Source organism: Prinia subflava, chromosome 17, assembly GCF_021018805.1.
Source record: "Prinia subflava isolate CZ2003 ecotype Zambia chromosome 17, Cam_Psub_1.2, whole genome shotgun sequence".
Taxonomy (NCBI): domain Eukaryota; kingdom Metazoa; phylum Chordata; class Aves; order Passeriformes; family Cisticolidae; genus Prinia; species Prinia subflava.
In genome coordinates this window covers 1,427,946-1,488,893 of record NC_086263.1, presented here as the reverse complement: position 1 = coordinate 1,488,893, position 60,948 = coordinate 1,427,946, and the positions used below count along the sequence as shown (strand labels likewise).

The window sequence follows — 60,948 nt, the reverse complement described above, 5'->3', positions numbered from 1 at the left end:
AGAAATAGCACTGCGGCTTCCTGAAATGCCTGCCCAGATAAGGGGACACTCCACAGCTGGAAGGGATAAGGAGGCAGGAAAAGACAAAGCAGCAGTAAATGTGATGTTACTTCAAAACCAGCAGGCAAAGGGGCAGCTAGTCCTTAGGGAGAACCTGCAAGAAGGCTCTGAAGGTGCAAAATGTTCCCCAGCCAGTCTCCCACATCCCTCCCCTCCACCATTCCTGGTGCCACACACCCTCCTGCCCCAGGACCAGCTGCTCAGCCGCTCTTTGACACCCCAAAGTTGGGCAGTGTTGGCATCATTTTCTCCTCAGAGCCACAGCCCCAAGGACTGTCACTGGATGGTGACAACTCCCCAGCACACGGCCTGACAAACAGGGGCCACTCACCCTGAGCTGCAAAGCCCCTCAGGATTCACCAAACACAGCTTTTCCGAGCTGGTGGGAGAGGGGGAAGCTGAGAGGTGAGGATGGCTCCTAGTGTCCTTCTCAGTGTCACTTGGCTGGGTGATCCCCTTGTTCCTCATTAATGAGAGCACAGTTTGGGGAATATTTGCTCAATGGGTGGTTCACAGGTGTGTAATAAGTCATGTAAATCAAACAATACAGTGCAGTGAGAGAGTTAAGGGCTGAGGTGAGTGGGTCCCTCTGCTCATGAAGGGCTGATCCACCCTGGGATGAGCAGGATTAGATTGTGTTTGGGAGCTGTGGCTCTGCCTTCTCCAGCCCCAACCCAAGAAAGTTTCTCCTCCTCAAAGGCTGGTTCGGGGAGAATCATAGAAACATGGAACATGCTGAGCTGAAAGGGTCCCATCAGGATCATCAGATCCAGCTCCTGGGCCTGCACAGGACACTCCAACAATCCCACCCTGTGCCTGAGAGCTTTGTCCAAGCACTCCTGGAGCTCTGGCAGGGTTCTTGCTGTGACCACTCTGTGGGATGGGGTGAGCTCATCTCCACATATGTGGAGAATAAGCTCGTTATTCTCCCTTTCTGCCCATATGGAACCCCGCCTGGGGACGAGCCCGTGTCTGGAGTCCTCAGCATAGGAAGGACATGGAGCTGCTGGAGCGAGTCCAGAGGAGGCAGCAAGATGATCAGAGCGATGGAGCAGCTCTGCTGGGGGGACAGCCTGAGAGAGCTGGGGCTGTTCACCTGGAGAAGGCTCCGCGGAGACTTTAGAGTGCCTTCCAGTGCCTAGAAGGGCTCCAGGAGAGCTGGGATGGAGGGACAGAACAAGGGGGAATGGCTCCCCACTGGCAAAGGGCAGCGTTAGGTGCGATACTGGGCACGAATCTCTCCCCTCACGGCCGGGGCGCACCCGCCCCTCAGCGAGATGGCGGCGGGAGGGCCGGGGGGGCCCGCACGTGCAGGGGGCGGGGCCTGCCCGCGCCCCCCCGCAGCACAATGGACAGCGCCCTGCGGGGGCGGGGCCCGGGGGCGGGGCCGGCACAGGGGCGGGGCCGCCGCAGCCGCGGGAGCCGCCGAGAGCGGGATGGGTCCGGCCGGGCTGCGCCGCGCCCGCGGTGAGGAGGAGCGGGAGGCGAGCAGGGGGCTGGGATATGGGATCGGGAATATGGGTGTGGGGTACGGGAGGCTGCCGCGGTGGGTAACGCTCTCCGGGGGTCCCTCGGGGCCGCCGTGTGAAGGAGCGGCGGGGGGGGCGACGTGAGGGGTGTGAGGCTTTTGCTGCCTCGTGAGCCCGGGCCCTTCGTGAGGCGGCAGAGCGGGGGCGGTGGGTGGGTGTGGGGGCGCCGGGAGCCGCTATCCTTCAGCCACGGGAAGCCGAAAGGGAAATTTTAGTTATAATCCTGTGGGATCACGGAGGGAGCCGGTGAAGACCCGGGTGGCGAGGGATCCCTTCAGGTCTAAGGACAAATAGAGCGGTTCTAAAGTTGTCCGGTTTGTGCCGTGCCTGGGGGGCAGCGGGACGGCCGCCGGCTGAGGGGCGGGCGGGGCTCGCTCCTGGTGGGCTGAGCCGTGGAGGGGGCTGCGAGCGGGAGCCCAGCACAGCCCGAGCGGCTCCGGAGAGCCGGGCACGCCGAGCTCCCCGGGGTTCAACAAAGCTACCCTGAATCTCGCCCTTAAGAATTTATAAACTCAGAGGGTGACCCTGATCAATGGCTGTTAAATGCACTGATGGATTTAACAGGTTGCCGAGAAGCTGTGGCTGCCCCATCACTATAAGTATCCAAGGCCAGGCTGGACGAGGTTTGGAGCAGCCTGGGGTAGTGGGACTAGAACTAGCCCATGGCAGGGGTTAGAATTAGGTGGGCTTTAAAGTCCTTCCAAAACCATTCTGTGATTCCATGTTTTCAAATCAGCTTCTGTATGAACCAAGTATATTCTCTGGGTCACTTGGCTTAACTCCTCCAAGTGGTAAAAATGATCTGTAGATAGTGAGAAGGTGCTTGTGTTGATGGCACCACTTAATCTGGTGGGGCTGATGACAGCCAGCCTCTGTTTAAAGAAAATACAGCTGCAAACTTCACTCAAGGCAGACTGAAACAGTTTGCTGGTGCTTTGTTGTACTGTTGAGTGAGCTGATGCCTGGGTCTACTCTTGATTTACATGATAAACTGAAGCATGGGGTCCTTGGCAGAAGAAGGATGTGAACTTGTCAGAGTGGGTCCAGAGGAGGCCATGGAGATGCCCCAAGGGCTGGAGCCCCTCTGCTCTGGAGCCAGGCTGGGAGAGCTGGGGGTGTTCACCTGGAGAGGAGAAAACTCCAGGGAGAGCTTAGAGCCCCTTCCAGGGCCTAAAGGGGCTCCAGGAGAGCTGGAGAGGGACTGGAGACAAGGGCTGTGAGGGTGGGCAGGCCCTGGCACAGGGTGCCCAGAGCAGCTGTGTTTGCCCCTGGATCCCTGGAAATGTTCAAGGCCAGGTTGGATGGGGCTTGGAGCAGCCTGGGATGGTGGAAGGTGTCCCTGCCCATTGCAGGGAGAGAAACAGGACAGGCTTTAAGGTCCCTTCCAACCCAGACCATCCCAAGATTCTGTGTCTCCTATTCTTAAATTGTATTTGCAGATTGAACTATTTCCTACACAGTGGATGGATAAATCTATGTGGTATGATTTCCTGTGGAGTAGTAAGGTGAGGAATGAGGGGGTTTCCTTCAGGAATGCTTATCTCCTGCTGCAGGCTGGCAAGTATCAGGGAGTTAATGTATTGCTGTGCATGAAAGTTGCATGGTGTTTCTTTGGTGAGAAAATTACCTTATGAGATGGATGTGTGGAACTATTGGGCATAGAGCTTGTTGTGATACACTCATGGAAGTGAAACAGCTCTGAGAGCAGAGTGCTGGACACTGTTCCATTTCCTTCTTCCCCTCAGCCAAAAAGACTGTTCCTTATTGTGTGGTCAGGAATGTACAAACGTTGTTGTTTGGGTGTTTGTGTTGCTTGTCTTTGGTTTTCATCCACACCAGGACTCCAGGTACCTCTGCCAGGTGTAGGAACAATGCCAAGGCTCCACCTCAGCACAGTGACCCTCTGCACCCTCTGTGCTTCTTCACCTGCTCCAGAGGTGTTTCTCAGGGGGCAAGATCAAGCCCTGCCTGAGCAGATGTCTGCTTCTAAAAAATGATAAATGTTTATTCTGGCACCATTCCACCTTGAGGCTTCCTTATATCAAGCTTCTAAAGACTTGTTCTTAAATTCTTAGGTGAAAAAGCTCTAATAAATATCATACAGCTTGGTACTGTGTTATTATTCTGTGTGTAAAGCATCAATTACAATATCTCCTTAAGTGAAAGGCGCCCCAGGCAGAGGAAATGTCCCACACCTTTCTCTCCACCTTTTTCCAGAAGGCAGGAGGAAAGAATGCAGCCCTGTGGAGTCTCCCTTTTCTGACTGGAAATATCAGCTTAGCTGGGTGCCACAGCTGGCTTTCACGTGGTGCAGTGGTATTTGAGGAAGTCAAGAATTCTGCTATTTGCAGCAGTTCTTTGTCAAAAACAAAACAAAAAACCCCTGCTCAGTTCTCTTCAAGATGAAAAGCAGCCACCACAGGTGGGAGAAGTTAATAAAGTCACTTGCTGCCAGTTCCACATCCAACAGGCAGCTGCAGTGTGGAAGGAGCTGACTGAGTTCTGTGCCTGGGTGAGGAGCAGGGGTGGGGGTTCGATTCAGGGACTTCTGTGTATTTAATCTATACACTCAGTTTCTGATTTCCGACCATCTGGCTGTATTCTGTCGAGTAAGCTGCTCCTAGAAATAGTAGAATAGAAGTCAAGCATATGGAAAATCCCTCAGGTGCACAGTGGCTGATTCTAGATGAGAAGGAAGCACACAGTTAATGTCACAGGCTGTCCCTTTGCTGTGTGTAGTGATGTGTGTTCCTCACAGGAGCCCTCACAGGCCTGGCTCCTGTGCTGGGGGAGCTTCAGGTGCGTGACTGCTTCTTCAGAATGCATTTCTCTGGAATGCTCCCAGAGTTACACCAAGTGCCATCAGGGGACCGTATCCCTCCTCTTCCCTGGAACACCCAGCAGGTGGATCTTGAGCTTTTAATGAGCTCTCTCTGCTTTGTTCAGAGAGGAGCTGCTGTGTGGGCTGGAGCAAAAGGGCACCCAGGGAGCTGAGGCTCTCGGGGCTCAGTGCTGTTGGCACAGTGTGTCACAAGATGCTTTGTGAAAAATGGTGGCTGTTGCTGTTTTCTGTATTCAAGTGTGCAAGAATTGAGATACTTTTAATATCTGCTTAGAGTTGTTATTATTGGGATGGTTGTTATTTTTGCAGATTTGTTACTTCAGTGCATTGACAACTCCAACCTCTGAGCTTTTATCAGCTACTCTGGGTTTGGCCAGCTGAAATTGATCCTCTTTCTGGGTGTTTCCCCATGGATGCTCCACCTGGGGTTTGGGAATTTGGGATTGGGGTTTCTGAGAGGTCATGCTGCATTTCAGTAGGTCGATGCTCTTCACCTCAGTTGTCTTTCCTGATATGTTTTTTAGCCAGATGCAAATAGGAAGTTGAGCAGGGAGCCTGGGCCACTGTGGAGCTGGATGGGTGTTAGAGGAGCAGACACACTCTCTGGTTGGGTGGTTTCTTTCTGGTGGTTGAACATACCTGTTCATAATTTGAGTGGAACACAAGATGACTTTAAAAACACATCTGTCTTTGGTGCTAAAGCCCTGGGAAGATGCAAGTCTTGAGCTAATATGGCCCAGATACCCCATGGTAACACCTGAGACTCTGTACTTGTCAGTGCTTATCATCTCCAGCCGGGTATGCCAAGTAGCCACCTTTCACTGTCTTTTCTGATGGTTTTTCCTTTTTTTCCAGGACTTATAGCAGGAGGCCCTGTTGCTATGAGAAGCACAATGACCATCTCACAGCTCTGTTTGGAGGAGAGAGCGTAGAAGTTCTGCTGCCACTGCACTCTCCCGAGGTAGGAAAGATTTCTAGGGCAGGTGTGAGTTACCAGCTGTCATTTTTCCTCAGCTTCCTGTGGGTGTAATAGTCACTGGCTCTTTCTTCCAGCCTTCCCTCAGCTGGAGAAGCACAGAGGCAATAACCCTGTGGCAGTCAGGTCCAGCAGCTGCCCAGGGAGCAGTGGGTCTGTCTAGGCAGCACACTTAGGGCTTCTGAGCTACAGCTTGTGCCATCCCACTGTTCTGTGGCTGGTGCCTCTGTTTCTGGGCTGTGGGTGATTCTAGACTGATCTGTCCTGAGCCTTCCTGCTGTGGAGGTTTCTGACCTTCTCCCGCCGAGGTGCAGCAATGTCTGGTGTAGGAGGTGAGGTCAGAATAAGCAAGATCCCAGCTAAGTGTGCTTGAGGAGGCTTCTCCCGCTCTATTTGCATTCATGGGAGGGTTCCCGCCCAGCCTGATCGTGTTACAGGTCGTGTTCCAAGGTGCCCTGAGCCTCTTGGCTCGGGTGTCCGATACCCGATAGCAGCCCGGGCTTCCTGGGGTGTGCTTGTCCTGCTCCTCTCGCCACACTCGGGGCTGGATGCTCTGCTGGGAGGTTCTCTCTGCATTGACTGGCTCGGTGTGGACTGGCTTTTAGCACCAGGGAGACTGAGAGATCCAGCAAGTCCTGACCTTTGCTGCTTGGGTAATGTGATCCTCTGCAGAGGAACTGTCTGATCGCTGGACCCTGTTTCTCCAAAAATCCCCTGTTCTCAGGTACTCAAACTTTTAAAGTCCTTCTCCCCTCGCCCTTGGTTAGATTGTACAACGTGATGGCATTTTGCAGCAATTTTTGAGGGAGAATCTATTGCCTATTCATATTTCACCTCCAGTTTTGGGCTGAAAATGTCAGGGATAAGTTGTCTGAGTGCTCTGACGGTTGAGTTCAGCGCTACACTGCGTCATGTTGCCGAGGGCTGTGTCTGCTCAGCAGTGGAATTTGAGTGGGGTGGAATGAGCACAGTGCCTCCAAGCAGCCGTCCAGCCTTTTGTGCCCTGCTGCTCGTGGATGGTATTTGCAGGAGCAGTACAAAGGAATTCCTCCAGGAATTGCAGAAAGCAAGCTAATAACGCTTCCCTTGAGATGCCGGTTACTGATGCATGTTTGAGGGTTAAAACCCAGGCAGGAGTCTGAGGGAGGAATCCTGATGAGGACAGTGAGAGGTGGCTGGGAGCAGGGAAATGCTGAGGACGGGATTGTTCCCATTGCCTGCAGTTCTTGCCTCAGTTCAGCTGGAACAGTGGGCATCCAGGCAGTGGGATGTGATTGCCAGCTTAGCATCAGGCATGTTCTTTCAGCTTGCTGCTTCCTTTTCCTTCCTTTCAGTGAGCTAAAACAACTGAATCCTACTTTGTGCACAAAAGCATTTAAAACACCAGGATATGGCAAACTGTGGAAGCTTGCACTGGGAAATATTTTGCCCTAATGATTACAGATATAATGTAGGGAAGGGGGATAGGGGGAAGAATTACCATGTATGTTCTGTGAGGTTCCTAAGACAGACTCCTTCTCCGGAGTACGATTCACTCTGGCTTTGCATCTCTGTATTGTGCTTTAACTATTGTGAGTTTTGTTGGAGCTCCAAGTTGAATTTACTGCAGTAGTGCTGGGAAGCAGCACAGGATGCTGAATACAGCACTGGACTGGGACTGCAGGGACTTGCCTCTGTGTCTGCCACTTACTAGGCAAGACATTCTACCTAATACATCTCCTCTCTATTTGTAAGAAAGTTACAACCTCTAGTAAGGTCTGTAAAAATCGCCTATTGCACTGCTTGGCATGAGTGATCTAAAATGTTCCAATTTCTCTCTATTACAGGTGTGTGGTAAAAATGGTGCAGAAATACCAGTCCCCAGTTCGTGTCTACAAATACCCTTTCGAGCTCGTCATGGCAGTGAGTAACACTGAGCCCCTTCCCTGCCCCGCCTGCTGAGGGCCGGTGGGAGGCGGGGGGCTGCGGGTTTGGCTGCATGTCTGTGACAGTCCCACTGCAGGAGCACAGCCTCCTTCAGTTTTCCAAGAGAAATAAGGATCAGTATCTCAGCATTAAGAATGGCAGCTTAGTTGTTAGAAGGGAAAAAAAAAAAACAATCCAAAAACACAAGAAAATCTGACCTTCTGTAATTATTCTTTGACAAGGGAGGAAAAAACAATTTGACATTGTTAGGCAGGGTCAGTTTGTGGCCAGACACCTTCTTTGCCATATCACCAAATGCCACTCAGTTCAAAATGTGACCATATGTGATCCCAATCAGCACTGTAGTGTGGATGTATCTGTAACTGGATTCTGAATAATACTGAGCTTTTTTATTTGGTTAAAGGCTGGAAATCTTTGGGGAAAGTCTCCTATATTGTTCTTCCCTGTCCACTTTGTGACTGAACTGTCGGGAGATCTCTCTCCAAATCGTGTGATTTCTGCAAGGGGCTTGAGGGCTGTCATTGAAGTTCATTCACTGGGGATGCAGAAGGCTGATGTTGACCATGGGAGCTGCTTTAGACAGAGTTTCTGTGTGATATTCTGAACTTTGTCACAATTAGGTGTGAGTCAAATACCCTTCTTAGAGATTTACTCTTGCATTTCAAGGGCAGCATTTGGGCATTGTTAGAGGAGCTTGCTTATGGAGCCTTGCAAGGTTTTGTTTTGTAATCTGCTGGGTATTTCAGTCAGCTGAAGGGATCCCCAGGCTCGGCATTTGCTACTTTCCCCCTGCTGCTTCCTCCATTGCCTGTTCCCAGTTCCTTTAGTTTCTGGGAGCCCAGAATCCAGAATGAAGATGGAAGGCTGGAGCCGTTGCAGACAGCTGATGTGATTCCCATGAATGGAAGGGAAAGCCTCTATTCCGTTCCTCTTGACAATGTGGCCTCTTCAAGATTCCTGAGAAATACATGCCTAAGATTTGTTTTATCCAAAACAGCCTCCAATCGTTTATTTCAGCAGTTAAAACTGGGGTAATCAGTTTGTTCCTCATTGTGAATAAGGGACCCCAAAGGTAGCAGCAGCTGAGGGTGGTTGCAAAGTGCTTCACTTTGCACTCTGATCATCCAGATTAACGCTGCTTTTGCTGACAGTTGAGCTCCCTCCCAAATCCTCCCCATTTTTTCCCAGTCTTACCCAGATTTGCCATGTCTGTTCACAGCTAAACCAGTAATGTGCCACAGAATTGCCCTGACAGCCTGGGGCTGATGTGTGTGGCAGTGAAGCTTTTCTGGCTGTGCTGTTTGCTCTCTCAGTGTATCGTGTGTGAGAATAAGACACCAATACCTGTGATGAAGATCCTGGGAGCCTTTGCTCCGTGCACACCTCTCCACATTCCTGTTGTCTCTGTTAGTAGGATAAAGCTACCACCAGATGCTCCTCAGTCGATTGGCTGCTAATTGAGGAGGGCTGCCTTGAAACAAATCCTTTGTAAGCTTGTTAGCAAAAGCCTAAAGGCCAGGGGCTGGTGGGCTTAATTTTGAAGTGGTTTAGTTTTATTTGCATTCAGTTTTTCAGCATAAAAGAACTTAAAATTCCCTGGGAATTGAGGGCTGGGATTGTAAATGTCATCCTTTAGTTGTTCAGCAAATCTTAACAAAGTTGTTACTCTCCTTACTTATGAGCAAGTTCCTTTTCCAGGGTCACCCAGCAGACTGTGCTGTGGAGTAGGGAGGTAAATATAGACCCGTTAGCCCCCCTCTCCCCCGATGTCCTGGGAGAATCCCGTGTTCCCAGCAGGATCTGCTGTTGCAGAGCAGCATTTCAGGCTTGTGGAGGTCCGTGCAGGCTGAGCTGGATGCAGACTGGTTGCCACTGTTGCCTGCTCAGACGGAGGCTCCTGCTCGTGTGGAGGCAGCGTGGATCTCACAGATCTCGCAGAGCTGTCAGGTACCAGCTGTCAGTTGCTGGAAGTTTTGCAGGGAGGAGTGGGTGTGCAGTGAAGCTGTTTTGCTCCTCAGCACGTGGCATTGCTGTTAATCCCCTTCACCATAAATCTGACAGCAGCTTCCTCAGCACTGAGATTCAGCTGCTTTCATCTTTTCCCCTCAAATGCTGTGTGGGAACCTTTGGAGGGCCAAGGTCTCAGGCTGTGGTAGGGAAGCAGAGGTGACCCCAAGACCCCACGTTTTTCAGATCTCTGGGCACCCTTCAGCCTGATACACTTGTGCTTAATTCCTCATGGGGGAGGGTCAGCCCTCACAACACAGCCTGAACAGAACACAGGAAAGTGGGAAAAGTATTTTTCCCTCAGAACCTTCAGTGTTTGGACCCCACTACAGAAAGCAGTGAGTGTGCTTTGCTCACATAGGAGAGTTTGAAAAATAGCATTATCACAGCCAAATCTGGCAAGCAATTCCTTGCTTCCTGGCCTGGCTCACACACATGTGTTTCCCAGGCCCTTTGTGGAGCCCACCTTCAGGAACAGGAGTTCTTCTCCTTGGACTTGTGCAGCCCTATGTGTGCCTGGGGCTTTGCTCCAGGGATGAGCTGGGGCTGTTCTCGGTGATACCTTTGTTACTGTGTGTCAGGGTAATTATCCCTGGGTTTACACTCTGCCGTTTGCTAATGCTCCTGCAGCTTGGGTTGGAGCATTTGCAGGCAGGAGATTTGACGTGTATTCCAAGTCCTTGGAAGGACATTCCCCTCCTTGCTCTCTTTGCCAGTTCTGTGCATCTGAGGAAGTAAAAAGAAATCAGCTTAACAAGTCTTTTCTTGTCATTTGGGAGTTCTGAATTTTTCTTTTTTCTTGTCCTTCTTTCTAAAAAAGATTTAAGCAGAGGGTGGTTTTTCCACACCTGTCCAAGGTCACTGTAGTCATTTCCACCTGCTTTGTTCCTAACTTGGATTCACATTAATGGATCAAAAGTATTATGCTATTCAAACACATATTCAGTGCCTGACACCTTTATCCCTTATACTTGAAAAGAATCTTGACTTCTCTTGTACTTTGTTATCTTGTCATGTTTTTCCTTTCTATTTTATCTTTTTTGTCTGTGTCCTCTTTTAAAGGGAGCTGTTCCTCCAATGGATTGTCCATGCCTCTCTGGGCCTCATCTTGTCTTCCCCTCAATTAGATCAGCAGATTTGACATTGCATGTCTTCTAATTTTACCTTACAGCCAAGAAAATTCCCAAGTATAAACTTCCTTTTCATTTTCTTTCTGTTGTAGTTGGAAAGCTAAAAGGGATTTTTAAAAAATGTTATAATGAATGAAAAATCCAGAAGGAGAGGTACCTCTGCTACATATGAGTGCTGCAAATATTTGTGAGCCTTCTGTGATGTGCTGGGGGTGAGAATTTGGTTTGGGTGATCAAGTCCAACATGCAGGAAACAGCTGAGAGAGATATTACATATTTAATGTTATTTGCAATGAATTATTAGGTTAGATGAGATAGCTGTAGCTGGAGGGTTTCAGCTTTGAACAGGGTAGAGAGTTGTGTTCCTGGTATTTTTAGTAGTGCCTCAGCCCTTCACGCTCACGGTTGACATCTGCCATTTTCACACACTTTAGAGGATTTACAGGATTAGGTCCCTATAGCTACAGGTTGGGAATAACCCCCCAGAGACCTTACAGGGTCTTCTGTATGTGATGGATGATTTCAGTTGTGCATCAGTGGTGCAGATGAGAAATCTGTGACAACACTTGACAGTGATTGCTCCTCTTGCCACAGTGCACTTCATGTTCAGCTCTCACTGCTAAGAGCAGCTTATGGTTTCTGCTGCAAGAGAGGGATCTTTCTGCACTACTATATAAAAATAAGTTATTATTTTGGAAGAAAGAACAAAGATCAGGTGTTGGGAGGTTTGCAGGAGCACCAGCTCCCATTGCCTGTGTAGTTGTATTTTATGTTTGAGACAAAACTGCTGTGGAGCCCCACATGTGTCTGATGTGAATCAGTGCTGCTTTCTGCTTGACCTCATTTCTTGGTGCTGCCCACGGCATGTGCTGACACATATCTGTGCAGCTGGGAGCCCGAGCTTTGGACACACACACGAGGAGCCTTGGTGTGTGTTTCTGTGCTGGCTGAGTGCTGCTCATCAGGCATGGGCAATTCTGCTCCTGCAGCAAGAATTTGGGTGGGGGTGGCTCCTCTGGGGGTGCCTGTTTGGTGTGGGGATTTTCCTCATCTCATCACTCAGAGTCTCTGAGACCTGTGGCAGCTCATGAGTTCCCTGCCTGGCTCTGCAAGTGAAAGGTGCAGTACCTGAGCTCCTGGCCTGCACTTCCAAGCAGCTTCCTGACTCTTCTGGTTTTAGTGGCAGTTCAGTGTTCTTTGAATCACAGAACAGTTTGGGGTGAAGGGACATTAAAGCCCATCTCATCTCTCCCCTGCCATGTGCAGGGACACCTCCCACTGTCCCAGGCTGCTCCAGGCCCTGTCCAGCCTGGCCTTGGACACTGCCAGGGCTCCAGGGGCAGCCACAGCTGCTCTGGGCACCCTGTGCCTGGCCCTCATCTCCCTCTCAGGGAACAATTTCTCCCCAACATCCCATCTGCCCTGTGGCAGGGTGAAATCATTCTCCTGTGTCCTGTCACTCCCTGTCCTCATGCAAAGTGCATATCCAGATTTGTAGATCTCCAAGGCTTTACATTTAGTTGATCTGCAGTTTTTTATTTCACAGATAAGACAAAGTAGGAAATTAACAGTGGATGGTTCTGCTTCAGCTCAGTACAGTTTGAATGTCAGAGGTTCTAAAGAGCTGAGAGACAAATTTAATTCAGGCTAAAAATACTTCTCATAGAGTAAGCAGCAAAAATATTCCTTCTCCATTATCTTTACTCTCTCATCCTGTACACAGGGTCATACCCATGAAAAGCGAACGTCCATGGTCCCAATGTGAGATGTCTTTCTCTTGTTCCTGACCCTCAGGAGCAGTCCTGATGCTTGTCACTGGATTTGGCAGTGGTCCTCACTGCTGTCCCTCAGTCATCAGACTTCTCTGCACTGTTTGCACACTGGCAAAGCTTTTGCACCTTTCCAGCAGCTGAGGATCTGGCCCAGGGTTACATGCAAGGGTCACCATTCAGGAGAACTAATATCAAAATGCATCACTCATTTCACAGCCATCCTAACATACTTCTGTGGCACCAGTGTTAGGAGATTTGTAGATGCAGGCTAATTGAAAGCAGCTCCTTGCTGTTTTGGCTGTCAGGCTTAGCTGCAGGAGAAGAAACTCTGAATACTGGAGGTCAGGTCCTGACAGGCAGAACTGCTTTCCATACACTTTTTCAAACTTATTTTCCTTTGCAGCATCAACATGCATTTTATTAAAGTTTTTAGATTTTAAGTAGCTTTATTTAATGACTTCTTCCTGTTGCCTTTAGCAGATTGAATGTATAAAGAGACTGTTTAAATCTTGGTGTACTGGGTATGCTCTCCTCTCTAATGCTGTGGTGTCTGGAAGGGTTTGATATTTCACTGGCTGAGGCAGTGATGCTCCTGCAACAGAACAGCTGAGCCCCCTTTTGCTACGTAACACCCAAAGGGCTGGGGGTGTGCTGGGACAGATGAATGTGTCACAGCTGGACAAGGCACGAGCAGGCTGATGTCTAGCAGGGGTCACATCAGCTCTGTTTGTTCATAGTGACAGTTCCATGTGTGTGCTCACAGCCCAGCCAGGCCTCAAAGGCTGCTGCTGCCTTCCTAAGGGCTGCAGGTTGTTTGTCAGCTCACCTACAGTGCCGTGGCACTGATGCAGCACAGAGGACACTTTGGGGAGTTCCTGAATGCTGAGTTGTTGTTACAGACTGGAATGGTCCCATCTGGAACTCCAAGTTGTTGTCACGGTTATGGTATTGTCAGTGCCTGGTTTTAAATAAAAAAGTGTAGAACCTTAACTAAAATATTTGATGCTGGCTCATAGCATCAGCTTTCAAGTGTGAGCTCTGGAGCCAGGAGAGCACTTGCTGCAGGGAAGCAGAGCAGTTCCTGGCAGCTGGAATCCTCAGAAGCAGCAGTGAAGGCACAGAGGGAGGTTGGAGTGGAGCTCTCAGTGCAGCAGCTGCAGGAGTGCCAGGGCAGAGGATCCTGCTGCTCTCTGTGGCCCTGGGTGGCTGCAGGGGACACAGGGAAGAGCTTTGTGGCATGACCAGTGCTTGGAAGCTCCTTTGCAGCTGCTGTGATGCAGGTAATGGCACAGGTCCTGCCTTTTAGGTCCTGCCTGAAGTGGTATTGCTGGGTGGCAGAGCCTTGGAGATGGAGAGAGAATCGATGTGCAAGGAGGAAAAATGCTTCAAAACAGGTGTTCTTTGGTGGTCAACCCATGCCACACGTGACAGGAAATGTCCTGATAATAACTTAAGCAGTAGTTAAGAAATCCCTGCAAAACAGGATCTGCTCTGTTTGTTATTGATTGTTACAGGTTATAGGTATATGTTACAGATTTTTATTGATATATAGATTGTTTGGGATATAAAACTTGACAATTCCTCCTTGGGTGTGGATGGTCTGCCTGCAGCCATGGGCTGTGCCAGGTATTGTAAAGAAGGCAGCTTCCCTCATCCCTACTTTTTGCCATGTTTGGAAGGTGAGTTCGCTGTGACTGCCAGAAGCTACTGAGTTAACATTTTATGCACTTAGAGATAATCTAGTGTTGACTCAAGACAGGATGCTTCAGTGTGACTTGAAGGCTTGAAACGCTGCTGTCAAGATACACTAAAAATATCCCCTCATCTTCCTGCTGAGCAGCATTTGGCACTGGGAGCCTGGGAGTGCTGCTCTGTGTGTCAGCAGGGCTGGCTCTGCTCTGGGGTGCTCAGCCCTGGGCCCCGCCACCTCTTCCATGAGCATGGAGCAGGTTTGAGAGTGAGCCATAGCTGGGAAAGAGCTGACATTTCTCCTGGGATCGTGGTGTGGGAGGTTTCCCCTCAAGCGAGTAGAGAGAGTTTGGTGAGTGCTGTTTGTCACAGCTGCTGGGTGATGGAGGAGCTGCTTGTTCGTTGGGATCTCTGGAGAGCTGCTGGCAGCATCTGCACAGCATGCTCGGTGAGTTTTGTGGGGCTGGCAGAGGTCTCTGAGAGCTTTGCTTTGCCACTGCTCAGCCTCCATTTGCTGGGCAGAATGGTGCTGGCACCATGTGTGGACTGGAGAAGCTTTGCACTAATTCCAAGGGTCTGTACAGGTTTCCTCACCTTCTCCAGCTGCAGCATGGAGGTCATTTCCTTGAAGGATGGGTTGTGTACTCTGGTGGGATGGCTGAGCTCTGAAGGGAGCTGCAGTTCAGAGGCACAGCACAAGGAGACACCAGATACAGTTCTGCTGTATCACCCTTATCTCACCTTCCAGTAGTGGCCAAAAGATCCTTCTCTTCTGAACGTGTAGGTGCAGAAGACAAATTAGAAACTCTTCAGCAGGGACTAAAAGATGGTAGAATTTAGAATTATATTAATTCTTACATCTCAACCACTATGGGCTTGTTTTAACTGCTGAGCACAGTGACCTGCCCAAGTTTGACCCTGAATCATGGCCAATTTGTATAAATTCTCACAGCAGCTTCTGGCAATGACAGTGTCTTTCCTAGGAGCCATTAATTTGTGAGCCAGCCTGTTTGATTTTGGGGTGAATCACCAAGCAGTAGATGTGTGATGTGACACTTGACTGCTGTGTTTTGCTCTTTCAGGTGTTAGTCACACGAGATCTCTGCTTCATTGCCTTCCCATTTTGGTTTCTCTCTCTCCACACTGGGCTGTGGCAAGCAGGGGTTCCTGGATGAGGTGTCACTTCCATAGTTTTTTGTAAAGGCCAAAGCCTTGTGCTGCTGGTGACCCCAACTGCTCCACACAGAGTTCTTTCTCCCATCACAGGAGACAGAAGGCTGCAGCAGGGCAGCTTGAATGGGGTATTGTTCCTTCTCAGACAGGAGGTCAGGCACGTTGGTGGCTTCCTAGGAGGGCTTTGTGCAGCTGCAGCGCAGGGCCTGGGTTTAGGTCTGCTGTGGCCCTCAGTTGTGCCTGTATTGCAATAGATGCTGCTGCTCCCTGAATTGTTTCTTTCACCAAAATCTGAAGGAATGAAGCAAATTATTGGCTGTAGTCCAGGCAGAGATAACACTGGGTCAATGTTTGCAGCCTGGGTGCTGTTGTCCTATGCACTTCTCACTGGCAAATCTTTTTCCTCTGGCCAACAGAAGTGCTTCTTTATTTACCCACAGGCCCCAAAGACTTTTGCTGTGCATACTCTGCACCTCTTTGAAATGAAGTTCTCTTTTCCCTGAATCAGTGCCTTTCTGTACCCTAAATATGCATTTGGTCCCTCCCACATTGTTCCTTGTACATTTTATCTTACTTTGTGGCTAGTGGGAAGCTGGTGTCTGATCTGTTCAAAACACGTGGATTATTGTGTCTGGTGTGTGCAGACTCTGTGGTTCCCTTAGCACTGAGACCAAGCAGTGGGAGGGACTGCAGGATGAAATTCCTTTTTCCTAGAAGGCCTCTATCTGCAGAGGAATATTTATGTGTCTTTAGAACTGCTCAAAAGCTGCTCCAAATGTATCCTCTTCCTACTTAAAAGTGACGAGTTGTCTTCATCTTGCTTCTCATCATCTCTTTTCAAAGGGATGATGATCTGGGGATCTTCAGCACAAAATCTGGTGTTGTACCTCCTCCTCACTTCCCTTCCTCTGAACACAGGGCTTCCTTTTTCCTGGCAACCTGCACATGGCTTTAACATGACCTTGAGGAGTCTCATTAATTAATACAGATTTAAACCTTGTCTGATCATGAAAATTTATAATTTAGTACAAGGATGAAGTCTTCTCCTTGTCACATATTCATGTAATATTGACTGTAAATTCTGTCTGCATCAGGTGCCTCACAGTTAAGTTTCTTTGTGCTCCACACAATGTAATTAAATCTCCCCCCCACAGCTTTTGTTCTCTTGGAGGTCCCATCTAACAGAAGCTGCCTCTGGAAGCACATGGAAACCACTCAGGAGCCAGCAGGCTGGAGGGAGCTACCTCGAGGTGTGCAGGGGGGTTGGCTGCTGAGGTGTTTTGTTTCCTGCAGTAATTCAGTGGTTACACATCCCTGTTGTGCATTCCTGAGGCCTCTGTGGTGTAATTGATTTCAAGGTCACTTCCTAGAAAACCCTGCCAAGGAGAAACAGGAGTAGCTGTTGGAAAGATCCTGCCTGCTGGCCATGTCCTGTGGGGCCTGCAGGAACAGCAGTGCCACAGCTCCTGAAGTGGAGAGGCAGGAGCTCTCTGGCACTGCCAGCATCTGACACGCTGGGGCTGGGAATGTGCAGGACTTGCAGAGGCCCCTGCTCTGCAGGAGAAGGGGCTGAGCAGGTGGAGTAGGGGGTGTGTAGAGGAGGGTAATTTCCTCTTTTCTCTGTGGTTATGAGGCTTTAGAATGTCACTTTTGGGGCTTGACACTTGTAGTTTTGTATAATTTGTTCTTGTTTGGCATCTGGCTGACCTTTGGAGTACTCTCTTCTCACAGATGTGGGGTTTGTACTGGTTACTGAGTGTTTAGCCCACAGTTTAGAACACTTCCAAGCATGGCTTTTTGCACTGTTCTCAAGCTCTCCTCTCACAGGCTGATTTTCACTTTTCAGTGAAAATCACTAGCCATAATCTGTTTGGGATGGATATTCCCCAGAGCAGGAAAAACCACTAGGATGCATTTCCCAGGACATCACAGGGCAAAAGCTTGGTCAGAGCACTCTGCTGATTTCACAGTCAGCCTGTGAATCACTGTTAATGATTGCTCCTTGTAATTAATCATTTGTCAGCTTCAGTGGCATGAAGGGATCTTTGTTGGGATGCAGAGGTCACTGTAACCAGTTGGAAATATCCTTATCCTAGTTTGGGCTCCCTTCAGTGTGAAAGGAAAATCTGACACTATTGAACCTTTGAGATCTTTGACTTTCCTACATGTTTTAACTTTTCAGCTGGAAGTTGTTTCCCTTGTATATTTTTTAAATTTAATTACTTATTTGTTGCATTTTTTCATTCCCATGAACTGTATCTAAACGCTTATTTTTTCTTTACATGTAGATGCACCCAAAATAATTGGTTATAGTTCTAAGCAAAAGATCTTGATGAGTTCAAACAGATTTCAGGTCCCTCTGTCTTCACTCAGCCCTCTTGTGAAATTTAATGTGTAATTTCAGTTTCAGGACTGCAGAGATGTAAATGACTCTTTGAACTGTTTGTTACAGTCCACTACAACAAAAACACTGATTTTTGCAATAATTCTTATGTCACAAATCTGGGGAAAACCAACATGATTTAGGGAAGGACACTGGTGGGCCTGAGCCAGCACCTCTTGTGGAGTGGTTGGTTTGGGCAGGAAGGGAAGGAGTGGATTCATGACACCATGAATTTTATATATATATATATATATATATATATATATATATATGATCCTGTTGGAGACTTTAGTCATCCCAGTGTCTGTGTGAAGTGCAGACCCACAGTAGAGCTTTAACACCCAGTGCTGGCACAACACTGCTGTTGTTCCTTCTGGGAAAGGAGAGGCACAGAAGGGAGAGACAAATTCTGGTTCCTGTATCCTGCTCAGTGCAGAGTTCTTGCAGGAAGGAGCTAAAAGAGCAAGTGCAGGCAGCCAAAACATTAAAACAATTAATACTAAATACTCTGTGTCTTTAATTTCTCTGGGATGTACTGTTGTCCACCTTGGACTCTGCAGAATCCCAAAGGAGACATAACAGCCTTGTGATGGCTTGAAAAAAACTAAGCATTAACGTGTCTTTCTAAGCTCCCTCGGTTTTGCCGTTGGAGCAGCCATGGGCTGTTGCACAGAGATGATGATTTCGGTAGGAGGATGCTGGGTGCAGGAATGGGCTGCTGTCCTGCTCAGCTCAGTCTGCAGCGATGGAACGTCTGGGTGCTCCAGGAACAGCTTTGCTGTGACTGCAGCGTGGGGCTTCAGCTGTCCTTCATGTGATCTCAGGCATCTTCCCTGCTGTATTTTTAGAGCTGTTGTGCAAAGAAGATTAGCAAAGGACTTAATATCGATGTGGATATGGATTCTTTCTCAAATATGGCAATGTTCCCCCTATTTAGGCGATGTGTTTGGGCTCGTGTCGCAGTTATATCACCAGGCTGTGCACTGCCATGTGCCTCTGCCCTGGCCTCCCTTCCTGCTCCAGATGTTGTTTAGCTGACTGAAAACGGGGCTGCACTCTTAGTCCTGGTCATAGTTTTGCTGGCTCTAATGACAGTTTATTAGGGAGCCTGTTTCCAGCTGGATCAAGTCCATACTTAGAGGAGAAAGAAGCAGCTGGGAGTTGAGATCCAGTGGGTTACGTTCAGAGGGGAGCCCCAGGCACCTGGATGCAGTGGTGGTTTCAGATGGGCTCTTGTGGTCTCTCCGTGGTGAGGAGGCACTTCCAGGTGAAGCTGTTCAAGTGAGGCCTTTGGAGAGTCCTGGTCCCACTAGAACAGCTCTTGTTTGTCTGGAAACTCCCTCAAATGTTCCTGGCACAGCTGCACCCTGAAAGAGGAGAATCACAGAATAATTTGGGTGGGAAGAGACCTTAAAAGCCCATCCAGTCCCTGCTGCCATGGGCAGGGACATCTTCCACTATCCCAGGTTGCTCCAAGCCCCATCCAGCCTGGCCTTGGACACTTCCAGGGGCAGCCACAGCTGCTCTGGGCACCCTGTGCCAGGGCCTCCCTGCCCTCACAGGGAAGAATTTCTACCTAACATCTGATTAAGTGTGTCCTCTTCTAGTTTAAGACCCTTTCCCATTGTCCTATCAAACTGTCCACCCTTGCCATGGAGTTAATTGGGGCAGCCTTCTCTCAGGGAAGGGCTTTCAGGGACACTTCTTGCAAGTGTGTTAAGGGCACGGGTATGGAGTGACATGGGGCAAACTGCTCAAAGACAGTTGCTCAATATTCTGGTCTCCCAGTGGCCTCTGAGGGTGTTCTCAGCATTCACTGCCCAACCACTTGGGCACTGGTAACTTAGAATGGGTGGCCTGAAGAGATATATTTTGTATGTGCAAGGTGAAGACTTTGGCCTCAGGACAGCCCTGGATGGTGGTTTGGAGTCTGGAGGGTTGGGAGAGGGCAGATGGAGGCACAGATAGGAAGTGTTCACTCTGCCTGAGCGGATGAACGGGCTGGGAAGTGCCGGGAAGAGAGCAGGTACTGAGGAATGCAGCCCTCCTGCCCAGGTGGCCCTGGAGCAAAGGGCACCAGGAGAGGATGGCTGGGAGTGTCCCGTGGCAGTGTCTGACACAGATCCATGAACTCCCATCCTAATAAAGCCATTTAAAGCAGTGAGTGTGCTTCTTTTGGCTCGAGTTAGGTGGATCTGTGTTGGGAACAGTCACTTACCATGGGAGTTTTGGATTTATCTAAACTGTTTATGTTATTCCTATGATGAGGAGTAAAAAGCACAGGTAGAAGAACATGAGAAAAGTTCTCTGAGAAGCGTGGCAAAGCAAGCAGGACGTTGCTGAGGGACTGGGAGAGCAGGGTTTCAAACCTGCGTGCTTTCTTCTGGCCAGGACTCCAGCTGGCAGCTGCCTGCACTTCCCTCCTGATACTGGAGCAGCACGATAATCTGAAATAACTGCTTTCCCGCCCAGAGGTCCGGGAGCAGCAGATACGGAATGTGTCCTTAAGTGCCTGGGCTATTTTGGGAGCAGGGGACATGAATCTGTGCAGGGCCATCCAGGCTTTGCATTGCTGTGCTAACGGGGAGCTGACAGCCCAGCCCAGCTCCAGCACCAGCACATCAAAGTTTGCTTTTGGGGCAGAGAACTCATGAATATTTTTATTCTTCTGTGCTGTATAAAATGGTGGTGTCTTCTGGAAGATGGAAAGATGACAGCAGTTCCTAGAGGAATTGCCTTGGAATGATGGCTAAAACGTCTTAGAATGGAAATGTGGAGCTCTGAGAGTCCAGTGGAAGGAGAGCACAGATTCTCTTCCTGGAACAGCTGCAGTGGAATTCTGCACAGCTTGTGCAGCTACCACATATTTGCAACAGCAACACAACATGCAAGAGGTTTTTCAGAAATCCAGGGAAAACATTCCCTCCTGCAAACATCTTAGAATATAACGAGAGATGAAGAAGTTAGGGAAGGAGCAGCAGCAGTAGGTACTGTTAATGCAACTTCACTGCAAGTGCCAGGAAGACTGGGTTTCTGCTGGACTGCTAAAGAAGCTTTGGAGAAAGAGCTTTTCATAGGGATGTGCTAGTTAGAACAGGGAAGATTTCAGAGCCAGGACAGAGTTGTTTTAGAAATGGATAAACTGAGTCAAAGTGAGTACCCATTAATTGGTGGTCTTACCCTTGATGGTTTAGGACAACAAGAACTGTTTGGCACATCATGTTTTAAGGCTTCACACAGATTGCATTGACACAGAGAATAGAATAGAATTCAAGTCTTTAGCCAGCAGAAATCAGCAGAGCTGTGTTCGCTTTTGCTAGTTAGGAGCTTCCTGGTGTTGAAGTGATGATTCCCTTCCTAGTATTCTTCAACAACAGGATTCTGTTTGTACTTCACGTGTGAAGGAAAAGTTATGTTAGGACATGCTTGGCTGGTGACTGACATGGTGCTGTCTCTGCTTGTACCTGCTCTGCTTTAACTTCACCTCTGAGAAAACTGGGGCCAACTCAGGGGTCAGGGGCCTCCGTTTTATTGGATTTCACTGTAAGGGAATGAATTCATTCAGAAAGAGTTACAATTGATTTACCCAGAAGCTGAAATTTACTTTATTTTCATTTCTAGGCCTACGAGAAGCGCTTTCCTACATGCCCAGAGATCCCAGTGTTCCTGGGGAGTGAAATCCTGCATGAATCCAGGAGTGAGGACGGAGCCATCCACGTCATTGAGCGGAGCTGCAAGCTGAATGTGGATGCTCCCAGGCTGCTGAAGAAGGCAGGTGGAACCTTGGGAGCAGAGAGACCTGGATTTTGTTGGCTGGCTCAGATAGATAAAGGCTCTCTCTGTGTTTCCCCTCTCCTCTTCAGATTGCAGGGGTGGAGTATGTCTTCTTCATCCAGAAGAACACAGTGAACTGGAGAGAGAGAACCCTCCGCATCGAAGCCCACAACGAGACCTTTGCCAACCGTGTGGTGGTCAGGGAGACCTGCAGCTACTCCGTGAGAGCTCTGCCGGGGCTGGCTGTGCTGGGAGGGGGGAGACACACATGGTGAAGGTCCCTGAAAGGGTTTGAGCACCCCTGCAGCACTGGGCTGTGAGCAGAGGCTCTGGGGCTGGAAAGGCTCTTGGGTCCTGGGAGTCGGCTTGTTCAGTTGCTTTGGGGGAAAGGCCTGGAGAGACAAGACAAGGAGGAATGGCTTCCCACAGACAAACTGGACACGGGGGAGGAATTGTTCCCTGGGAGGGTGAGGAGGCCCTGGCACAGGGTGCCCAGAGCAGCTGTGGCTGCCCCTGGATCCCTGGAAGTGTCCAAGGCCGGGCTGGACGGGGCTTGGAGGAGCTTAGGACAGTGGAAGGTGTCCCTGCCCAAGGCAGAAGGTGGAACAAGATGGCCTTTTAAGGTCTCGATGATCTTAAAGGTCTCTTCCAACCCAGTGATTCTGTGTGTCCATCCAAAGCATTCTGTGATTTCATAGGGCTTGAGAAACTTCTTCAGGGAGATTGTGATTCCCTGCTTGGAATGCAACTGGAAAACAGAATTGGTGCTCCAGAACTGCTGGTATTCAGAAACTGCTGCTCAGTTTCTTAGTGATTGAAATTCAGTTTAACAAAAACATGTACAGCTTGGGCATGTCTGTAACTGAATATCCAGAATTAAACCCTTACTATTCATTATTATAACACTTCACCTGAGTGAAGTCTGGCAATTAATTTTGCCCACAAATAAGTGAAAGTTTTAGCATCTTATTTGTCATTATTTTCATGCTCTAAAGATTTGGAGAAAGAACTTGAGCCTTGTTTGTGGCCTGGGCCGTCCCCCTTTGTGGCTCTTTCTGTGCTGTTTCACTGTAATGGTGCTCTAAGGGCCCAGTCACCATGAAATAGCCTCAGCTGTTTCTGGAAGCAATCAGATCCTGCTTGTTGTTCCTTACACAAATGTCCAGATCCTGTTACTTACCTGCCCTTTTGGCAACTGGACAGCAGCTCAGCTTCTTGGGAGTAAGCAGGCTGTAAGGAGCTTCAGGCAAGAGGAGGAGTGGAAAAGCTGTGCACATTTTCGATGGCGAGGGTGTTTCTGAGCCAGAGATCCCTTGGTAGCTGCATGAGACTTCCTAAAAACAGCTATAAATCAGACTTCCATCATTGTCAAAGGCACCGACAGGTCTGAAATGCTCCCAGGTCAACTCTGAGATTGTTACACTTGCTGATTTTGGCTGTGTCCTTAGGAAGGAAACGTCAGCATCTGGGCTTTGAGGGGAACAGGGTGGGAGCTGCTGGCTGCATCCTCAAGATGGTTCCCTGCTCTATTTTTACCAGTTCCCTTTTCCCTGCCAGAGTGCACCGGAAGCAGGTTTATTCTCATCTTTCCTTTTCTGCAGTGTTCTCTGAGACAACTTGGAGAAATGTGATCCTGCTCCTGCAGTTACTTAATATCTCCCCAGGGAATTTGTCTTTTATGGTATCTTTGTGTGGGGGCTGGAGCTGTTTCTTTCCTGTCAGTTTGTGAGTAGCAGCACCTGCAGAGAGAGGGCAGAGCCTTCTCAGGAAAGGGTTAAGTTTAAAAGAGGAAAATATTCTACCATACATAGAGCAGCAGAGGGGAAATAAGGGGAAGGTGTGTGTTGAGCTGAAGAGTGGGGAAGCTCCCTGCCCTGCCATGTCCTCAGTGTTTTGGGGAGAAGGCTGATGTTGGTGGCTGAGTCTCCCATTCAAAACTAAAAAAGAAACCTGGTTTGCATTTTTCTTCTTTGCAGATGTAGGAGTTTTAATTGCAGGTTCCACAAGGCCATCCCTGTCTTCCCATAAAGGATCTTGACATGCTGGTTTGAAGTGGGCAGTTCCACTGATATTTTTGTGCAGCTTTTGCTACTGCAGTTCAGGTCTGCTGGGGCAGGGATGGGTTTAAATCTTGGTTTCCTTGTGCATGTGAAGAATGTTGGGTTAACAAAAGTCTGGATGCACAGTTCATGATGGGTTCTCACAATGGGAATGAACCTGGTCAGTCCAGGTCTGGCCTCCTCTGCCCCTGTCTGTAGCTGTGGAGGTTAAACAGCCATGAGCCATCTGCCACCATCCCTCCTGTGTGTTCCTGTGGCTGCAGGTTCACCCTGAGAACGAGGAGTGGACGTGCTTTGAGCAGTCGGCCTCTCTCGACATCAAATCCTTTTTTGGCTTTGAGAGCACCGTGGAAAAAATTGCTATGAAGCAATACACCTCCAACATCAAACGGGTAAGGTGGGCTTCCCTGGCTGCCAGAGGTCCTCTGTTTGCCTCTCTGTAAACAGACCCGGTGTAGTTTTGTTTATGGCTCTGAAATCCCTCAGTTGGGCAAAGGAAGGCAAAAGCAGTGTGCAAAGAGCCCAGAACGATCTGCTGGCTGGAATGTGTCTGTGCAGGGATGGAGCAGCTGTGCCAGAGGAGGATGGCAGTGGGCGCTGTGCGTGCCAGGCTCCTCGGACACTGAGGACACTCCTCTTGTGCAGAAAGGGAAAGTTCTGGGTGAAGATCACCTGCTGTGTCTCCAGAGCTTGGGCCTGGCTCGGTGGCTCTGGGCTGCAGAGGAGCAGGGCAGCTGACTGGGTCTGGGAGCAGGAGGATGGGGTGGAAGTGTTAGAAAGGCAGCTGCATCCACAGGCTGGGATTTGCCTGGCCATTATTGTAATTCATCATTCACATGGACCTTTCATACTGGAGCTTTTTGACAGGATCGTGGGGATGGAAAGAGAGATTTCCCCTCTGTTTATCCTTAGCAGCATTAATCATCTGTCCTGAGGAAACTCCTGTGCCTTGCTGGCTCTGGAGGAGGCTTTTTCCTAATGAGAGTTTTCCCCTTCAGGGCAAGGAGGTGATTGAGCACTACCTGAAGGAGCTGATCTCCCAAGGGATCACGTTCATCCCTCGCTGGAGCCCTCCCGCGGCGAAGGAGGAGCGAGCCCCGGCCGTGGGACGGGCCCCTGGTGACATCCTGCAGGATTCCGGGGCCGCTGGCACCAGCAGGGAGCCGCCTGCCAGCCCCTGCCCTCCCCCAGAGCCTGCCAGCTCTGACGGTAGGCACTGCCCAGGCAGCAGCACTCACTCAGTAGCACTGACCAAGGAGCTTATTTTAATTTCTCTTGGCATCAGGTTTTTCATCTGGAGTGTGTGGGAGGAGGAGGGAAAGCTATTTTCTTTTTTCAAGAGAAATAAACAATGGAACTTCTTTTTTTTTTCCTAAAACAAAGAAGCTGTGCAGGCAGTATGTTTTGGAGCTTAGAAAAAAAATTAGGTTTAATCAGCTCTTTAAGGTATTTTATACTTTGAACTGGAGAAGGTTTCTGCAGCATGCTGGAATTAAATATTTTATCTGTTCCAAAATTAATATTCTTGGGAACAGGTTTGGGTGGTTTTTGAACCCTTTTCAGGCCAAGACAAACTTGAGGAATGTCTCCTAGTGCATTTTTCCCACAAAATGCCTGAATCAAACTTTGTCATTCCATGTGTTGGTCTGATGATATCTTCTAGACTAAATAAAATACTTCTCTGGCAAAAAGAAATAGGGAGGGACCTTTGAATCCAGAGCTGTTGTAGTAGAAACAGTTGTTATTCCTGAGAAGGAAAGGCAGCACTTGTTTTGCTGAGTGTAACTAGGGAAAAAGCTTGGAATTTGGAAATATCAGTAGTTCTGTTCTCACCTGACATACTCTGTGAGCTTTTCTGGAAAAAGATGGGAATCCACAGAGAAGCTAATTAGGAGAAATGTTTGAGATTAATGTTGACCTCAGAGTGGTGGGTCCTATCTAGCAGAAGAGGAGAGCAGCCCTTATTTTTCTGCCCATATTCCTGTTCAGGACAGGATTAGCTTCCCTGGGCCTGCTCCCCACCTTGCTAGCTCTGGGGGTTCTGTGGGATGTCTCATTCCAGATGCAATTTCTGTGTTATTCTGCTTATCCTGTGGGTGTCCAGGCCTCCTTCTGTAGGTGATGGCATCTACTGAGAACCTTGTGCCTGATAAGGAGCCAGCTCGGAGGTGTCCCCAGCCCTGCTCCCTGTGTCTTCCACCCCAGCTGCTGCCTGGGCTGCTTCCCCTGGCTGCCCCGTGCTGCTGGCTGGCAGCTGCCAGCCCTGGGTGACACATCCCTGTGTCCCTCGGTGCTGGCACATCCCTGTGTCCCTCAGTGCTGGCAGTCACCAAGCCCTTGTCCTTTGTCTCTGAGCTGGAGGAGCTCTGAGCTGCTGGGTGTGCACAGGACTTCTCCTGCCAAAAGCCTCCCTAGCTGTCAGAAATGTGCTGTTGTTCTCCCTTTGCCTCTGGTGTCCCTGGGCAGAATAATGGCTTGGTTTTCCAGCAAGCCACTTGTCACTGCAGTTGTGCATGAGATTTGGGACACGTGGAGATGGAAGCGCCCAGGTCTTGGAGCAGTTGGTGTGCTGAGTGCCAGAGCTCATGACAGATCTTTCAAAGCTCCTGCTGGGGCAATTCAGGGCTGAATGGAATATTGGTGTTCCCAGAGACATGTGGAGTGATCAGGCTGTAATACAGCACGTGCTGCCTGTGGCGTTGTGCCGCAATCACCAGGACAGTGTTCCTTCCTCAGGCTGGGGTGAGGCTTCTGAGCAAATCCCATGTGAGGCATAGGGAACCCAGTGTGAGAACTGGCTGCTCACCTCCCTCCTGGCTGTGCCGGTGTGCTCTGAGCTGTTGTTTCCTCCCTGCAGCTGACAAACTGGATGCTGATTACATCGAGCGCTACCTGGGCCAGCTCACGCCAATGCAGGAGAGCTGCCTGATCCGCCTGCGCCAGTGGCTCCAGGAGACTCACAAGGGAAAGGTGGGTAGGGAGGGCACAGAGGGACATCCGGGGGGATCCCCAGCTGGGGTGGGAAACTCTGGATGCACAAACACACTGCGGCATGAGAGGCTGGAGAGCAACACCACAGGAAGGGACCTGGGGGTCCTGGTCGATGTTGAGCTGAACATGAGCAGCCCTGGCAGTCACCGTGTCCTCCAGGCACTGTCTGCTCTGCTCTGTGCCAGAGTGGCCTCACCTCTAGTCCTGGACACCACAATATCAGAAGCATCTAAAGCTGTCAGAAAGTGTCCAAAGGAGGGACATGAGGATGGGGAAGAGTCTCAAGGGGAAGCTGTAGGAGGAGCAGCTGGGGGCACTTGGTTTGTTCGGCAGGAGAAGAGGAGATGGAGCACAGAGCTCACCGGGGCTGCAGCTCCTCCCAAGGGGCAGCAGAGGGACAGCTCCAATCTCTGCTCTCTGTGACAGGGACAGGAAACGGCTGGAGCTGTGCCAGGGGAGGTTTAGGCTGGGTATTAGGAGAAGGTTCTTCCCCCAGGGGGTGCTGGCACTGCCCAGGCTCCCCAGGGAATGGGCACGGCCCCGAGGCTGCCAGAGCTCCAGGAGTGCTTAGACAGCACTGCCAGGGATGCTCAGGGTGGGATTGTTGGAGTGTCTGGGCAGGGACAGGGGCTGGGCTGGATGATCCCTGTGGGTCCTTTCCTGCTCAAGGAAATTCTGTGGTTCTCTGATTTTTCCCTGACAAGCAGCACAGGCACTGAGGGACAGGTGTGTCTCTGCTCTGCTGGAATGTCCAGAAGCTCCCTGGCCTCCTTTTGGTTAAAGGAAAGTCTCTGTCAGACCAGCAGGGTAAATGGTGGCTGGGAAAAGAAAGGGTCTAGAGCAGCTTGAATGCCTCAAGAGGGTTTTAACTCCAGATTTCCTGATGGAGAGGAATTAGGAGGGAAGGAAAGAAGGACCAAGGATAGTACCAGAGAGAGTAGTTGGGTGGGCTGAGTAGGTGAAGAGTGCTTACAAAGAGGAGTAAGTGAACCCCCTTGGAAGCAGAGAACAGCTGGATGCAGTTTCAGCAGTAAAAGCTTCCTGGCTTAGAAGGAATCAGCTCAGTCAGTCAGGATGGGTTAGGTGAGGTACTCTGCATTCCTGGGTTTGGGAAGATTTTCATTCTTTTTTCTTTACCTGGCCTTTCCAAAAGAGACTGCTGCTTGCAAGGAGCTTTGCATTCCTGCATGCTGTGCTGTATGTCTCAGAGCTGAGCTTGTCTCATCTGAGTACAGGAAATCTGAACATCATTTAAAATGCTGTTTTTTCTTGGAAAAGTGAATGTGAATCACCTCTCGAGAAATAAAATATACGATGTAGTGCTATTGTTCTGCTGCTGTTGAACTCCTGAAGTTCCCTCGTGTGTGAGCAGGCACATGGGTTTTGTTGGTACCCAGGAATGTGGGTGAACAAACAGCTCCCATAAAACCTCAGTCTGAACAGAACAGGAGGTGTTGGGGCAGTGTGAGAGGCTCCGAGCACCTGATAAGCTCCAGACACCAACAGCACTGTTGGAATTGTAAGAGCTGATAAATTCCTGCCACCAAATATCTGCCAAAGCTGACCAAGGCCACTGCTGTACAGTGGCATCAACAGCAGGTTGGATAACTTGGACCAGAAGGGTGGTGGCTGCTGGAGGCAGGTAAAGACTACAGGAATATATGTATGATATATAATATGTTTATATTATATACTATACATATATTATTTGTATATAATACATATATATATATCATACATATATATATGTATGGTATACAATATAATGTACACACCTGATGTGGCAAAGGGCCCCTTGAAGGCTGTGACACCTCCCTGGCAGCTGCTCTCGTGTCACTGTGATGCTGTGCCAGTGAGGAAGGAGCTGGGGCTGGGCTCCCAGCCAGCCAGGGGCTGGTGAGTGAGCTCTGTGAGCAGGAACAGCTTCAGCAAGAAAAGAGGCTCTGCTGGAAACTGCTTTTGATCTGTGTCTGCCTGTGGTTCAGCCCCTGGTCAGATGAGAGGCACAGGTGGGCAGGGATCAGTCCCCAGGTGTAACTGAGCTCTGAGACAGAGGACAGAAGGCTTTTCATGGACACCCGAACAGTGAAATGGTGTGAGATCCATTGTGGGGGAGATACCTCACCTGGTGGGTCCTGGATGGGAGGACATCCCAAAGACAGGGAGGCTTTGTCCCTGGTGTGACCTGCAAGGATCCTGCTTTCAGCTGGAACAGGCACCGCCTAAAACTTTGTTTAGGTTGAAAAGTACCAACCCACAGGTTGGTTTTCCCCCTGCATGTCAGAGGCTGGGGAATGGAAGCTGGAGAAGGAAAAAGTGAGAGCACATGAGCAAAAAGTGGAACAAGTGCCCCTTGGGTGCTTGGAGCTGGGCAGGGAGCAGCAGCCCTTGTCCCCTGTGCTGTGCTGGGAGCCTTGGGAAGGTGCAGCTGAATCCTGAGCTCCAGTGGGAGCTGCCTCGGGCCTTTGGGTGGCCTTGGTGGGCCTTGTCCCCAGAAGGACATGGGCACACAGGAAGGGAGGTGCTGGCTACTGAAACATCATCCTAAACGCCCTGACTGCTCGGCTGTTTGCATCTCCTGATTCCCTGACAGAGCAGGCCAAAATCAGGAGCTTATCCTGCAAGACTGAGGTTTTCCCTGGAGAGGCTCTTACCTTGCTGTGACAATCTGTTCTTTTAATTCAGAGCAGAGATGGCCTTATTTCTCTGTCAGAAATTATCAAAAAATAGATCTCCTGTTTCTTGGAAAATGGCCCTTCTTATTTTTGTCCTCTGTCCTATTTCACTATCTCTTCCCTGTTCCTTCCGAAGCAGACATTACCTTTACAATCAGATATGTTGTTGCTTAAAAAAATCTGAGGAGTTGAAGGAACAAACTGCAAATGGTTTTAAAAATGCAGCAAGTTAAAGCTCTGTTCAGGGCCTTGCACCATGCAGGAGAGTGCAGCAGTTTCACCAATGAATACAAAAGCAGGCTGAAATTAAGCCTTCGTTTTCTTGCATGTGGGAGTTATTGCTTTGGTTGGACAAGGATAAAAGACTGATTCCACTGTGGAATAAATCTTCTTGGAGCTTCCCACCTTTGGTCCAAACAGAAGTGCTGGATTTGCCTCTTGCCTGGAGCTGTGCACAGGGGAGGTTTGAAACATGGAAAGTATCAAACGTTCCCTCAGCCATCCCCTGTCCTGCAGAGATCCAGGGGCTGTTTGGGTGTCTGGGCTGGGTCTGATGAGTGACAGCTGCCTCTGAGCAGCAGGAACACAAACCTGAATTATCTGATGAACACTCTGCTGGCTTTAAACTTGCTGTGACACCGAATTCCTCTAAGCACTCATGAGATCATCTTTGGACGGCTGCACTCTGCTTCCCAGGACACACAGATGCAGTGTTAGAACCAGTGTTAATCTCCCCCCTGCTCCTAACATGTTTTAGGACTGGTTTAGGCTGCCTGAACTCTGCCCTTTCTTAGGTGAGTCAATTCTTACCATCTCTTGCTTGTGAATCTGAGATTGCTCCCTCCTGACACAGCTGCTTTCCACCCAGCTTTCTGTTTCCCTGAGCATGGCGAGGACAAACAAAGGAGCTTTGACTCCTGAGCAGGAGGGTTTGTGTCCCAGCAGGGCTGGGAGTGCTTGGGTTGTGCTAGCACAATATGGATGCTCTGGAAGAGACAGTCCCTGCTCCACAGAGCTGGAACATTTTATGGAAACTTGTAGAGAATGAGGCCAAGCAGTTTTGGGGGAGTTGGAGTGAGGGACTGGGAATGCAGCAGCACATGCAGCTTTAATCCAGCTGGATTTGCAGCTGACAGGCTCTTAGTCAGATTTGGCACTTCTGTGGAATCCATCAGGTTCGTTGTTAATTCCTGCTGCTTGGCATTCCTGGCAAGTTCTCTTTGATTCTTCAGCTAAAGAGAACATGGCAGATCTGGAAGGACGCTGGAATAAGCCATTCTGCAGACTTGCTTTGGAAAGCTTTTGTGCCTGTGATGTTAGGATGGTGCTAGTGCTGGGGTGAGTGGTCGGGAGAGGGTTTGTTGTAGTTTTGGTTGATTTGGATCAAGAGTTATTGTGGTGTGATGGGGCAGGGAAGCCTTTGGAAGCACTCAACAGCTTTCCTGTTCAAACACCAGCAGCAGGGCCTGCACAAGAGCTCGAGTTGGTACTGGTGGCATCATTCAGAATGCACAGTTGTGATTCCCCTCCAGTGCCTGGTGTGGTCAATGTGTTACCTGTGGCTGTTTGTTACCTGTTGCCATCCTGGGCTGATTTGCCCTGGGCAGGTGAACTTGCATCTGCCTGACTGTCACACAGTATTTTGGAGGTCCTTGTGGATAATCTGCCAGCCTGGGGTTTGCTGGGGCTCCTGTGAACTGCACTGGGGAAGGGCTTCCCACAGTCAGTGAGCTGATCCCTTCTTTTGTGCTCCTGGCACCCTCTGCTGCTTCCAGCTGGGTTAGCTACGGAGGGAGGGAGGTGGAAGGGAAGTTTGTTTGCTGTGTTAGTTTTAAGATTAAAAGATGGTGTAGACTGTGCAGCCTCCCCTGCAGGCCCAGTGGAACATTCCAGCCCTGCTCCTGGGGCTCTCTCTTCTCGCAGATCCCCAAGGATGAGCACATCCTGCGGTTCCTGCGCGCCCGCGACTTCAACATCGACAAGGCGCGGGAGATGCTGTGCCAGTCGCTGGCCTGGCGCAAGCAGTACCAGGTGGATTTCATCCTGCAGTCCTGGAGACCCCCAGCCCTGCTGGAGGAGTACTACACCGGGGGGTGGCACTACCAGGACAAAGGTGAGGAGCTGCCCTGGCACAAGCTGGTTCTGGCACAGCCCGGTGACCTGGATGTTGAAGAAAGCTGTATTGACATTTTTAAAGTTAACAAAGCATTTCAGTGCCTGTGAGTAGCCACTCTGCTTCCCTGGAATTGTATTTCCTCTGCACAGATCAGGCAGATCAGTCAGTGCAAAGCAATTTCTCTGAAAAGGTTGTTTTTGGCAGTGATTTTTATCCTTTTCAAATATTGAATGTGGCTTTTTAAAAAGATATGAGAGTGATAGCCTGGGGGACTAAAGTGCTGCCCTCTCTAAATGCTTTGTTTTGAAGATGGGCGGCCGCTCTACATCCTCCGCCTTGGCCAGATGGACACCAAGGGTTTGGTGAAGGCCCTGGGAGAGGAATCCCTGCTGCGACACGTGAGTTGTGCCCTTGTGTGTCACCTGTTCCCCTCAGGGTGTTGGGAAGTCTTGGCATGGTGCATCAGGAATCCTGGAATGGTTTGGGTGGGAAGAGACCTTAAAACTCATCCCAGCCATGGGCAGGGACACCTTCCACTATCCCAGGCTACTCCAAGCCCTGTCCAACCTGGCCTTGGACATTTCCAGGGATCCAGGGGCAGCCACAGCTGCTCTGGGCACCCTGTGCCAGGGCCTCACCACCCTCTCAGGGAACAATTCCTTCCCAATATCCCATCCATCCCTGCCCTCTGCTTTCTGTATTTTTTAAAATAAGATCTCCAAGCCATCCCGGTTACTCAGCCATACTCAGGCTAATCCCTGTCTGTGCTGTCTTTGATTCCAGGTTCTGTCCATTAATGAGGAAGGGCAGAAGAGATGTGAGGAAAACACCAACATCTTTGGCCGTCCCATCACGTCAGTATAACTGGTTTTCCTTGCAGACTCTCACTGCCATGGTGAAGGATGCTGCTGTGGTTTGGGGTGATGTCCTCAGGGTTACAGTGCAGACAGCAGTGTGTGTTATGGGCTGTATGGGGACCACAGATTTATATAAATTTATTAGTTGGACAGAAATGCAGACAAATCCTGAAGTTTCATTGGAAAGCATGTATTGAGCCTTCCTTACATCATTTTCATATCCCATCTCAGATTAAATTAATCTTCCTGTCTTGGTGGTTTTAATCCACATCTTTGAAATTCTGGGGTTTTTTTAATGCAGGAGCCTGTCTTCCAGATTCCACCTTCATTTAAAATGTACTTTTACATTCTTTTTAGCAATACCTGCATGCCTTCACCTTCTTCCAGAGTGACAGATGTTCTTTCCTTGGGGTTGGGTGTCTGTGTAACCTGGAGCTCACGTGGATTCAGGTCTGCTGCCTGAGTGGAGATGTGCTTTTATTGAACTACTCATGCCCCTTGTTGGCTTCCCTGGATCCTGCACGGCCTGTGGGGTTACTGTGGGTCCTAAACTGAGCAGCCACCACACTCCAAAGTTCTGACACGTCCTTTTCTGCCTGTTCATTTCAGATCCTGGACATGCCTGGTGGACTTGGAAGGGCTCAATATGAGGCACCTCTGGCGGCCTGGGGTGAAGGCCCTGCTCAGGATCATTGAGGTGGTGGAGGACAACTACCCTGAGACCCTGGGGAGGCTCCTGATCGTGCGAGCACCACGCGTCTTCCCCGTGCTCTGGACCCTGGTGGGTGAAGCCTGGGCTCTGCAGGATCACTGGCACTTGTGCAGGTTCACAAATAGCTACATCAGCACAGGCAGATGGGTGAGATCTCCAGGCACCTTGTGGTGAGCTCCTGAAGAGGCCACAGCAGAGCCAGGCCATGGGGTTCTGGTGTCTGCCATCCACCAGGACTGGATGAGAAACCTGAATCAGAATTCCCCATTCCACCCAAACTTGGTGGGCTTTCATACAGATGGGAAAAGACAGACACCTTTTAATCTCATGCTATAGGACACTGAAGAGTAATAAGTGGTAAATAACATATCTGGTTCTGCCTGGTGCTTGCTGACTGCTCTGGCAATGTGAGAACGTGGTTGTTACATTTCTTGTGAGCTTTGTAGGTGAGGCAGTGACTGCAGACTTCCTTTACGTGAAGCAGAAAGTGTTGTGAGATGATGAGACAGAGAGGGAGAACATTTTCCATTTGATATCCCTCTCTTTGGGCTGTGAAACTCTGCACACTGCTGAGACACTCCAGGCTAGAGCCTCGTGGGCTGGCTCAGACAGTGTGTCCAGCTGCCTTCAGTGACAGCCGTGTCCTGTGTGCCCTTGGTCTTTCAGGTCAGTCCCTTTATCAATGAGAACACACGGCAGAAGTTCCTCATCTACAGTGGCAATAACTACCAGGGCTCAGGAGGGCTGGTGGACTATGTGGACAAGGATGTGATCCCAGACTTCCTGGGAGGAGACTGCATGGTGGGTTTGCTTTCTTCTTGTGCAGGTGCAATCTGGAACTGATTCCCTCTTCTCACCACCCTGGAAGGGGTTGGCCTCTGTGCTGGCCAGCATCCCCCTGCTCTGGGCACAGGGGCTGCCCTGCAGTGGCAGTGCTGCCCTGGGGATCCTGGAGCGAGGTCAGGGGCAGCTCTCTACAGGGAGCTCACATGAACCAGGGTAGTTCCAGTGAACTCAGAGCCACTGTGCAATTGTGGCTCAGCTGGTGGCTCAGCCCGTGTCTGACAGCCAGCAAGTGTTCCTGCTTCACTGCTGGGACATCCTGACCCCTGCTGTCTGTCTGTCTGGCCATTGCAGTGCACTGTCTCAGAAGGGGGACTCGTCCCCAAGTCCCTGTACCAGACCGAGGATGAGCCGGAGAACTCGGATCACATCCGGCTGTGGACAGAAACCATCTACCACTCTGCAAGTGTCCTCAGAGGAGCCCCACACGAGGTACAGAGCACGGCTTGAGGTGCTGGGCTGGGACAGTGACATGTCCCCTCTGCTGGGGCTGACTGCAGCAGCCAAGGGTTCCCACAGAGGGAGCAGGAGAGGGCTCAGCAGAGCTGTTGTTCCTGGAAGGGAACTGCTGGCAGTGAGGGAGTTAAGAACAGCAGTTTGAGCAGCAGTGTCTCTTATCTCTACTGTGGCCTGATTTTCTGTAAGGTCTGGTCTCTTCCTCCTGTCCCTCCTCCTCCTCCTCATGGGAGAAGTAAAGGCCACTCAGTTTCCCTTCCGATAGTTCAGCTCCCATTCCCAGCAGCGTAGCTGGGATAGTAATGGGGGTGATAAAGGAAGGTTTGTGCTGGGAACAGGATGTCCCAAAAAAGAGCAATTAAGTGTGAAATCAGTCTTCTGGCCTCTCTGATGGGGAGTGACTCTGATTTGGCTCTTTGCTGTGTCCTGCTTTGTGCCTCGGTTCCACTGAGGTTTTCCTAGAACAAGCAATCTGATATGGGGAGAAAAGATAAAAACACCTGAGTGGGGGTACTGTGGTAGGGTTGGGAGTGGGAATTGGTGTGTATCCCTCTCAGGAATCAAGACCATCAGGCAGCTGAAGGATTGTGGAGCCAAGTCTGTTTGGCCCAGAGCAGGGGGGAACACACTGCTGCCGCCTGAGCTCCTGACCCAGCAAGGGGCTTGTTCTGTCTCTTAGATACTTGTGGAGATCCTGGAAGGGGAATCCGTCATCACCTGGGACTTTGACATCCTGAAGGGAGATGTGGTGTTCAGCCTCTTTCACTCCAAACGAGCTCCTGAGCCAAGTCACAGAGAAGCCACATCAGCAGGTCCCTCTGCTGCAGGGGACAATGTGCAGCTCATCGACAAGAGCTGGGTGCTGGGCGTGGATTACAGCCGGGTGGAGTCTCCTCTGGTCTGCAGAGAAGGAGAGAGCATCCAGGTCAGAGGGGTTTGGGTCCTGCCATGGCTTCAGAGTTCTGCAAACCCCAAAGCAATTGGGTGCTAGGGTGGGAATTGATGGTGTGGGAAATCACACCTAGATTTGCTGCTAGAAATGGGGCTGTGCTTGTTCCCAACAGTAGGAAAGGGGGGATTCTGTCCCTCTGCCCCACTTAGGTGAGACCCCACCTGCAGAGCTGCCTCCAGCCCTGGGGACCAGCAGCAACAGAATGTGAAACTGCTAGAGAGAGTCCAGAGGAGCCCGTGGAGATGCTCTGAGGGCTGGAGCCCCTCTGCTCTGGAGCCAGGCTGGGAGAGCTGGGGGTGCTCACCTGGAGAGGGACTGGGGACAAGGGATGGAGGGACAGGACACAGGGAATGGCTTCCTACTGCCAGAGGGCAGGGATGGATGGGATACTGGGAAGGAATTGTTCCCTGGGAGGGTGGGCAGGCCCTGGCACAGGGTGCCCAGAGCAGCTGTGGCTGCCCCTGGAGCCCTGGCAGTGTCCAAGGCCAGGCTGGACAGGGCTTGGAGCAGCCTGGGCTAGCGGGAGGTGTCCCTGCCCATGGCTGGGATGAATTTTAAGGTCCCTTCCCACCCAAACCATTCTGTGGTCATTTTCTGGATACCCTGTGAAAGTGGGAAATCCTAATTTAGAGTGAACCATTGGAAAAGACTCCAAGCTAAAATTTTTATGGAAAGTAAGCTAAATAAGCTTTTTTTTTTTTTCCCTACTGGTACTACAGAGCTGTGTCTCAGGCAGGTGAGACAGGTGAATGATTCCTGTGCTGGGTCATTCAGCCATTCCCCAAGTGACCCGTGGTCACCTGCTGTCCCTCCCTCTCTGCAGGGCTCCCATGTCACACGCTGGCCTGGCTTCTACATCCTGCAGTGGAGGATGCACGGGCCCCTGCCCTGCTCCAGCTCCAGCCTCCCACGCGTGGACGATGTCCTGGCCTCCCTGCAGGGCTCCAGCCACAAGTGCAAGCTCATCTACTACTACGAGGTGCTGGCCTCCAAGGACTTCAGGTAGGGCATTTACAAGGGGTTTACTACAAGTTGCACTGAGTGTGAGTTAAACATGTGGATATCAGAGACCCCACAGGGGCTGTGTTTCACTGACAAATGCATGGACACAAAATTGGTGGTATTGGTGGCATTTGTGCTACAATCTCCTCTGGTGCTGTAGGTATTTACAAGTTCCCTTGACTCTGTGTCCACTGTGGAATTTGTGCTTTGGCTCTTGCTTGCAGCTGCCTGAAGAGCAGGAGGTTTTTGACTCAGAAGGCTTTTTATGCTAATTGGGGATATTTTGAGAAGCTCCTTTTGGAGTAATTTAAATATGAGTTGGGCAGTTTCCCAGATGATTTTGTTTGGCCCTTGAGAAGGATGAGCTCTTCTGAACAGGTGAACAGCCAGCCTTGGCAGGGTGTGCCTTCAGTGCCAGAAACACCTCCCCATGTCCTGTTAATGTGCAAGTCCTTGACCCTTCCCTAGAGCTGGAGGAGGCTTTGCCAGAACAGACTTGAGGGTGGTGAGTTTGAGGTGTGACCTGGCCAGGCCCTGGGGGGCAGAGCAGCACAAGTGCCTCACTCCAGTCCTGCTCGTTCCTTGGGGCTCTTCCGAGCCCAGCCTGCTTTTGGCAGGAGGAGCTGGAGGTGCTGAGCTGGGACTCTGCTGTTCAGCAGCCTCGAGTCCTTGGCTTCACAAGACTTCATTTGGAGCACTCTGGAGCTTTCCTTTGTCCTCAGAGACAGCTCCCAGAGGCTCCAGCCGTGTCCCCTTCCCCACAACGATAGTCAGAGACAAGGAATAATATCTGGAAATGGAAAAAGTGTCTCTGATTAATTTTTCATCGTGACACAGAGATTCTTAGAGAGCAAGTGGGAAATGATAGGCCAAAAAGCACTTGTGCAAATGGTAGAGAGGGGGAGCTGATCTGGGGGAGGAATGGTTATCCCTTAATTGCTGCCTTCCTAACAGCACATCTGTTCTGTCCCATCCCAGGGGATCCATGTCAAGCCTGGAATCTTGCAACAGCGGCTTTTCCCAGCTGAGTGGAGTCACCACATCTTCCAGCCAGTCCCAGAGCAGCTCCCACCTCTCCAGATAGCAGAGCCAAGGCTACAGCAGCAGGGGCACCCCGGGGCTGCTCCAGCCCCAAACCAAAGAGCTCCAGGGCTGAGCCTTTGGACACAGAGAGACCTCTGGGAGCTGCTTCAGCCACAAAAACTGAAATTCCAAGGGCAGGTTTAGGAGTTCTGGGACAGCTGCCTGCTTCTCAGTAGCCTCCTTCACCTCCTGTGGATTTTGGGTGCCTGTGAGTTTGCAGGACTCCATTCCACTCCAAAGGGCTCTTCCCATCGGTCCTTTTCCCACAGAGGAGGCTGATGTTGCCTTACCTGTTGGACCTTTAGATAATTCCTGGGTGGCCAAACTGAGGGAATGTCCTGGGTGCCCATGGGGTGCTGCTTCCACACTGGACAGTCAAGTGGGCATCCCAGGGGCAGGGCCCTGGAGGGAACTGCCAACACCTGAGTACAGGTAGGACAGTTCAGAAATCACTTCCAGGCCAAACCAAAAACCTCTTCTGGTCTGGCAGGATGCTCTGGGAAATGTGTTAGATTTTTTTAACCCTGCTGAGAAACAAAGTCAAAATGTTTTTTTTTTTTAGAAATTCCAGGCATTGAATCTGCCTCCAGTAAGTGGCATCTTCCAAACAATTGTTTCTCTTTACTCAGGTTTACAGCAATAATGAGTAGGTCTGTCCCATTCCCGAGTGGATGGGAACTGAATCCAATCCTAAAGGGCTAAGAAAAGCAATATTTGATTTCCTGAAGGCACAAGATTTTCTGGCAGTATTACAGAACTTGCTTCTTTTACACATGAGCTCACTTGAAACCTTTCAGAGAGGCATGTATGTAAGCACTTACTGAAGCCTATTTATTCTATACTAGCTTATTTTAAATTAATTTTTAACTTATTTATGTCAGAAATTACTATTTATTAAATACAGTCACCTTTTTAATGGGATGAACTTTGTTTTAGAAAGGAATAACTGATTGTCTTCAATCCCAAGCTGTCTTTCTGCTTGGGTCCTGATCTTTGTGATTGCTGGATGTTCTTTCAAAAGGGCTGCATTGGAGTAAGGGCTGTGTCACCTTCCTTGCAAGGAAAGGTGAGAGTCCAGTGCTTTTTTGGACTGTTTTTTAGGATTAAGAAACAAGGATTGTGTTCAGGAGTTGTCATGAAGACGCACTGTCTTCCTACACCCCAAAAATGCCATGTTTGTCCCTAACCTGATTGTTCCTGTAGTCAAGGGGAGCAAACTTATCCATGTTCTTGTGCAGGTGAAAAAAAAATTAGAGCAGGTGTCAAATACTCATCAAGTTTTTATTCAGGGATCTGTGAAGTGTTTCTTCACACCCTGCTTTTTTTTAATCACTGGTTTTGAAGCACCAGTCTCTGCCAAAGGAGAAAAGAGCCAAAATATTTGGGACAGTGAAAGACAAAGAACTTGACGTGGTTTTGAGTTGTTTGGTGGGTTTTTCAAAGATTGGAGCCAAGGGAATCACTCTGCACCTTTCATCTCTCCCTGTGAACAGGTAATTTGGTTATGCAGAGCTCAAGGAAGTTCTTATTTCCAATTCTCAGTTATTCCATGGACTTTAATGTTTCTCCCAGACAAATGAAACTTTGGTCTCAGGCATTTCAGCAGTCTGATAAAGAGGGACAAATACCACCTTTCCTCTAGAAAGTCAGGAATTCTGGAAGCAAAAGTGCATGTGTGTATCCCTCATAGAAAATCCTTGACCCAGAATATATTCTGATTCTAGAAACAGTTTCAGACTCCCAAAGCCCCAGGAACAAACCCAGCCCTGTCCCCCCTGAGCTGTTTCAGGATTTTACCTTCTCCTGTGGTTGCTCACATCCTAAACTGGCAATATTCCTGTTCCCTGGGTTTTCTCTGGGTAAGAATCTCTTCCTCTGCCCTGGATTTTTTAAAATTTTCTTTTGCAATGTGGTATATGCTGTTTTCTGCCCACCAGAAGTTCTGGGTGTTTATCATTGAAGCACCTAGAACTTGGCCCCTGGCAGGTCTCTGAAGGGTGAGGTCAAGGGCTGGTTCCACAGAGCATTCCTGGCTCTGGGGATATCCCAATCCCAGTTTTTCCTCTTGTCCCTTGGCAGTGTCACTCCTCTGCCCATCGGAGATCACGGCACAGGTCTGTGAAGCAGCTTGTGACCTCTCCTTGGCAAGGCTGCCTGGTCTATCCCACCTGACAATTTACTTGGAAACCAGTTTAAATAATCCAATATTTTTTTCCTTTTTCTCCTGAATGTTAACAGGAGAAAGGGAGCAACAGCCTGGATGCTGTGTTGTGCTTTTTAAGCCTGACTCTGTGAACTGCAGATACCAGAGACACAGAATTCCTCTACATCACCTTTTCCCCCTCAAACGACATCAATGTGCTTTAGAAAATAAACTCGGAGGTTTTTTCACAGTGAGCTGAGTCTGGGAGGGGTTCTGGATCCTCAGCAATGGCCTCATTTTGGGTGGTGCATCAAGGCCCTCGCCTCACAGCTCTGCAGTGAGGGCAGTGAGCTCGGGCTGTGTGCAGGGAATGCGCTCGTAATTAAAAACTGCCTCCCACCAAGTTTGTTCAGATATTCCCTATGCAAACACAACACCTACCTCAGAGCTGTGCCGTGTCTCGTGGGTGGTGGGGGAGTGCAGGATGCTGTGCAAGGTGCCAAGGCTGTGCCAGATGTCGCAGTTAAATACAGCCAGGTGTGACACCTTCATTCCCAGTGAGTTCTCCAGGTTTGCCCCATTCCCAAGGTCTGTCCCAGGGCTGGGAAGGGCACACACAGAGAGGATGGATGTTTGATGGCCTCAGCTGCCGTTCAGGGCACAGTCCTGAGCCATTTTTTGCTGCTCCCCGGTGTGAAAAGGGCTTTGTCCCCGCTGAAGAAGGGCTGTGCCCGCGGGGCACCAGGGGCGGCTCCAGCCCCGCGGTGTCACCGCTGCCGCTGCCGGGCGCCGTGAGCCGGCACTGGGGGCACTCACAGGGAGGCACCGGGGCAGCTCAGCGGCTCCTCAGCTCCTGTGCTCGCTGCTGCGAACAGAATTCCCCACGCTCACCAGGCCAGGGAATCCCGAGTGACTGAGGTGCAGCTGGGTTCCTTGGCTCAGCCAGTTCGGTTCTGTCCGTTCCCTTTTAGGAACTGTGAATAACAACTTGTAATCCCACTGTGCTTTATTGGCAAAAGATTTTGAAAATGCCATAATCCGTTCGCAGTTCCCTGTAGGAAGTGGCAAGCACAGCTGCCCACCACGCTGGGCTGTGAAGAAGCTGGGGCTGAAGCCAGCCCTGCTCCAGGCAGGGAATCCCCCATTTCAAAAGGCATTTTACGAGCTCACACTGCTTCAGTATCCCAAATGTTTGTACTGTGAGCAATTAATGCAAGGAACAGCTATTAGAAACTTACTTGACAGCAGCTGTCAAAGATTCCTGCATGCAATTAGCTTTAATATTCCTCCAACACGTTTGTGATGCTCCTTACATCTGATTATTTCTCTCTTGGAAGGTGAAATTGGAGTAAAGTCACATTTGCTGGCTTTTAGTGACACCAACACCCACTTCCAAGCTTTCAGTTTCATGTTAGTTAAATGGGCATTAATTAACTGTTTTAGCAGCACTTACTTTCCTTTGCAGCTGGCTTTGGTTTTGTACACTGCAATCTTCATTTTTCTCAGCCAAAACCCTCAAACCTGCTGTAAGAGCCCACTGCAGGGTGCTGAAATAACAGATGTCCTCCAGTGATGGTGTCTGTGGGTCCTGGTAGAGCTGTACTTTTGGGTATGTGGGAAATAAAAAATCTCTGAGAACACGTGGAATTGTTTGATTGAACTGTTGAAATTGCAAGGCAGTGAAAATTCAAGCCTGTGTGCTGCTCTCTTTGCCCCCAGAAGCACAGGTAAGGCTTGTATTCATTTTTTCCTGCTTTTTAACTAAAATGTTTGGGCTTTTTTCTAACCACCATCTTTTGTTTAGTTTCCTAGCACAGAGTGGGCTGGAACAGCACATGCTGCAGTGTGGGTGTTACTAGGAAAAAAAAGAGCCCCTGGGTTCCACTGGGTGGCTGAGGTTAACTGGGAAAGGATCAGCTCCTTCTGCAGCTGCACATCAGGAATTCTGAGTTTCAGGCAGGTAGAACTAATAGACTTTATTCAAGTTTCAAATAACTTTCTGTAAATCATAGAAAAATAGAATCTCTAGGTTACAGGCTGATTTGCTGCCAACATTGGCACAGAAATCACACATCCTTTACTTGGAGAGGTAAAAAGGGAGGGAGTGCATAAAGATGTGTGGGGCTCAGACAGGCTCCCACCCCTCTGCAGCATCCAAGGGGCTCATCCAAGGCTGGGTTTCCCTCACGGGGAAGCAAATTCAAACACTGTTTTAATGTAACTGTGCAGGGACGTGTTCCAGATTTTCAGAGGGGTGCTCAGGATCCTGGCGGTGCTGGAGACCTGGCGGGTCCCTCTGAGGAGTGCCCAGTGGGGCAGGGCAGCCCAGGCTGTGCCCTGCCAGCCGTGCCAGGCTGTCCCTGTCTGTGCCTTCCCCACGGGACAGCTCCAGGCTGTGTCACTGCAGGGTCCCTCAGCCACGGAGCCGGGCACAGCCTTTGGCTCCTGCAGGTTGGAGTGATGCACAAATGGAACCTGGGACCTGACAGGGCCCTTTGTGGTGCTGTGCTGCAGGAGCTGCCCCAAAGCACAGCACTCATCACCCTCTGCGGCTGCTCTGGCCTCAGGACTGCTCAGAAAACACTCCAGCCCTGCACGGGGCTGTCACAGCCCTGCCTGTCACCCCTGAGCCACCATCGTGGCTGGGAGAGGAGGGCTCTGCTGGCACTGGGTGCTCCACCTGCTTCAACATTTTGGAACAAACTTTTTGTCACTTTTCTGATTAAAATCTGAGTTTAGCAAGGAAGGGCAGACATTGACTGTAATACCCTTAGGCCCAGCTTTGTACTAGAGGCAGTTAAACTTGCATCTTAAAAAGTACTGCTCAGGTGAGCAGGGATCCGAGGTGCTTGTAACTTGCATCCCTCACCTGGTTCCCCCAAGTTTTGGAAGGAACCAGCCCATCTCCTTTCCTGCTGCAGCTGTGGAATTCCCTCACCCAAGAGATGTCCTGCATCCCCCAATGCTGCAGTCCTGGGTGCTGGGGCAGCAGAGGAAGGGAAACCACAGCCTCAATAGGGCAGCTCTTGGGCTGAGGTTCCTCAGGCAGCAGTTTGAGGCTCCCAGCAGGAACAGTCCCAGTCGGTGCTGAGGGGAATGCAGGGTGAAATACCTCATCCCATCCATGACTAAAGGAGCTCTTGGTTTGGGTCCTGAGTGTCCTCGGGCTCCTGAGTGTCCTCCTGGTCCCAGGCAGCAGAGGCGGGGCTGTGAGCACTGTCCCCGTTGATGTCCCTCAGGGGGAGGTAGCCGTAATCCCGGTCCCGGTGCTGCCGCCGCCCCTGCAGCAGCAGCCCCAAGTTCCCCAGGGCACTCAGCACAAGCAGCAGGGCCAAGGCAGAGCTCAGGGAGAGCCAGGAGCTCCTGTGGGACACACAAATGACATCACCCAGTGTGCAGAGGACTGTCCTCCCTTCCCTGCGGGCCTGCTCTCAGGCAGGAGAGAACCAGGGAATCCTTTAGGCTGGAAAAGCCCTCCAAGATCATCAAGTCCAACCATTAACCCAGCACTGCCAATGCTACCACTAATCCATGTCCCCAACTGCCACATCCACACAGCTTCTAAATCCTCTCTGGGCACCCTGTGCCAGTGCCTGACCATCCTTTCTGTGAAGGAATTTCCCCAATATCCAACCTAAACCTCCCCTGGCACAACTTGAGGCCTTTTCCCCTTGTCCTGTCCCTGTTCCCTGGGAGCAGAGCCCGAACCCCCCTGGCTGTCCCCTCCTGTCAGGAGTTGGGCAGAGCCACAAGGGCCCCCCTGAGCCTCCTTTTCTGCAGACTGAACACCCCCCATGCTCTGTGTCAGCCTCTGAGATGCACAGTGAGCACCACACACTTACTCTGATAGAGAGAATTTTTCTTTGCTCTTTTCCTTTTTCTGGGAGGCCAAACATTGTCCAGCTGGAAAATCAAGAGGGAAGAAAGGTGGGGCAGGGTGTAAAATTCCACTAAAAAAGAGCAAGGTTAAGCAGAGCTGGTGACTAAGCAAGCACTAAAGCTGCTCTTCCAACTTTTTGCCAAGCCCCACCCCTGCGGTCGGTACCTCTGTGTAGGCGGTCCTGCAGTGCCCCGTGGTGGGTGATGTTGCAGCTGCCCGTCTCGGGGTCACAGGGACACGAGTGGTCACACGCACAGCGGCTCTGGCAGTTCGGCCCGAACCAGCCCAGGGGACACTCTGGGGATGGGATCACAGAGGGACTGGTCATTGCCAAAGCTCCACCCAGGCTGTGGCTGCAGCTCCCTCAGCTCAGCTGAGCCCGCAGCAGCCTGGGAGCACCATGCTGGGAGTTCAGGGCTGCTCTCTGGTGTGCCTCAGAGGGAGGTTTGTGTAAAACTGGGATCACAGAATCATGGAATGGTTTGAGTTGCAGCAGACTTTAGAGCTCATCTTGCTCCAACCCCCTGCCATGGGCAGGGACACCTTCCACTATCCCAGGTTGTTCCAAGCCCCGTCCAGCCTGGCCTTGGGCACTTCCAGGGATCCAGGGGCAGCCACAGCTGCTCTGGGCAACATCTCTGGTATGAGACCAGCTGCATGTTCCCTCTGTTCCAGGCTGGAGCAGAGTATCACTGACAGAATCAGGCACTCAGGAAGCTCACACCCCACCGTAATTAACTCATTCACTCAGATACAGGGGGCCTGGAGTGGTTACAGGGCCAGCTCTGTCAGCACTGGCACATGGAGTGTGAGGGTGGGATGGCAGGACAGCCCTCTGGAGCATTCCACAGGCACTGCCTTGCATCACCTGAAGCCTGGGCTACAGCACGGCTCAGTGCAACACCCTGGAGTAGAGGATGTTTTGTGTTCATTCAGGGGCTCTGGGAAAAGAATGCAGTTCTTTGGGGTTGAGACTAAACAGAAGTCCACAATGTTCTGTTGATGATCCAAACTCCTGTTTCCTCTCTGCTCCTTCCTGTCCTTTTTAGCCCATTTGGGTAGGACAGGCAGGCATAGAAGAGCTGGGAGCCAGCTGGTGATGCTCAGGCCTGAGCTGCCCTGGCAAAACTGCCCCTTGCTTTGCTTACAAGAGGAGGCTCAGAGGTGACACAAAATGCTGTCCCAGCCCCGGGGGTCGCTGAGCGCAGCCCTCACCGTGCTCACAGCTGGTGCTGGGCAGGAACAGGCTCCATGCATGGGCTCACAGGAGCTGCTGCGCTGGCACCAGCATTTCTGGCTGCAGGATTCCCACAGGAACCAGGAGCACAAGCTCCAAGAGACAAGTACAGATGTCACCAGGGCCCTGGCAGCACAGGCGAGCAATCCCAGCACACTGCCACAGGGTGTGGAGGGGTGCTCAGCAATAAGCTCAGTGTGTGCCCTGAACAAGGAGCAAGGGCTTGAGTGTCTCACACCAAGATGCTCCAGCTGCAGTTAAACTGACACTGCCAGAAAAGCGCAGCCCAGCACACAGGGAGGCCTTTCCCTTCCCTGCTCCCCCTCGGGCAGGCAGTTCTTGGGAGGTGGCTGCACTCCCCTCTCCCCGGCTGTGAAGAGGCAGAGGAGCAGCAGTCAGCATTTACCTTCAGTGCAGTTGCTGCCAGTCCAGCCGGGGTCACACAGGCATCCAGCTGTGCAAACACATGGAACAGGCATCACTGACAACACAAAAACAATCGCGAGCAGCAAGGACTCGAAATTAGGAGCCTCTGCCTCCTGAGGTGCCTTCTCAGCCCCGCCAGCCCAGAACGCGCAGAAGAGGAACCCTGAGCTCACACAAAGGGGGTTCACACACTGCCTCTCTCAGCGGCCAAACGCAGCAGAATCCCTGCTGATGGCGTTCCCTGGGACCAGCTCTGGGTCAGCTACTGGCAGTACCTGCACCCAGCTCTGCCCAGCCACTGCACTGGGGCACACTCGAATGAGAGGTGAGTCAGGACAGGAGAAGAGGAATGGGATTGGGCACGGAGGGGCAGAAGCTGGGGGCAGGCACTCCAGCAATTTCTGGGTGCAGATTCGTGGAAGAGTAGCAACTGCACCCTTGTAAAAATTATGAAGCAGGAGAGGCAAGTAAAGAAGGAACAGTAACGGGGGCGGGGGGGACAGAAGCAGCTGCTGTCACACAGCGTAATACACAGCCCAGCCCATCAGCAGCCTCACGAAAACCCCAGAGCACACCCTGGGGCAGAAAGGGAAACTGAGGCACGGAGCTCGAGGTTTCCAGCCCCGAGCCCCAGCCCAGCCGTGCCGCCGGCTCCTAAAGGACACGTGTTCTGACCATCTGTGCCTCAAACAGGCAGAGAGGGGAGAGGGGAAGCAGCCGCAGCCAGGCAGCTGGTGCTTGGCGGGCAGGCACACTGTGCTCCCCAGGGATATCCCCAGGGATGCAGCAGGTCCTGCCTCCCTGCAGCGCCCCCGCAGTGACCCGCGCAGGGACTCACAGGCGCTGCAGACGCCGCGCAGGCTGCAGTTGGCAGGGCCGCAGTCCAAGGTGTCGCAGGCGGGGCCCGCCCAGAAGCGGCCGTGGCAGCGGCAGTGCCCGGCCACGCACAGCCCGTGGCCGCTGCAGTCGGGAGGGTCGCAGCCCGGCTCGTGCACGCACACCACGGTGGAGATGCTCCGGGGACACCGCCACATGCTGTCAAAGGAGCTGCGACAGCACAGGGGACAGCGTGAGCTGAGCCGGCGCTGCGCTGCCCAGCCCAACCCAACACCCGTTACATAACCCAGAGACTTCCTCCTGATCCACACGGGCAAACATGAACATTAATACCGGGAAAATGTAAACATAAAACCACATTGGAGTCAATGTTTTAACTGAGTTATAAATCCCATCTGACAGGTATCATTTCAAACGTGGAATTACAGAGGCAACAGCTTCCCTTAAAGCAGTCCCAGCTTCCCTCACTTTGGCACCCAGCACACGTTTTCTTGAACCTTATTTGCTTTGATATACATTATATCACTGTAGTTATGGCAACTGAATGTTAAATCCCTTCATGTTTACAGTCAGAAGTGAATAAAAAGTTGAATTTAAAACAAAATATTCTTTAGATTCCCTCCAATGAGGCAGGGCAGGGTCTCCCAGTCAGTGTTTCTCTTCCATAATAATAAGCTGCTGACAGATCTCTGCTAATTCCCATGGATGTGTGGCTCTGAATCTCCCACACTAAGAGCTGATGCTTTATCCGATTCCCACATCAGCCATTCAGCCACAGCCACAGCTTTGCTGCCTGTCTGGAAGCAGCTCAGCTTTAATCCTGGATGACTAAGTGGAAAAACCACGGAATCACGCAATCCCTTTAAATTCCAGAGCTGCTCTCTCTCACCTGCCTTTGCTGTGCCCTCCCAGCCAGGCCAGGGTGTGGGGCTGGGCTCCGCAGCCTGACAGGAGCTGCAGAGCCCCTGGGCAGCCCTGGGCACAGGCAGCAGCACCTACCAGTGCTCAGAGGGGTAGTTGGCCAGGGTCCCGTTCAGGACCAGCGTGGCTGAGCCTCCGCCATCCAGGTTGATAGCATTGATGACTCCCTGCTGCTTCAGGAATTCTGCCATATCCCACAGGTTGATCCTGCAAAGCAGAGGTTGTTTGTTGATTTGCCTTCAGGGAAGCTGTTAGATCAGGTGCTTGTAGCTCTCTGTGGTGGAAGTGGAAGCTCTCCCATCCCAGGCACCCTGAGGAGGGCTGTGTGAGCCTCTTCTGGCTCTCCTGAGCTCTGCAAGGCTCTGCCTTAAAACATGTCCCTGCCAGCTGCAGTGTCCCTCCAGTCTCAGGAATTCAAGACCTTCCCCAAGCCCTTACCCTCTGGATTCTGTCTGTCCATCCACATGAACCAAGACCAGCTGGCCCTGACGGTCGTGTCCCACCGCAGTCCTGGCTGAGATCACATTGATGAACCTGTCGAAGGTTCCTGGGGACAGGGAACAATCCAGTCTCAGCTGGGGACACACCAGGCTGCTAACGCACATCTGTCTGCAAAGGAGCTCCCAGCAGGGCCCTCATCTGAACTGAAACAGTGAGAGCACAGCTCAGGCTCCTCTCCTTCATCCAAGCCCTACAGAAGTGCTCTTGATTAAGTTTTTGTCTGGCACAGGGACAAAGCAGGGGATTCACAATCCCTTGGCTTTAAACTCCTGTAAGAGGCACCTGCTTTGAGTTCCTCTGGACAGGTTAGACAGGATAGGAATTCCTGGCTGTGAGGGTGGGGAGGCCCTGGCACAGGGTGCCCAGAGCAGCTGTGGCTGCCCCTGGATCCCTGGCAGTGCCCAAGGCCAGGCTGGACAGGGCTTGGAGCAGCCTGGGATGGTGGAAGTTGTCCCTGCCCACACCAGGGGTGTGGAATAAGATGGTCTTAAAGTCCTTCCAACCCAAATTATTCCATGATTCTATGGAAGTTGGATTTCTTAAGTGCCCCAAGAGTTCCAGGGGAAGGAAAATCCATGGCCAGGCTGAAGCCAGTCCCCACAGTATTTACCTGTGGTTTGAGTGTCACCACACTCGGCCGCCCGGCTCTGGTTGATGTACACCTCTCCATTCCTCAGCAGCCAAACCACCCCACTCACAAGCTGCACAAAAGGGTTTGACTGATCCAGGACATCCTCCTCAGACAGGTAACTGGGAACAGAGGGCAGGAGGGTTACCCACAGTCACAGTACATCATGTTAAAGCCCCTCCTGCTGCCGCCAGGCTCCTGAAGCAGGGAGAAGGGCAAAAGGTGGAATGAAGGACAGCTACATCCAAAACCAGGGCCCAAGCAGTGTGAAATATCACTTTAGCAGCCAGAGCAGCCCCTGTTCTCGGCTCTTCTGCACAAACCCACAGCTAGTGGTGGTCCCAGGCCACTGTGCCTCAAACAATGTGGCCAGCAATGGCAGCAATGTGGCCCAGTGGATCTGAGCCAGGGTAACAAGGGCAGAAAGCATCTGGCAGAACACAAGGACAGAGCCACTGCCAAATACTCGGGGATCTGTGGAAGCAGCTGTAACATCTTGCTGCCTGTCAGGTTCTATTCTCCAAAAATGTGACAGCAAACAGCTTTGGAGAGCATTTGGAGCTACAGCATCCAGCCTGCCTGCAGCTGCACTGGATGCTACCTGCTCCTTTCATGTGGGAAGGAGGTTGCCCTGCTCCTGCAGAGAGCAGAAGGACTGTTCGGCTGCCACCTCTGTGCTTGGGTGCTGTGTGTCACCACAGAGTGCTTCCCCAGGGACACTGTTCTCCCCTGAATTAGGGTGGTGAGGAACACCTGCCTCATCGGAGCCTGGTGCTGGGGGTGTTTGCAACTGAGAGGACGGGAGCAGGGGCTGGGGCTGGACAGCTGTGCTCTGCCAGAGGTTTTGGGTTTAAAGGTGACTTTTCTGGTGTTTTGTGGGAGCTGGATGCTCAGCTTTTACTTGTTTGGTATCCGTGATTGTGGGCAAACAAAGCTTTGTGCTTTGTAGAAAAGTGTAATTGCAAATACCTGAACGGAACACATACAGAATGAATTCCCTTTTCCCACGGGAACAAGAAGACAATGTGAACATGGCTGAAAATAGATCAAACCACAAAACAGTTTGGACAGGGACTGACAGCTTTTAAAGCTGGATTCACCCACTGTCAGCCTAGCGAGCGGCAGCAGCTGTACAGGGTGGGGTAACTCAGCCCTGGGCTGTCCTGCTGGTCGTGATGCAGGGTGAAAGAGTGACGTTGTGAATGAATTTCCCCACTGTCCTGACAGCCACAATTATTTACACCCAAACTGTTTTTCTGATCATGGTTTGAAGGCACAAAGCCACCAAACACCAAGGTAGCTCCATTTAACAGGGACGTCCTGCCAGAGCTGGGGAGCAGGGCAGAGCTGAAGTTATGGACTCAACAGTGACCCTGAAATTGCTGCTGGTCCCCTCTGCAGAAGTCCCCTCACTGAAGGGACATGTCACTGGCCCACCCAGCCCTTCTCTTACATAAATCAAGGCCATGGTACTCAGGGCTGTCAGAATGGCTGCAGGATAAAGCCCCACCGTGACACACTCAGTGTGGCTTTGCAGGGACCCCTCCTGAGGCCTGGGGGTGAGCTACCAGAAGGGTGGAGGATGCAGCTTCCAGGCTGCTGCTGCATCTTCTGAGACCATCAGAAGGGTCCTGGGAACCCTTCTGGGACTCTTTGGATCCTCCTGCTGCTGGGGAAGGGCAGCTCCTGGAGGCCTTGCACTCCAGGGAGCACTACAGTCCCTCAGTCAAATACTCCTCATCAGAGGGTGATCAGAGCTTCAGTCTCCAGCTGCTTGGGGAGGGTCACATGCCCAGGCGGGCAAGAAGGCCAGTGACACCTGGCCCGGACCAGCCACAGTGTGGCCAGCAGGGTAGTGCCCATCCCCTGTGCTGGCATTGCTGGGGCACCTCCAGTCCCGGGGGCAGTCCTGGGCCCCTCGTGACAAGCAGGACATGGAGGGGCTGGAGCAGGTTCAGGGAAGGGAACAGAGCTGGGGAAGGGGCTGGAGCACCAGGAGAGGTTGAAGGAGCTGGGAAAGGGGCTCAGCCTGGAGAAAAGGAGGCTCAGGGGGGCCCTTCTGGCTCTGCACAACTCCTGACAGGAGGGGACAGCCGGGGGGGATCAGGCTCTGCTCCCAGGGAACAGGGACACAAGGAGAGAAAATGGCCTCAGGTAGTGACAGGGGAAGTTTAGGTTTGATATGGGGAAAATTTCTTCATGGAAGGGCTGGTCAGGCACTGGCACAGCTGCCCAGAGCACTGGTGGAGTCACTGACCTTAAAGTGTTCAAAAAAGTGTTAATATGGTCAATCACAAGTTTGCCCAGAGGATGTGGAGTCTCTATCCTTGGACATGTTCAAAATCCAACCAGACATGGCCCTGAGCAGCCCACTCCATCCAACCTGTGCTGAGCAGGGTGCTGGATGAGGCACCTCCTGAAGTCCCTTCCACAGCCCAGCCTTCCTGCACTGCAGCCAGAGCACACACACTCCACTCTGCACCTCCTCTGCGGTGAACTCAGCCCTCTCCTCTTTTACCCTGCCCAGCGTCCCTACTGCAAGCTGGGAGAGGAGACACTGGAACCTAAGCAGCTGGAGATCATAACTTAGTGAGCTTCTCTTCATCCTAGGACACGAGCCACCGGCCACAGAGATAGCTCCACGAGATAAAGCCAGAATGTCCCTAGCTTCAGTATTCCACGTGAGCTTCTACTCTAACTAGGGGGGCCAAGGAGGCAGTGCTGGGATTGGCTTCCTGCCCAGTGATGCCTGAAAGTCTTCAGGCTAGAGAGCATTCTCCAAACAGCCCCAAGCTCTTACCCGAACACCATGGTGCCATCCTTCCGGATGCCAAACTGAGCGTTTTGTAGGCCTCCGGAGTTTCTGACCAGCTTCCCATCGCTCACAACATTCCCAAGGCACTCTCCAGTTTGCATGTTAAAGTACCCGCCGTTCTGGGCCACCAGACACTTCCTGAGCTTGGCAGTCTCCTCCACGGGGGCTCTGCGTTGAGCCAGGCAGCCGCCGGCACCGCCCGGCTCCAGCACGGAGAAGGTCCTGAGAGGGTTCCTCACGAAAGTGAAATGGCCATAGATCACGCTGCGGTCGCTGCCCTCTGGGTGGATGTACGAGACAAACGTTCTGGTGACAGCCACCGGGCCGGCCGTGCTGCTGTCGCCGGGCCACGCTTCGTGCGTGACGTTGCCGTACTTGACGGGCTGGCAGTCCCTGACGTGCCGGTGGCCGTGCCGGGGGCCGTGCTGCCAGGGCGGGTACGGCTGCAGCAGAGGCTCGCTGGGGGGGCTCCTGCAAAGACAACACCCGCAAAAGCGGCGTGATGAGCGCGGAGCGGGCACGGCCTCGCTGACAGCCCAGGCTCGCTTCTCCCGCGTCCCCGGTGTGACCCACTGCGGTTCACGGGCGGCTGTCCCGCTCAGCACCCGCTCCGCCAGCCCGACCTCAGGGCGCCGGGAGACCCCGAGCCGGGCACAGCCGCGCCCCGGGACAGGCGGTGCCCAGACACTCACCCGCCGGCGCGGGCCACCTGCAGAGAGCCAAACACCGCCAACGCGGCCGCCAGGACCGTCCCGACCCCCGCTCGCCCCGATCCCCGTCCCGGGGCCGGGCCCGCCCCGACGCCCGCCCGGCCGGGACCCCCGCCCGCGGCCCCCGCCGCCCCACACGGCGCCATCTTGGCGGGCGCTTGGCGCGCGGGCGGCGGCAGCGCCCTCTGGCGGCTGGCGGGGACCGGGTGGGCGTCGGAGCGGGGCGGGAGCAGCTCCCGCAGGGACCGGGAACCCGGGATAGCGCTCCGGACAGGGACAGGGAACCCGGGATAGCGCTCCGGACAGGGACAGGGAACCCGGGATAGCGCTCCCACAGGGACCGGGAACCCGGGATAGCGCTCCCACCGGGACCGGGAACCCGGGATAGCGCTCCGGACAGGGACAGGGAACCCGGGATAGCGCTCCCGCAGGGACCGGGAACCCGGGATAGCGCTCCCGCAGGGACAGGGAACCCGGGATAGCGCTCCGGACAGGGACAGGGAACCGGGGATAGCGCTCCCACAGGGACCGGGAACCGGGGATAGCGCTCCGAACAGGGACAGGGAACCCAGGATAGCGCTCCCGCAGGGACCGGGAACCCGGGATAGCGCTCCTACAGGGACCGGGAACCCGGGATAGCGCTCCGAACAGGGACCGGGAACCCGGGATAGCGCTCCGGACAGGGACAGGGAACCCGGGATAGCGCTCCGAACAGGGACCGGGAACCCGGGATAGCGCTCCTACAGGGACCGGGAACCGGGGATAGCGCTCCGGACAGGGACCGGGAACCCGGGATAGCGCTCCGGACAGGGACCGGGAACCGGGGATAGCGCTCCGGACAGGGACCGGGAACCGGGGATAGCGCTCCCACAGGGACCGGGAACCGGGGATAGCGCTCCCGCAGGGACCGGGAACCCGGGATAGCGCTCCCACAGGGACCGGGAACACGGGATAGCGCTCCTACAGGGACCGGGAACCGGGGATAGCGCTCCGGACAGGGACCGGGAACCCGGGATAGCGCTCCCACAGGGACCGGGAACACGGGATAGCGCTCCCACAGAGACCGGTACAAAGACAGGTACCCCTGTGCCCTAGGGAGCGGGGCTGTGGAGCCACAAACTCGAGGCTGTATTGCAGGAGGAGAACCCAGTGTTTCCATAGCCAGTGGATTATACCTCAGCTTTCCCAAGATAAGCACACCTGGTTCAGGTAAATAAATGTGCTGCTGTCTCAGGTGACTTTCAGGTGGAAAAATGTAGCTTTGGGTCACAAATTAACCAGAAAACTTCCTTAGGACAAGCCAGTGTATTAAAAGATCTTAGCTAATGGATTATTATGCCTCTAGTTTTATTCAGCCATGGAGAACTGCAGATGTCCTGCTTGTGTTCTCAGCTGGAAACAAGCTGTCCAGTGGAACTCCAGGGTGGCCTAAAGGTGGTTTTCATGGTCTAAACTCAGCTCTTCATAAAGCATGAGTAGACTCTTCTGGGAGTTCACTCAGGTTTTTGCTTTATCTTTTGCTCAAACAGCTTCACTTTCTCACAGGGATCGTCATGTACACTAATGGTTCCACTGGGAGGATTCCACCCAGTTCCCAAACTCACAGGGTCTTTTCCATAGCTTACAAGAGAGTCTGGAATCACAACACGAAGTGTAGAATTGATAGGCCGAAAGTCACCTTTGGAAATCCACAGGGAACAGAAACCTCTTCCAAATCGGAATGAAAAACAAAGTAGTATTTAAAAACTGAATAGTCTCTCCTTTCCATATAGTGCATTTGCTTTTCAGTTTACTTTCCTCTCTAAGGCAGCTCCTTCCACCTCGTTAAGTGGAGCACAAGGGACTTGTTTTTCCAGAATTGCTCAAAGGAAAGGGTGCCATTGCCAGAATTCCATTGTTTGTTTTGCTGTGACCATGATTTCCCCACTAATTGAGATAACTACCTGCTGTTAAAGATAACCAGTCTCCATTCCAGGTGTGTCACAACCACATTCATGTCCCCAAAATGCAGGGTTTAAAGTACATGTGTGTGCAGGGGCTGGGAAAACACCTTGTGACCACACCAGGCCGAATGAATCTCAGCAGCTGAGCTTTGGTATGAAGACACAACCTCAACCCTATACTGAAGTCTTAGTATAAGTCAGGCTCTAAGTCAGAATATCTCTGTTTTATCCACTCAGTGGAGATCAGCCAGTGGGTGGGTTTTTTTTCAGAGTGAATATTATGAGAGGAAGGTGCATGCTGATATCTAGATCTAATACTAATTCCAATTATATATTGGAATATAAGGCAGATATTATTTTGTTTTGAGCGTGAAGTTCAGCTCAGCTCTGAAAATTTGGGCATGAATGCAATTAGGAAGTATTTTATCCTTTTCCTGCAATTTGAAAATTCTATGTTGTGAAAAAAACCCTTGTCTAATAATTACTAATTTGAATTTCCCTGTGGTTAGCAGCCATATACACTGGCTTTGCTTTTCCTGATTATCTCCCTTCTTCCTCTTCTATGCCCTGGGAGGAAATAAAAAATGTATTTCTATAACCCAAACCTGTACCTGCCTGAAAAGGTATCTAAGCCAATACAAACCATTCAGGGGAAACTGCCTTTGGGAACTTGTGTAAAAATTTTCTAGGTCACTTCTTCTACCTTCACTCCTTCTCAGGGACTTTTTGGGTGGGAAGAAAATGAATAAAGCAGATAAAAAGCATCTGGTGAGGTTAAAAGGCAGCAGCTGCAAGAAGGGTGCAGATTTTGGAATGGTTGAGGAGAAAGGAGCATTAAAAGGGTCTTTTCATGAAACGAGTTGGGACAAGATGATCTTTAAGGTCCTTTCCAATCCAAACTATCCATTGATTCTGGGATCCTATGGCATTTTCCCTCCAGACAGGAAGGTTGGAAGGCTTGGTGAAAAGTATATGGGAAACAGCTGACATTAGATGAGATAAAGCAGGTGTACAGTTCGTGCCAATGCAGGTACTAAACAATAACATTAATTTCATATTTTAGAGCATGAAGATTGCTAGAGGAACATTAGAGCCAGTCCCCCCTTTAAACACCACAGGCTTTTCATCTTCAGGGCAAAGCCCAGGGGTGTCCCAGCAGCACCAGACCAGGCCATGGGCTCAGTGCTGGGCCACCTGCAGTGGCATTTCAGGCTACCTGGAATAACTTCCAAATTGAGGTTATTCTGCAGCCAACTCCTTTCATCTCCACTGTGGCAGGGGTAGTGCTTTAGAAATTGAGCAAAAAGCGAATAAACACTAGAAGCAAATTGCCTTGCTGTTAAAAATGGCCACAATTTATCCCTCATGATATAGCGCAGCACCGGTGCTCTGAGCCCTTAGAGTCATGCTGAGTTTGTAAGCACTGTTAGACTGCACCTTGCAGTGCAGGTGTGATTGGTGCAAATACACATTACTGAGATAGTCCGTTATTTTTTCAGCGCAAATAATAATAAAAAAATAATAATAAAAAAGAGTGGGTTTTAAAAGGTTAGAACTACATATATCATTTAGCAATAGGAGTAACCGGGGTAGCAGCAGGTTGTCATGAGATTTGCTCGAGACATTTGGATTGGAGACTTCTGGGATGAGTGGAGTTCCATTTGTGAGAGGGATTTTGGCTGCTCTGTTTTTGTTTATTGCACTCACAGCAGTCCATTGAGGGCGGGAGGACTGGAGATGGAGCTTAAATAGACTATTTCTAGGGTAAATGCAAACAGCATTTCCAAACTTTCTGAAATCAGGAGTAAGCCTTTTGTAAAACAGAACTGCTATTCAATACATATGAAAAATTTTACAGGCAGAGATCAGTAGTCTCTGAAAATGCAAGTGCATCCCTGTTTTCAGAGCCTCAGCCAGGAGTGATGACTGCACCTTATTTATCTTTCTCCAGCTAAGTGCTCTGAAGATTACATAGATCAAAAGGACTTTTATTGCAACTCTACCTTCATAAACTAAAAAGTCACTGCATCCATAAGGCTGATACACTCATAATTTTAAGTACTTTGATAATGTGCCAGAAAATACAGCTGTGTGAAGTTGGGGTGTTATGCCTGATAGCCTGAAAGAATCCATCAGTCCCTCATTCCATTGCAGCCAGGATATTTGCACTTTGTTCAAGGAAGTAAACAGAAAAGCAATTTGCATTTTGCATTAAAATGATACACAGCAAGGAGCTGTCAGGTGAGATGGAAGGGACTGAAACAAGGCATTCCCAGAAGATCAGACCTCCTACGGGTTGGAATGGATGTGTGTCTCCAATGGCAGTGCTGTATCTGTAACAGCAGGACAGGAATGTGGTTTCTTGAGGAAACCTTGGCTCCCCAGAGAATGGGCACGGCCCCGAGGCTGCCAGAGCTCCAGGAGTGTTTGGACAGTGCTCTCAGGGATGCCCAGGGTGGGATTGTTGGGGTGTCTGTGCAGGGACAGGAGCGGGGCTGGATGATCCCTGTGGGTCCCTTCCCGCTCAGAAGAGTCTATGATTCTACACTTTGTCAGTAGAAAAATATGCATTTTGAGCAGAATCTTTAAGCAAACATTCCAGGCCTTATTTTGTTGTGGAACCAGTCTGCCCACACTCCTAATTAGTTATATGTTTTAAAAGGGAACAATGGTTTAATTGTTACCACCCACTTGTTTGGCAATATGGAGGGTTACACTGGAAATGCAACATCTGACATCTGGCTTTGTCATAGGGGGCAAAGAAACATAACTGGAATAGCAGGATACTGTTCATTCAGATGGGAGACCACGAGGGTCTGCAGAGAGAATCATGGAATTGTGAAATTTCCTGCTTGGGAAGAGTCCCACCAGGATCATCCAGCCCCTGTCCCTGCACAGACCCCCCAACAATCCCACCCTGAGCATCCCTGGCAGCGCTGTCCAAACACTCCTGGAGCTCTGGCAGCCTCGGGGCTGTGCCCATTCCCTGGGGAGCCTGGGCAGTGCCAGCACCTCTGGGGAATGAGCCTTTCCTTGATATCCAGCCTGACCCTCCCCTGGCACAGCTCCAGCCGTTCCCTTGGGTCCTGTCCCTGTCACCAACGTCTTTCATTTGTGTCTTTATCCCTGTTTGTAGGGAAAAAATACCATTTGTTCTCTGCATTGTGTGACACCTCCTATTGGGTTCTTGGCCAGAACAAGGACGTAGTTTTAAACATTTGTACAACTTAATGATTTTTTCAACGTGGTGTTCAGTCACCGCCATGGTGCCAAGATAACGTGGCAAATGTTTCTGTCAGCAGGCTTCTGTTTGTTCTGTATTTCCACCAGAAAACGGGGATCAGCAAGCTAAAAACAAACAGATGGAAATTGTTTATTAGGTACACATATGAGAAACCAGTGGGATGCAGATGTTGAAGGGATTTAGTACCTAGTAGGATCAGGGATTGAGACAATAAACTGAGGGGCAGCACAGAAATATGCGGAGTATTAACTCAGATCCAGAGAAGATACAGTTAGAATTTACCTGAATTCGAACTAAAAGCACAGGCAATGGATGGTAATGGGGCTGCACTGAAATCACCCCTGACACCCCTGATACTCTAAAATTTACCAGAGAACCCCACACTGCGGACGAGTGTCCAGTGCCGCTGTAATCAATTAACCCGTCGCTATTGCTGTAATTAATTAGCCATTCTCTCGGTAATTGCCCCGCTCCCGCCGCCTGTCCGGGGTCCCCTCAGAGCGCGGCCCCTCCGCGCCGCCAGGGGGCGCGCGCGCCGCGCCTTTCCCGCCTCGCCGGCGTCCAAGATGGCGGCCCCGGGGCCGTGGTTGTGGCCGGGGCCGTGGCCGGCGGTGACGGGCGCTGTGGCGGCTCTGCTCTTTCTGCTGCTGTGGCGGCGGCGGCGGCGGGCGGGCGGCGCGGGCCGGGTGTGCGTGGCCGTGCTGGGGGACCTGGGCCGCAGCCCGCGGATGCAGTACCACGCGCTGGCGCTGGCCCGGCACGGGCGCGAGGTCGCTCTGCTGGGCTACCTCCGTGAGTGAGGGGCGGCCGGGGGGCCCGGGGCCGGGCGGGGCGGGGCGGCCGCGCCGCTGACCGGGCTCTCCTCTCGCAGAGACCCGGCCGCACCGGGACGTGCTGAGCAGCGAGAACATCCGGCTGGTGCCCGTGGCGGAGCTGCGCGGGCTGCGAGGTGCGTGCGGGGCGGGCCGGGCCGCGGAGGGAGCGGGGATAGGTGGGACGATGAAGAGCCCGCAGCGTGTGCGGGTCCAGCCGCGCCGCACGCACAGCCCCGCACTCTTGTCTTCCTTTCTCTGTTAAACAGGAGCCGCTTTTTAATTAAGCCGGAATCAAACACCTGCCGGTACATTGGTGCTGTTCAAATGCAGAGTGAAATATGGAAATTATTTTCATTCTACCTCTTCCTCCCCACCTTGTGTTTACCCCTGTTGCCCAGAGCAGCTGTGGCTGCCCCTGGATCCCTGGAAGTGCCCGAGGCCGGGCTGGACAGGGCTTGGAGCAGCCTGGGACAGTGGGAGGTGTCTCTGCCCATGGCAGGGGATGGAATGAGATGAGCTTTAAGGTCCCTTCCAACCCAAACTATTCAATGAGTGTAGGATTTCTTTCCATACAAAATATAGGATGAGAATTTACATAGCTCTATAGTATTCATAAAATAAAGTCACACAGGTTGGAAAAGCCCTCAAAGAACATTGAGTTAAAACATTCCCCCAGAACTGCTAAGGCCACCACTGACCCATGCCCCAGGTGCCACATCCACTTTTAAATCTCTCCAGGGGTGGTGACTCCACCAGTGCCCTGTGCAGCTCTGCCAGTGCCTGACCACCATTTCTATGAAGATTTTTTCACAATATCCACCCTAAACCTCCCCTGGTACAGCTTGAGGCCATCTCCTCTCCTCCTGTCCCTGTTCCCTGGGAGCAGAGCCGTGACCCCCCCCCCCCGGCTGTCCCCTCCTGTTAGGAGTTGTGCAGAGCCAGAAGGGCCCCCCTGAGCCTCCTTTTCTCCAGGCTGAGCCCCTTTCCAGCTCCCTCAGCCCCTCCTGGTGCTCCAGCCCCTTCCCCAGCTCTGTTCCCTTCTCTGGACATGATCCAGTCCCTCAGTGTCAGCCTTGGAGTGACCCAGCCTGTCCAGATCCCTCTGCAGAGCCTTCCTACCGTCAAGCAGATTGACACTCTCACCCAGCTTGGTGCCATCTTCAGACTTGCTGAGGGTGCACTCAATCACTTGCCCAGGTCATTGGTGAAGTTATTGCACAGGTGTCCATTTTTGTGTTATTTTCACCTTGTCTCTGCAGAGCTGGCTGGTTCTGGTGTTCATATTTCTGTGGGGAGAGCTCTAATATTCTTCCCTGTTTTTCTGTCACTTTGCAGTGGGTCCAAAGCTTTTCCAGTATGTCCTAAAGGTGCTCGTGCAGTCAGTGCAGTTACTGTACACATTGCTGAGGATAGATCAGCCATCCTATATTCTTCTTCAGGTGTGTTTTGTGTTGGGACTAATTTCAGTAAAAATAAATAGTGCTGTATTACAGGGCATTTTTAGTTGTCTCAGACATTGTTCTAATTATTTCACAGCTGAACTGGCCTCATCAGTGGTGTAAACCTGTATCCAGGTATTTTCTGGCTCTAAACTTTGATTTGTCTGTTAACAAGTCAAGTTTTCTCTTCCCGTTAGTTGTGCTTTCAAACTTCATTGCCATGGGTAGTAGTAGTAAAGAATAAATCTTACTGGAAATGTTGGTGTGTTTATTGGAGGGGATTTTGATCTTGATCCAAGGGTTAAATTTGAAGTACTTGCCAGTGTTCATAAGTGAACACAAACATTCTCTGTTCATGAAGCTCCTTTAAGGTGATGCAATTTCAGTTTGACTTTTTGTTCCTGGTAGTTGTTTTGTGTTTGTCACTTGGTCACAGTTTTGTGCTATTTTGGTTTTGTTTTTGAGCAGAATCCCCCAGGCTTACCCAGTATAGCTGTTGCCTGGGTGGCAGGGCTGTGGTGGGGCAGCAAACTCATCATTGATTGGCACAACTATGGATACACCATCATGGGCCTGAGTCACGGGAGGAGCCACCCACTGGTCCTCATTGCAAAATGGTTTGTACAGTCATTTCTGCTCTTTATAAATGATGTGCCTTGGTGCAATTCAGAGTGGAGGCCAGTGGGGAGAATATAATTGGCACAGGGAGAGGTTTCTGGGCTTTGCTGTGTAAAACTGGTTTCTGTTCTGCAGCCGGTTTGTTGAACACGTGGGAGGGGGCTTGCAGGAAGTAGCAAGTTGCTTTTACATACAAATGCCAATGTTACTAGAATTTCTTTATATTTCCTGGGTTTTTATTCTCTAATGCTGCTTTACACTCCATCTCTTCTTTGAATAGCTCCTTGCTGGATATAATTGGTTATGTGTAGTTAAAGGCTTTAAAGGCTTTGGAGAACAGGATTTCATCAAAAATTGGCAATCAGATTTCTATTCTGGGGGCAGTTTGGTTTCTTTGGGTTTGTTTGGCTTTCATCAAACGTGGGCATTGGAGACAGTTTCTGCAATTGCCTACCTGTGGCTTCTGACTGACATTTTATTTTTGTCAGGTATGAAAAGCTTTTTGGGCGCTTGTCTGACTTTAACCTGTGTGTCACTGATGCCATGAAAAAAGATCTCTGGGTGAATTTCAAGATAAAGTAAGTCTCAGACAGTTTAGTGTGTGTGTGCTAAGTAAATGAAAGGACAGATCCCTGAGGATTCAGAGGGATCTTCCAAAAGCAGCTCTCCTGAGCTCATCCATCACCACTGAAACACATCAGCTCAGTTTTCTGATGGGGCAGTGCCGTGTGTGCATTCAGGAATCTTCATTATCCTTCCAAACTAACAGCCCATTGACTGAGGTGGCAGCCCAGGAGCCATGGAAGTTTGCTGCAGGTTGCCTGAGGAGTCAGAGTGGGACAGATACCACTGGGATTTGAACAATTCCTCTGGCCTGCCAGCTTGAATTGAGGGCTTCAAGATGGGAGTTGCTTAGGGGCATTATGGAATAAGTTTGAACATCAGGAGAGTGATGTCTGCAGTTTTTACAGGTGCATTTCACCCCTAGAATAAGCACACAAGAAAGGGGTTCTTTGTTACTTGTGTCCACCTTGGTGTGGTCCAGCAAAATTCAGGAATCCAGGAAGTTGTAAGAGTCAAAAGATTAATTACTTTGCTGTGTTGATGTAATTAATTTCTTTGTGATTACATTGTTGCAGCCTGCCACTGGCCCATGTGCATGTTGTTACATCTGTGTCTTATTTAAGCTGCACCTTTGTTTTCTCCCAGGGCTGTCACGTTGTATGACAAACCAGCATCTTATTTTAAGGAAACACCATTAGACCTCCAACACAACTTGTACATGAAACTTGCCAAGGACTACGAGCCTTTCAAACCACGGTATGTGCAAGTGCAGCTGCCCCTACAGTCCTGAACCACGGGACTTGCAGTTGTGGCACTTAAGTTATCAGAAATACTTGTGTGGGGTCTTCTGACCCCACAGGCACAAGGGCAGTGAGTTGCCTTAATTGTCACTAGGAGAGGCCAGAAGAAGTGAAAAGAGTGAGCTGTGGTAATACAAGTAGTAGAAGTGTTTTGTTTTTAAAGATGTTGGCATAAGCTCTGAGGCAATCTGTGATGAGTGTTTAGGGTGGAGCTCTGCAGTTGTCTGCTTCCCACTGACCCACACTGCAGTGGCTGGATGCTTCCTTAATAGCATCCCTTCCTTAATTACTGTGGAGAGTCTTCAGGAGCTTGGTCCAAGTGTCAAACACTCCCCTCTGGCTGTGCAGGATGTCACCTGGAGCAGATGTACCAGGGAGTTCACTTCACTAAACTAAGGCTTGAAAAAGAAGTGAAATCC

At 51.1% G+C, this 60,948-nt stretch overlaps 3 protein-coding genes across 5 annotated transcripts in view; 2 read left to right on the top strand and 1 right to left on the bottom strand.

Annotated features, from left to right (window-relative positions):
* The first annotated feature begins 1,448 nt into the window (after nucleotides 1–1,448).
* Nucleotides 1,449–40,891, top strand: SEC14L5 (SEC14 like lipid binding 5). Its single transcript, XM_063414481.1, has 17 exons — nucleotides 1,449–1,527; nucleotides 5,287–5,392; nucleotides 7,234–7,309; nucleotides 21,109–21,258; nucleotides 21,351–21,482; nucleotides 23,585–23,713; nucleotides 24,320–24,530; nucleotides 26,179–26,291; nucleotides 30,911–31,100; nucleotides 31,413–31,501; nucleotides 31,887–31,957; nucleotides 32,570–32,741; nucleotides 33,339–33,473; nucleotides 33,810–33,947; nucleotides 34,651–34,896; nucleotides 35,747–35,925; nucleotides 36,904–40,891. The coding sequence occupies exons 3-17, from the start codon at nucleotides 7,247–7,249 to the stop codon at nucleotides 37,007–37,009; spliced, it is 2,124 nt and encodes a 707-aa protein (XP_063270551.1). The 5' UTR covers nucleotides 1,449–1,527; nucleotides 5,287–5,392; nucleotides 7,234–7,246; the 3' UTR covers nucleotides 37,010–40,891.
* A 259-nt stretch (nucleotides 40,892–41,150) lies between these two features.
* Nucleotides 41,151–51,268, bottom strand: NAGPA (N-acetylglucosamine-1-phosphodiester alpha-N-acetylglucosaminidase). Of its 3 annotated transcripts, XM_063414483.1 has the most exons (11): nucleotides 51,089–51,268; nucleotides 50,382–50,867; nucleotides 47,564–47,703; nucleotides 46,891–46,999; nucleotides 46,531–46,659; nucleotides 45,533–45,741; nucleotides 44,675–44,749; nucleotides 43,197–43,328; nucleotides 42,994–43,054; nucleotides 42,264–42,514; nucleotides 41,151–41,596 (listed from the first exon to the last, which is right to left on the bottom strand). In XM_063414483.1, exons 1-10 carry the CDS (start codon nucleotides 51,250–51,252, stop codon nucleotides 42,280–42,282), a joined length of 1,740 nt encoding a protein of 579 aa, XP_063270553.1. In that variant the 5' UTR covers nucleotides 51,253–51,268; the 3' UTR covers nucleotides 41,151–41,596; nucleotides 42,264–42,279. The 3 variants fall into 3 exon arrangements, with proteins under 3 accessions (XP_063270553.1, XP_063270552.1, XP_063270554.1); XM_063414482.1 differs by having other exon boundaries at nucleotides 41,157–42,514; XM_063414484.1 differs by having other exon boundaries at nucleotides 41,168–42,514; nucleotides 44,675–44,722.
* Nucleotides 51,269–56,454: 5,186 nt separating this feature from the next.
* Nucleotides 56,455–60,948, top strand: part of ALG1 (ALG1 chitobiosyldiphosphodolichol beta-mannosyltransferase) — an 11,810-nt gene continuing 7,316 nt past the window's right edge. Inside the window, exons 1-6 of the mRNA XM_063414485.1 lie at nucleotides 56,455–57,085; nucleotides 57,165–57,242; nucleotides 58,444–58,547; nucleotides 59,016–59,164; nucleotides 59,654–59,743; nucleotides 60,375–60,485. Coding sequence (XP_063270555.1) covers nucleotides 56,860–57,085; nucleotides 57,165–57,242; nucleotides 58,444–58,547; nucleotides 59,016–59,164; nucleotides 59,654–59,743; nucleotides 60,375–60,485 — 758 coding nt within the window. The 5' untranslated portion in view covers nucleotides 56,455–56,859. The remainder of the gene's footprint in view (nucleotides 57,086–57,164; nucleotides 57,243–58,443; nucleotides 58,548–59,015; nucleotides 59,165–59,653; nucleotides 59,744–60,374; nucleotides 60,486–60,948) is intronic.

Excerpts from the sequence above, each read along its gene's own strand:
- SEC14L5 (XM_063414481.1), top strand. The coding sequence starts at position 7,247 with ATGGTGCAGAAATACCAGTCCCCAGTTCGTGTCTACAAATACCCTTTC. Across the intron at positions 7,310-21,108 it reads CTTTCGAGCTCGTCATGGCA|GCCTACGAGAAGCGCTTTCC; the intron begins GTGAGTAACACT and ends TTTCATTTCTAG. Across the intron at positions 34,897-35,746 it reads GAGAAGGAGAGAGCATCCAG|GGCTCCCATGTCACACGCTG; the intron begins GTCAGAGGGGTT and ends CCCTCTCTGCAG.
- NAGPA (XM_063414483.1), bottom strand. The coding sequence starts at position 51,252 with ATGGCGCCGTGTGGGGCGGCGGGGGCCGCGGGCGGGGGTCCCGGCCGG. Across the intron at positions 45,742-46,530 it reads AACTACCCCTCTGAGCACTG|CTCCTTTGACAGCATGTGGC; the intron begins GTAGGTGCTGCT and ends GTGCTGTCGCAG. Across the intron at positions 43,329-44,674 it reads TGGCAGCAACTGCACTGAAG|AGTGTCCCCTGGGCTGGTTC; the intron begins GTAAATGCTGAC and ends TCCCATCCCCAG.